The sequence below is a fragment of the Xyrauchen texanus genome, chromosome 22, assembly GCF_025860055.1.
Source record: "Xyrauchen texanus isolate HMW12.3.18 chromosome 22, RBS_HiC_50CHRs, whole genome shotgun sequence".
NCBI lineage: Eukaryota > Metazoa > Chordata > Actinopteri > Cypriniformes > Catostomidae > Xyrauchen > Xyrauchen texanus.
Window position 1 is genome coordinate 3,305,414 of NC_068297.1, and position 64,012 is coordinate 3,369,425.

General features: G+C 37.9%; 5 protein-coding genes across 5 annotated transcripts; all 5 read right to left on the minus strand.

Annotated features, from left to right (window-relative positions):
• Positions 1 to 9,243: 9,243 nt before the first annotated feature.
• Positions 9,244 to 15,826, minus strand: fuca2 (alpha-L-fucosidase 2). The gene is made up of 7 exons (XM_052153704.1): positions 15,520 to 15,826; positions 14,589 to 14,776; positions 13,710 to 14,049; positions 13,317 to 13,527; positions 11,537 to 11,727; positions 11,269 to 11,377; positions 9,244 to 9,566 (listed from the first exon to the last, which is right to left on the minus strand). The coding sequence occupies exons 1-7, from the start codon at positions 15,702 to 15,704 to the stop codon at positions 9,429 to 9,431; spliced, it is 1,362 nt and encodes a 453-aa protein (XP_052009664.1). The 5' UTR covers positions 15,705 to 15,826; the 3' UTR covers positions 9,244 to 9,428.
• Positions 15,827 to 19,882: 4,056 nt separating this feature from the next.
• On the minus strand, positions 19,883 to 25,454 carry LOC127662670 (zinc transporter 2-like). The gene is made up of 8 exons (XM_052153964.1): positions 25,122 to 25,454; positions 23,344 to 23,534; positions 22,721 to 22,867; positions 22,446 to 22,599; positions 20,907 to 21,108; positions 20,539 to 20,644; positions 20,327 to 20,461; positions 19,883 to 20,232 (listed from the first exon to the last, which is right to left on the minus strand). The coding sequence occupies exons 1-8, from the start codon at positions 25,190 to 25,192 to the stop codon at positions 20,087 to 20,089; spliced, it is 1,152 nt and encodes a 383-aa protein (XP_052009924.1). The 5' UTR covers positions 25,193 to 25,454; the 3' UTR covers positions 19,883 to 20,086.
• Positions 25,455 to 26,536: 1,082 nt separating this feature from the next.
• Positions 26,537 to 37,667, minus strand: LOC127662565 (dnaJ homolog subfamily C member 5-like). Its single transcript, XM_052153809.1, has 7 exons — positions 37,532 to 37,667; positions 36,993 to 37,126; positions 36,604 to 36,817; positions 34,808 to 34,976; positions 34,551 to 34,607; positions 29,609 to 29,662; positions 26,537 to 29,409 (listed from the first exon to the last, which is right to left on the minus strand). Exons 2-7 carry the CDS (start codon positions 37,103 to 37,105, stop codon positions 29,351 to 29,353), a joined length of 666 nt encoding a protein of 221 aa, XP_052009769.1. The 5' UTR covers positions 37,106 to 37,126; positions 37,532 to 37,667; the 3' UTR covers positions 26,537 to 29,350.
• A 2,148-nt stretch (positions 37,668 to 39,815) lies between these two features.
• On the minus strand, positions 39,816 to 45,610 carry tp53i3 (tumor protein p53 inducible protein 3). Its single transcript, XM_052154181.1, has 7 exons — positions 45,424 to 45,610; positions 44,097 to 44,183; positions 43,868 to 43,999; positions 43,520 to 43,787; positions 41,723 to 41,935; positions 41,411 to 41,607; positions 39,816 to 40,506 (listed from the first exon to the last, which is right to left on the minus strand). The coding sequence occupies exons 2-7, from the start codon at positions 44,118 to 44,120 to the stop codon at positions 40,324 to 40,326; spliced, it is 1,017 nt and encodes a 338-aa protein (XP_052010141.1). The 5' UTR covers positions 44,121 to 44,183; positions 45,424 to 45,610; the 3' UTR covers positions 39,816 to 40,323.
• A 6,319-nt stretch (positions 45,611 to 51,929) lies between these two features.
• On the minus strand, positions 51,930 to 56,933 carry LOC127662487 (centromere protein O-like). Its single transcript, XM_052153676.1, has 6 exons — positions 56,421 to 56,933; positions 55,644 to 55,792; positions 54,467 to 54,605; positions 54,089 to 54,357; positions 53,803 to 53,965; positions 51,930 to 52,078 (listed from the first exon to the last, which is right to left on the minus strand). Exons 1-6 carry the CDS (start codon positions 56,449 to 56,451, stop codon positions 51,969 to 51,971), a joined length of 861 nt encoding a protein of 286 aa, XP_052009636.1. The 5' UTR covers positions 56,452 to 56,933; the 3' UTR covers positions 51,930 to 51,968.
• Positions 56,934 to 64,012: the final 7,079 nt, after the last annotated feature.

Here is a 64,012-nt window from a genome sequence, read left to right on the forward strand (position 1 = left end):
TTACTGGGTGTATTAGAGAGTTAGTGAGCAAGTTAGCCGTGGCCTACTGTGGATAGCAGCCGCAACGTTACAGCTTGTAATTATATAATTATATAAGACTCTTGAGATCGACCATTTTGTTACACAGTTTTAGGTAAAAGCCGGCCCACAGCTGAATAGTAAACCCTTAATAAAACAATAACATTACATTACAAATTAGCCGAGCACTTCCATGGATTATAGACATAAAATTACTGTTTGTAAAAATAAATCCATCTCCACACTTGATCACTATTCATGATATTAAGAATGACAAACAATCTGCATAATTCTACACAATTGTATAACATAATCTATAAGGTTAGCAGCGGCCTTTAGCTGTGCATTGGGTGTACACCATAGCTACAGCACAAAACTCTGCATTTGAACTCTCGGTAGCAGATAAATCCACAAATAATCAAACATACTTACAGGCAGGGACAGATTACCGACCGGGCCAATGGGGCCAGTGCCCAGGGGCCCTTGACTGCCCGGCGGTGCCATGGGATTTAATGCTGCACGATCTAGTTTGGTGATCCCCTGCTGGAAAACCCATTTGGGCATCAGCAACGAACCTCCCACATGCCCCCCCCCCCCCTCAACACATTTTGGGTGGAGGGGGCCCTTGGAGATAATTGGCCCCAGAGTCTTTGCAAGTCAGAATCTGTCCCAGCTTACAGGTTCTGTTTCTGAAGCACCAGATTGTCCCAGCAAAGTGGTAACAGCACCATCTTTCAGGAGTAACCATCTTGAAAATCCGGCATTGGTTCTGGTTGTGGTTGTACTGCTAAATAACTCAAATACATTGTAACCACAGATTCTTCAATTCGTCCATACCAAGAGGTTTTGCTTTCGCCGTCTTTACGACATGGCGACAACACAACCCAACTCATCCTGGCCTCAGCAATAACTACATTTGTTTGAGGGTGGGCCAATTTATCCTGTAGATGGCCATTTATGCAAATGTGTTCCATAGTGACGTAGATACTTTACGGAAGAAATGGCTGGACTACAAACACCCCGTATCTTGCAGTTCTTCAGCAGTGTTGTCTGTGGGAGAGAAAAACTCCCTTTTGCGTGGACTCTTTGTTACTTTGCAGACCTTTCACATGCACAAACAGCTATTTTGCACACTAAAGGAAAGGTAAAATCACAAAAATCATAAGAGGTCCTCTAGTACTTTTGAATTTTCATGCATAAACTCCATGTTCAATTATTTGCATGCACAAGTGTAGATTTAATGACTAAAGACTCCACAGAATTGAGATGGTCTGCATGGGTAAGATGATAGGTTGATGACTAGGTCATTGAACTTCATGGATCACTTGAATGTTCTGACATTTACAATGCATTGCTAAATCAGCATCTGCCAAGATATGTAAACACATACACGTTATTTTGCATGCCACATTTCCATATTTATAAGTACAACATCCTCAATGATCAGGTTCTTCAGTTTGAATATGGAATTTGTTTTCTGATGATTATTTGTATTCAGAATGATTGTTTGAAGATTTACTCTCTAAATGTGCTTCAGTGGACGTTAGCACATTGCTATGTGGTTGCTGGGTAGTCAAAAGAGCTCTATGATATTTTGGTCCCTAAATATGGCACGGGTCCCTCCTTCAATATAAGTCTATGGGGTGTTTTTTCAACCATTTTAACATCTTCTGGACAAAAAAAAAACATCAGATCGCTTAGAAAAGTAATAGCATGCCTCTTCTTAACAATCTCTGCACAATTTGAGGTATAACTTTGTTGCATAGATACAGCAATAGTAATAGTAATGCTTGCCTTAGCAATCATAATAATAACCCTACCTATTTTATACATGTTTAATTTTCTTTTATTGTGTCTTATTATAATCATCCACTATGCACAGATTCCCACCGGATTCACAAAGGTTTTATAATCGCACTAATATTGTGCCATATGCAAATGGCCTTGATCTGGAAATTATACTGTAAATGTTGTTCACCATGCATGTGCTGTGCAGAAAAAAGGAATGTTCCCATGGCAACCAAACGACTATTTCTGCAGTGATTCAAGCTCTTTGTCTCTCCCAAGGCGGATCAAAGTGGATATTCAAAAGGCCGGTAGGCATCCCAAAGTAACCTTCCTGTGACATCAAATGCTCCTTATTCACAAGAGCATATATAATCACTGCACAGAACAGATGGGGATCAGAACAAATACTTTCAGCTTTTGACAGGTAACCTCAAAAATATGTTTTAATACGATTGAATCAACCTGACTATATTGGGTTACTCCAATGAAAGTATTTTAAGGGTTAGTTCAGGTAGAAATAGCTCGTTAAAACAATAATTCACCAAAAAAAATGAAAATTCTGCCATTACTTACTCACCCTCCTTATGTTCCAAACCTGTTTGCTGTTATTTTTTCAGTTGAACACAAAAGAGGACATTTTTAAGGATCCTGACGCAACTCTAACCCTAATCTAACCCTAAACCCTTCAATCTATAAGCAACTGTTTATATTGACTATGTCCAAAAAAGGACACAAAAAAATAAACACACACCATAAAAGTAGTCCATACGACTCGTGCGCTCTATTCCAAGTGTTTTGAAGCCATAAAATAGCCCAGTGGAACAGACTGAAATTTTGATTTATATTTACAGATAAGGTTCCCCTCTGCTAAAGTTGAGATTAAATAAGCACCTCAATATGTTGCACCACATGAGATGCCAAAATACTCTTGTTGAATGACATTTGAAATGCAGCAGAGGGGGCATAGATTATGTTCCTCACACAAAGCATAACATAAGGCATATCAGTAGCCTATATACAGTAGTTTTGAAATGACACGGAGGTGAGTATATAATGACTGAAAAAATTCTCATCGTTTGCTCACCCTCATACCATCCCAGATGTGAAAGAGTTTCTTTCTTCTGCTGAACTCGAATGACATTTTTTTGCAAAATTCTCAGCTCTGTTGGTCCATTCAATGCAAGTGATGTGTGGCCAAAATTTATTTCCAAAAGTCACAAAAAGTCAGTGTAACAGTTCGGGAATGGAGGAGGAGGGAACCGGATCAACATTCAACAAGACTTTAATTTTAACACAACATCAATCTGAACTGGAACATAATAACACAGGTTGATGACACATAGCTCTGTGTGTGTTTGTGTGTGTGTGTGTGTGTGTGTGTGTGTGTGTGTGTCTCTATCTCTCTGGCATTCCCGACTCCTCTTATCTCACTCCTGCTGATTGAGCTACTCAGCGCCAGGTGTGCACCCTCACGGCCCGGCCACGTCCTCCTCCTCGTCACAGTCAGCCTAAAAGTAATCCATAAGTCTCCAGTGGTTTAATTCATATCTTCAGAAGCGATATAATAGGTGTGGGTGAGAGACAGAACAATATATAAGTCCTTTTTTACTCAAAATCTACACTTTAACTTTCACTTTCAGATGTGAAAGTGAAACTAAACAAGTAAAGCATTTGACTTTCAGATGTAAAAGTGAAAGTGGACATTTAGAGTAAAAAAAGGACTTACATTTTGATCTGTTTCTCAGCCACACCTATTATATCGTTTCTTAATATAGGGACTTAACCACTGGAGTCTTATGGATTGCTTTAATGCTGCCTTTATATGCTTTATGAGCTTCAAAGTTCCGGCCACCATTCACTTGCGTTGTGACCTACAGAGCTGAGATATTATTCTAAAAATCTTTGTTTGAGTTCTGCAGAAGAAAAAAAAGTCATACACATCTGGGATGACATGAGGGTGAGTAAATGATGAGAGAATTCTCATTTTTGGGTGAACTATTCCTTTAAAGTAACAACTGTCCCTTTTTTAACTTTTTAAAGTGTATCTTATTATTTAATAAGTTTGAAACTATGCCTTGAGGTTCATATTTATAGCTTGATGAACTGTGTTCTTTCATCACCATGGCAACACATGATGAGTAACATTTCACAGTGAAACCACGCATCAAATATGTGTCAAATCCTGTTGATTAACATGTTGTAGTCATATTGATTGTCATCAAGTTTATGTATTCCTGATCAAATCTATTGTTACATGGCCTTGCTGTATATAAGAGATAGAATGAATACATGTCCAAACATGCCCATAAAGGCTCAGTCAAGCAGAGATAGAAAACAAATTGTGTCCAATGGCAATACTGATATATTCAGTATAATACCAATGTATATAAATGCAGTTATTTACACGGTATTTACTCAAAATGTGCTTAACGATATTTGAAAACATCAACAAGAAGGCTACCTGTAGATTTTGAAACTGACATTTAGCATTTTAACCACTTCTGTGCTGTAACAGGCTAATTAGACAGTTATCAGCCGAAGCTCAAATTAATTGGCTTAAATGGCTGAAAATTAAATATGTAGAAGAAACTCACATAAATGGGTATAAAACATGCTAATAAACTACATTAAAAGGAACCACTTCTATCTTAGAACATCTCCTGAGCATCACCAGCATGAATGACAACCAAATAAAAAAAGGCCAATATTGCCTATATCTAATGTCCCAGAATGTGAACTCAACATGCTATCTATCACAAACCCTCACCTTACCAGATCTTCTCATTCAGTTCAGACCAGTTCTGCTCCCTCCAGCCAGGTAAAACAGGGTACATTTCCCATCAACACTGTGTGACTGCCAAGACTCCCATGTTACACCGAGTACTCTATTAGCCACAGCTGCAATACTCTTACTCACAAGAGCACTGGGAAGTAAATGGAAAATGATCATGTTTCTTGGCATAAACCTGGGCGTGTTGATTGGCTGAGGGAGGTGGCAGAGATGTCCATCACTGTGACAACGCTCTGCTGGCAGTGGCTGCTGCCGGAGAGGAATATACAGGGCCAGAAATAGATTTGTGCTCACTCCAGAGCAGCACAATCCCAGATCAGAGGAAGGGAGGGAAGCCAGAGGGAATCTGAGATCTGAGACACAGACATGAGAAAGCAACGGCATTCGCTTAGAATGTCACACCTGCAACACACCATACTGCTCCATAATGTCCAAAGCCAATGGTGTGGGATAAGTTACGTGTGGAAATAAAGGGATTTGTTCGAATCCCTAACCTTAAAGCATGAGCCACAGTAATAGTGATGGTTGTCCTAGTAAATTGGCCAAATTAAAACGGGGCATTGCTCAAATAAATAGTTTTTTTAGAGGGGTCTAGTTTTCGCTATGCTTGCATTTCGATTATCATTTTTATTCGTGTCACATACAGCGAGTCCGTAGCTTAATGGTTATGGTCATAACTCAGTGCATGATCCGAAGGTTTTTTGAAGGTCTACTCGGCCTAAGCGGGTGAGACAATTTTACGGCCCCTTGAAGTGGCATACAATTAGAGCCACAGTTTCCGTGCATCTGAACACACTCGTTTTGCATCTGTAATGTGATGTATTTCCGGGTGAAACGTGATATTTGGAACCCGGTCTTGTGATGACGTAATAAAAGAACAAGATGGAGAATCGTAGAAATTGAACAAGTTGGGTCGCACTATAAACGAACCATCGAATGCTATTACATTTTTGATCCTTAACTCAACCCTAAACCCAAAGCATAAAGTCTTTAACCCCTAAACTATGACTTTCATAGACAAATGATGTTTGTGTATGTCAGGGTTTGGAAATGAGATAAGGGAAGAGTATCACATTGGCATACATCAGTCATTTCTAGTGCATAAATAAACATGGAAAGAGATTTTATGCTTTTATTGTATCAATTCAGAATTCAGTTTGTTGATTGGTTGGTGTAAATGGAAATAAAAGTCATAGCTTTTCATCCGAGCCAAGTCGTACCATATCGTATGATTTTGCAATCTCGAATGAATTATTAAGAGTTGTCATAAGACGTAGAGTATGTTGCCATTTATAGAAAAGGCGGGAACTTTTATTACGAGTTGGGCTCACAAGACAGTCTTTGTGGTATAACGTTGATAACCACAAAAGTTTATTTTGACGAGTCCCTCTTTATCTTATAAACAATTAAGGTTACAGCGAGGCACTTATAATGGAAGTGAATGGGGCCAATTTTTGCCGGGTTTGAAAGCAGAAATGTGGAGCTGATCATTTTATAAAAGCACATACATTCATTATTCTGTAAAACTTGTGTATTATTTGAGCTGTAAAGTTATTCAAATTGTCATATTTAATGTCATTTTAGGGTTTACGGTGGCAAAAATGTTTAAAATTGGATATAACTTTACATCAGAAAGCTTTTTTCACACTTTTATCATGTTAAAACACACATTGTTTACATCTTGTGGCCATACATTTGTAACAAGTGAGTATTTTAACGTTTATAGTTTGACCCCATTCACTTCCATTGTAAATGCCTCATTGTAACCCAGATTTGTGGTTGAAATAATTTATTTTTGGAAATCAACGTTATGCCACAAATGTTGATTGAGCTTAACTTGTATCGAACCCGGAAAATTCCTTTAATTGGAAGGTGAAAAGTGGTCTCTATATGACAAGGTGTAGGAGGAGAGTTGTGGCAGGGTGGAGGGCGGGGGCAGGTCATGATTCCTAATAAGGTAATAGGCTAATAAGCCTGATTAAGGCTGAGAGGTATAAGGCCGACCGGACACGGCAGTGCATCAGAGAGAGAGTTACGGACAGCTGTCCGACACCTGTGTGCATTTGTGTCTTTTGGTTATTAAAATATTGTTTATATTGTAAAGCTGGTTCTCGCCGCCTCCTTTCCATTGAACTATGTTACACTGGTGCCGAAACCCGGGAAAGAGGGATGCGCCATAGTAGAGTCCTGCAACAAGAGGGTTTGAAAAACAAGAGCGCTTGGTGACATCAGGAAAAAAGGAAAGTCCTTTCAGAGGTGGAGCAATTTATTGCATTTTGATCAAATATAAAATATATTTTCTACTGAACGTGCACTGATGAAGCTTGCGCAATAAGACATGAAGTGTGCATTCCAAAAGGTAAATGGGGTGAATTTTGATTTCTTGTTGACTTCTATTTAAATAATAGCCTATACTTTGATTCTCTATATAGTTTTCTTAACAGCCTCTAAATACTTTCCAACAAGAATAAAATAATTGAAAACAACATTACTACTGTTGTGACACAGTATAAGATCGTGCAATGCAACTACAAGGACTTTTCCATAAAGTCTTATTAAACAGTGCTTTCATTTTCCCAAGTGCACGTCAAAAGTATGACGAAATCCTCGTTCAGACCCCCTCATTCTGTCATACTACGCCTAACAGAAGATTGGCCTGAAACCCCAAAGGTCCTTCCTGTTTTGTGTCCCAGTCGGCAGTGCTTACCCCGCTCAGTCCAAACACAAGCACAAACACCAGATCACCCCAGCCAGGACATCAACACCCGGCCACCAGCACAAACATGCCATCGAGAGAGACACTTTGCTTTGGAAAGTCATGATTGAAATGCAACAAATAAATTCAGTCACCAATTCAGAAGTTTCCCCATGCAGAGTGAGTTAAAAGGCTGCGATGTTCATAAACAGTGCAGGACTATTCTTAGCACAGCTGCCCTGAATAACTCTGACAGGGAGTTTTTGATATGGGAGCAGTATGCACGTGTGTCTCAACGCAGCATGTGATGCTCTCAGATTCCAAAATCGTCCATATGTGAAACAGACACACAGTGTTCTATTCAAATAAACATGTCTCTGAATGCATTTCAGTTCCTTTGCATTGTAGCCTACACATATACATGCATTTGAATTGAAAGGTCATTAAGTTAATTGAAGGAATGCCAATGAAAGCTCAAGAGCAGTTAATAGTTACTAATAGGAGTGGTGGTGGTGTAGTGGTCTAAGCACATAACTGGTAATCAGAAGGTTGCTGGTTCGACCCCCACAGCCACCACCATTGTGTCCTTGAGCAAGGCACTTAACTCCAGGTTGCCAAATGCATAAATGTAATAGCATTTGAGGCATAATGTTGATAACCAAAAAGCTCATTTCAACTCGCCTCATTTATTAACAAAAAGCAGTGAGGCACTTACAATGTAAATGAATGGGGCCCGTTTATAAAAATTCATAAAGTATTGCCACAAGATGCAAACATTATACAAGACATGTTAACATGATTTTAGTGTTAGAAACCCGTTTACTCTACTAACCTTCTCTGTGCAAAGTTATATCCAATATTACAACTTCATTATAATGACAACAAAACCATGTGATCCCAGTATTGGCTGTAACTTTTCCCAGAGAATGTTAGTAAGTGGTTTTATCACACTAAAATCATGTTTACACATATATTGTTTATGTCTAGTGGCTATACTTATGCAACAGTACTTTCGTTTTTAAAGACCAGCCCCATTCACTCCCATTATAAGTGCATTTTTCACTGTAACCGCTTTTTTTAATTAACAAGGGAGTTGAAAGGTTTCTGTGGTAATCATCATAATGCTGCAAATGCTGATGATCGAGCTGAACATGTTTTGAACATGGAATATTATTATAAGCCTACTTGTTCATCTGAGTTTACTATACATTTCATTTGACACAATGTAATACATGTACATTCATTAGATACTTTTATTCAAAAGTGTGTTCAAGGTATACATTTTATTCGTTGGGTGTATTTCATAGGAATAGGAAAAATAGCTCCATGTCTTGCCCCTTGAGCTACAGGAACACATTATGAAAATATGTATTTTTAATTGTCAAGTTAGGTTATGAAAATCTACATCTGCCTTGACTTCAAAATAGTGCACATATGCCCTCTTGTAAAACAAATAAAGAACATTACTAGTGTATTTTAGTTTCTAAAAGATATAATTAATGACAGAAAGGTACTGATTTACATATAAAAGGATGTAATAAAGCATTGAAATAGTCATTTAAAATACCAGACCACTCGAAACTCGCTACTTACATTATAATTTATGGAAGAAAGTATAAGTGGTGCTTGCTTGTGCAAAAGTTGCCGCCACAATGCTAGGGTGTTGTAATGCAGTTGCTAAGGTGTTATTACTTACTGGCCCAAATCAAGAGTCCGACCCCAAGTCTCTACAGTATACTGGTCCCTAGATATGGCTTTAGTCCCTTCTTCAATGTTACTTTTTGCTCTTTAAAATCGTAAGTCTGATGGCATCATTCAAATCTGTAGCACACCCGTGCAAATCTCTAAATTAAAATATGAGCATTAGTAAAAGTGATGCTTACCTTTGCAAGCACCACAAAGACTCAATCAGATATACAGTTAAAAATCAAATAAATGCTGCAAAAAAAAGTTCATTCACATTTCGCTTTATTTTATATTACTTAAAAACTGCACTCCAGCAAAAAAAAAAAACGTTCATGTCATTCATAGAACATAATTTTTTAATTCAATCATGTAAAATTATTTTTGTAACAAAAAAAAAGAATTGTGCCATAAAAAACCCGTTCATCCCGAAGCTGTGTTGCTGTTATTTGGCTAGGTAGCACCAGTCAGTCGTAGGGTCCAGGCCCAGGAGCAGGGCAACTCACTGGGGGACAGCTGAGGCAGATGCACCTTCAGACCAGTCGGACTCATGGAATCCCATGTGAGTTCTTTGTTACCCAACAGCACCACCTGGGTTGGAAATTGGGCAAAAGGTTTGAAACAAGGAAACGAAATGGTAAATGGTTTTCCTTCAGGTGTGAATTCTTTGAAATGCTTGCACGAAACAGTTCTAAAACATTGACCATTAGATGAGCCTGTCCACTAAGTTTTATAGAGTGTCTCATTGGAATGATCTGACTGAACAGTAGGATTTTTTTCCTTAGGGATTATAACCGATGACAGAGTTTATACGACATACTCGCTATGCTGTAAAATATTTAGTTACTATCATCTCTATTATAAGCTGAATCAATACATACTTAATTGACATGATTTGTTTGTATTTTTATCCCCTTTTCTCCCAATTTGGAATGCCAAATTCCCACTACTTAGTAAGTCCTCGTGGTGGCACGGTTACTCACCTCAATCCGGGTGTGGTGGAGGACAAGTCTCAGTTGCGTCCACTTCTGAGACAGTCAATCCACACATCTTATCACATGACTCGTTGTGCATGACACCGGAGACTCACTGCATGTGGAGGCTCATGCTACTCTGTGATCCACACACAACTCACCACACGGCCCATTGAGAGCGAGAACCACTAATCACGTCCACGAGGAGGTTACCCCATGTTACTCTACCCTCCTCTGGCTGTAGTCACTCAGCACACCCTGGATTCGAACTCGTGACTCCAGGGGTGGTAGTCAGCATCAATACTCGCTGAGTTACCCAGACCCCCTCTTAATTGACATTAATTTACCTTGCAGCAAATGTATCTGTTGTAACTGATCTTATACATTTTAATTTGTGCTGTACAGTGCAGCACATAGTCATGCATTACAATATGTGAGCAAAAAAGAGAGCGGGAAAAACAGATGCAATCAACAAAAGGAAAGATATTATTGTGTTTGCCTCTTCTCGTAGCTCGTGACGCTTTTGACTTAAAAACACTGAATTCAGGATGTTTCTAAGATACAGAGTAATACCATAGAGGGATGTGTTCCTCCAATAGGCTATTCAGATTAGTGCTCGATGAATACTAACTTTCCGGTGGTCTATTTTTAAACCGCTACAAATAACATTTGAATATTTTATTTTTTAAATACATAGCACGAAGGATATCCATATTCTCTGGTGGTGGGGGCAAATGGCCAGTCTAGGAAATGATGAGGGTGTCGTGGCACTATGATTTATCTTGTGATTTATATTTTTTAGTAATATATCTTTAAAATATATGTGGTAAAAATACTAGTAAAATAGTCATTATTAAAATAATAATTCACCATGCTCTTTAGTGTGCTAATACATTTTAATTTGTATACCAATATGTGTTTTGAGTTCGCTAGCACAACTGCTAAAACCTATTTAAAATATATAAATACAAACGTGTATGCCTACAGCCCAGCACATAGTTTAATCCTCAGCATATACTTCTCAATTTGTATGTAACGATTTGGAAAAGGGTGGGAGCAAAAAAAACGATTCTTCTTTCTTGGCATCTTGGTGCCCCGACAACAAGATTTTGATGCATGGTTGCGTAATTTCTGGATAATCCAGTTTAACACTAAACAAGCACACAGGACTTCCGTAGACTTGCATTAGCAAAATAGAAAAAGCTTAGCAGTTGCTAAAGCATGATTGCTCAGTAAAACTTATAAGACTTAGCGAAGGATCAAATATTCACAAGACTCTTTTATTGGTTGTGTTTTTTACCACTACGATATAAAATTACCTTAGTCTTGGACGCTGAGACAATCGGATCGTTCAGAACAATAAATCCGCTGCTTGGCCATGAAAGGAAAATGGCATAGATTGCGTTCTCCTTCGGTCTCGCTGTATACCTGTCAAGACGAAACAAAATTTGCATCCTTTCATTTAAAAGCAAACTGGTGAATAAGCAGGTGAACTGGTGAAAGACAAACCAATGGGCAAGTGTAACAAGACTCTGGCAAAGCACAAGCTTGAATTTTGTGAATAGGTAATTTCGTAATGCAACTCACCAGACTCCAGGAGTGGCCGTGTCATTCTGAACTCTCCATGCACTGGTGTTATAAATCGCTTCTCCGTTAACCTTCAGCCACTGGCCCATCTGACGCAGTCTCTCCTCGAATATTGGAATAATGCGGCCGTCAGGAGTGGGACCAACATTCATCAGTAAATTCCCCCCACAGGACACGGTCTCCACAAGAGTCTGCAAGACAAACAAATGACCCCTCAATCTTGAGATCTAATACAGATATGCAAACCTAAGGTGTTCAGAGTCATTGTTACTCTGTTGCTATGCAGTTGCTAGGGTGTTCTAGGTAGTTTCTAGGTGGATGCACCAATTTTAGTTACAGTAATACGTATGAATAACAAACCGTTCACATTTTTCTGGAGCACAACAGTGCCCGGCCACTCTTTCAGCCGTCTTGGTTTCGGAAGTATTTTCCCAATCATTTCTTCCATACAGATTTCATTAAAATAGTTCTAAGCTGTGAACCAAACCAACCAGCTTCGAGGTGAAGCAAAACATTACGAACTTTGAAGCACAAGTATTTGAAAATCAGACAAAAAGACAAAGATGCAAGACTGAGTACTTGACGTCTTTCAATCTACTACAATCCCATGAAGCACTGCGAATGATGTAATCGAATTAAAAACTATGGAAAAATATACAGTAATTCTATTGATTTAAAGTTGTTCATTATAGGTATAGAAACACTATATTTTAAGTTTATTGCAAAATATTCAGATATTTGCAAACATATAAGTAGTTTGAGAGTATAGGGAGGCTGACTTGATTGCGTCATTCGCAGTGTGTCACGGTCGCTGCAGAGCTCTTTTGGTGCACTTTGCAGAGCTCTTTTGGTGCACTTTGTTTACTGCGATTCTCTGATTGGAGGATCTTTCTCTTTAGGAACATGGACAGTTTAGTTCTTTACCAGGAATTCTGCTATTAAACAAGCTTTCACAAAAGGTTGAAATAACGTGAACCGATGGCTTCAACAGAAGCAAATACCATCGGATATTACGCAGCTTTTTGGAATACTCAATTCTGATTGGTCAATGGCGCCATCTAGTGGTCTGATATTTCTCAGTAACAATCGCACATCCACGTATCAGGCCACTCATCCGGGTATCTGAGGCATCTTTTCTGCTTCTCGGATCACTGTGCGATCTACACAAGTAAGCTATTGAAATAATTTCAACTCAAAATCAATTTGAATTTATTTATTTGGCAAGTAGCCTTTTAATGAGCTGGAAAATGAGCAGGAAGACATTTATTAATTACAAAATAAACATCAACAGAACTCAAATCGGAGGTGGATTTCAGCCGATTACTTCACACGATAACAATTCAAATGAACATCACGTCCATGTATTTATTTATTTATTTATTTAGCAAGTAGCCATGTAATAAGTGGGATATGGTACAGTCAGTTGTTATAGCAAAATAAACCCCTTGAGGATGTGACAACTGGCTGACTGTACATTATCCCTTATTTAACGACCTCGGAGCTCACTGTAGGTCTGTCTTTAATGGTTTATAAATTACTGTTAAAAATCAATTCGCCAATGGAGAAAATGAATGGGATCTTTATTTTCGCAACCAGACTGTGGTGCTCTATTCCAATGCATAGGTCCTTACAATGCATACTTTGCAATAAAATGACCTCCAAACAGCAATATAAACATTTTTGGTATTGAAAAATGCACTGACTTGTAGCATTCCTCATTTGTAAAACACTTTGCATGCAAATGTCTAAGTGAATCAATGTAAAAGGAATATGAACTCACTTTAACCAGTTGCTCAATGGTGAGGTAATCGCTGAGTTTGGCATCTCTCCGGTAGCCCCAGGACTTCTGGTCAATAGTCATACAGTTTTCCCACTTGTGTTTCAGTAGATGTCCTGGGTTGTATCGGTCATTACAGGTGTAATATCCACCGTGATTACATATGCAGTCTTTTCCCCAGCGATCATTGGTCACAACAGTGTCACGAACAGGACTGAAAATGCATATTTGTCATCAGTTTGGTTACGTTACGACAAAGACATCTTCACTTGGACAATTCTAATATGCAAGTGTTTTGAGTTCTGTAATGCATTACGATTCTGTTGCCTCCTGCACAACAATTTCGTGCCATGAGCGAGTTGTCTAACTCTGACACGAATGTTTACGTGGCCTTACCTCTCATTATAAAGCCAAGCGAGGAACCCGGTGCTGTTCCAGTAATAGTCAGGAGCATCTCCATCCCCATCAGACCACAGCAAGTCAGGTTTGTACTTGCTGACTATCTCATACAGCTCAGGTAAGGTCTTTGCTTTGGGAAACGAAGATGTGTTGAAGTTCTTTTCTGCATCTGCTTTGAACAAAGGGTGAAACCACTCAAATAGAGAGTGGTAGAGACCCAGATGCAAATCACTGTTTGCACGCAAAGCAGTGGAGAGCTCATCCACCAGATCGCGTTTGGGTCCAACGTCCACTGCGTTCCAGTTCCACGAGTATTTCGAACCCCATAGGGTAAAACCTGAGGAATTGAAGTAGAGCAACATGCATTATATCTTACAACTTGTCCGTAATTTTAAGTTGGGAGGAAATGTGCTTAATTGACATTAAAACAATTTCACAATGCATAATATATAAATAAATAAAAATAACTTAATGGCTCAATTTTCTTCATACAAATAATACACTTTTTGTTTGATTTTTGGGGTGACCCGGACATGTTCTCAAGAGATTCACCATTACATCATTAGGCATTTCAGTGCTTTCAATTTTTTTTTAAATAAAGGTTCCAAAAAGTGTGTTTCACAATGATGTCATAGAAGAACAATTACAAACCTTCCAGTCTAAAGAACATTTCCCACTACAAAGAACCTTTTGTGCAATGGGAAGGTTCCATGGATGTTTCTAGTTCTTCATGGAACCATGCATGCGGATAAAGAACCTTTATTTTTAACAGTGCAAGCAGATCATTGCACAATCAGAAATGTCAACCAGCCAATTTCCTGTTTCCTGATCCACAAACAACTAAGAATGCATTCTGTGCAGTAATTCCAAACAAACCTTCATGGTGTTTGGTTGTGAGGACGATATATTTAGCCCCAGATGAGGCAAAAATATCGACCCAGTCCTCAGGATTGAAGAACTCGGCCCGGAACTGTGGAGCAAAGTCTGTGTAGGTGAAGCCAGGTGGATAGTTCTCTACCATGAACGCAACATATGACGGGAATTTCTTGCCCTGCCAGTACCACCTGTTGGAAAACAACACTATTATGTACAATTATTAACCTCAATTAAGTTATCAATCTCCAGTCAACATTTCCAAGGCATCAAAAAAAGAACATGAAGCCTATATATATATATTATATATATATATATATATATATATATATATATATATATATATATATATATATATATATATATATATATATATATATATATATATATATATATATATATATATATATTATTTTATTTTTTTGCATTGCAGCATCATTCTCATGACAATTAAGTACATTTACTCCAAATTCTCATTACTGTAATAATAATAATAATAAAAAAACACTCATTCTCATAATAGTAATGCACAAATACAAACAATGTGTTTAAAATTGTCAAGTATTTACTGATGCTTGTTTTTAGTTATAGTTTTTGTAGTACAACATGCTTTGATTTCTTTCATTTTTGCATTTTCATTCAAAATGTAATGTTTATAGTAATTATGTGGGAAAACATTATTTGGGGGGGGGGGGTGAAATTTGACCTGACAATGTTTCTATGAGTTTCATCCATAAACTTCCTGCTTTTGCGTCTCTTACAAAAAAATGTATAAATAAAAGTACTGTACCAAGGTACATTGGTATAATGGTGCATTACCAAAAACAAGGTATTACAATTGCAAATGGTCAAAACACCTTAGAAGACCCTGGAACATTTTTAACTAGTGTCAGCCACATTGTGCAATTTGCTGATGATGCTCTTTTGCACTTACCAGAACCACTCGCTGCCATAGCTGGGAACAGAAAACACTCCCCAATGAATGAAGATGCCGAATTTGGCTTGGTCATACCATTCGGGTAGAGGTCTTGAATCAAGTGATTCCCAAGTTGGTTTATATTGACAACTGCAGGAGCCAATAAAAAGTAAAAAAAGAGCTACAACACTGCACTGATGCATTGTGCTGCTACTTCTGTCTCCTGACCAAGAGGTGCTTCAAATCACATGATATTGTTGTCTAAAAACGCATGTGATCGGTCATTAACACAGGAACCGATGATGCTTCCTCATTCTGAAACCGTTTACGGAAACAAATGCATGCGCAAATTTTCTACGGCGCAGTCTTGAGATCATGAATATTAATTACGCATCGTGACGTATGCCTAGTCGGTCTTAATGATTATTGGTTGAACGTTGGCAAGTGGGTGGTCCTATGAGGGTTTGGCTCATAAATACTAACTAATATAATTTTTAATATATAGTTAAACATATAGAAACAGTTAAAACGTTTTTATTTTTTAACGGTTACACACGAAGGAGCAACCATATAATTATGCCTATATGATATACCTTAAAATAAATATATAAAAATATTTTTTATTTACATACTAACAGTTGTACACTTATTTAATATTAAAATGAAAGGGATTTAATATAAGAAATGAAAGGTATTTAATATAAAAATTAAAGAGATTTAATATAAAAAATTAAAGGGATAGTTCACCCAAACATGAAAATTCTCTTGTCATTTACTCACCCTCATGCCATTGCAGATGTGTATGACTTTCTTCTGCAGAAAACAAATGAAGATATTTAGAAGAATATTTCAGTTCTGTAGGTCCATACAATGCAAGTGAATGGGTGCCAAAATGTTGAAGCATATTCTTCATGCATTTCGCCCCCTACTGGGCAGGGAGAAGAATTTTTAGCAACAAATGACTTAAATATTGGTCTGTTTCTCAACCACACCTATTACATTGCTTCAGAATATATGGATTAAAACACCGGGGTCGTATGGATTACTTTTATTATGCCTTTATGTGCTTTTTGGACCATTACATTTGTGGCAATTTGCTTGGATTGTCTGGACCTACAGAGCTGAAATAATCTTCTAAAAATCATAATTTGTGTTCTGCAGAAGAAAGTCATACACATCTGGGATGGCATGAGGGTGAGTAAATAATGAGAGAACTTTCAGTTTTGGGTGAACTATCCATTTAAATAAAATGATTAATGAAAACCAACTATATTATTCATTTTTTAAACATTTAGTAAAACATACAGATAAAACAGTTACATATGATGGATATTCAATACCATGTAAACATTCTTAGTATAAATTAAAATAATAAAATGTCTATTTACCACCCCTGGAGTTTGCTATTTCGAATCCCAGGGCGTGGTGAGTGACTCCACCCAAATTGGCCTGGTTGCTAGGGACGGTAGAGTCACATGGGGTAACCTTAACTTGGTCACTATTATGTGGTTCGTTCTCGGTGGGGCGCGTGGTGAGTTGGGCGTGGATGCCGCGGTGGATGGGGTGAAGCCTCCACACCCGCTATATCTCCGAGGTAACGCACTCAACAAGCCACGTGATAAGATGCGCGTGGATTGATGGTCTCAGACATGGAGGCAGCTGGGATTCGTCCTCCACCACCCGGATTGAGGCCAATCACTACGCGACCACGAGGACTTAAAAAGCACATTGGGAATTGGCCATGCCAAATTGGGAGAAAAAGGGAAACCAAAAATTATATTTATCTTCTTTAACCAAAGGCAGTCCAATATTTTTTTCCATATACATATTTAAAGAAAATCTTATTTCCAAAAGAATACATTTTTTGACAGATTTTTTTTCTGGTCATAGTAATCACTGAGTATGAGACATTTTTATTTAAACGTTACTGAGCAACGTCTTGTGACCTAATTAATATTCATGAGATAAGCATTCGCCGTAGTAGGATTCGTAGCGTACATCCAGTTCGTGTGTACATCTGCAGATACATGTGAATTGTTATTTTGAACGATCCGCTAAAGAACATCTAGGTTCTTATGATTGGTCCAGACCACAAAAGGAACCCCCGATCCCCTCAACCACAGGGGCGTGTCCAGGGAGTGGCCTGGGGTGGCATGGGCTACCCCTGGAATCTGATTGGCCACCCCATGTGCCACCCCGTTATACTAACCTTTCGTTTATAGGTGCAATTCAGTCTTAAACCTGAGTGGCAGTAATGCGAAAGAGTAGTGTCTAGCCTGTCAAAAACTCAGAGAAAGTTTTTGATTTTGAGCGGGGCAGTTATCGTAGAGTACCAGCTGCCAATAAATCAACAGGAGAAGAAGAGCGTTTGGTCAAACACACGTCAAGAATTCTCAGAGATTCCGTGCTACATTTGGTCTTATCTCGCTAGTCGCTACTTACCGGTCACTCCTGAAAGATGTAAGTAGACTTGATAAACATACTGTGCCAGCGGTTAAAAAAGATTTAGCTGTAGTAAGCTAAAAAGTTCCCCCGTCCTTTTTGATTTCCATGATGCTTGCTAGCATACCTGTCGTCATTGTTTAGTTATTGTCAACGATGCTAACGCTAGCTATGTAATTTGACACAATGAATAACTATCATGATTGCTTACACGCGCAACCAGTCCGACCCACATTTGGAAAAAAACGCAATAGTGCATATCAGGCATTAGTTTTGCAATGATTAGGAAAGGTTTTTTCCATTAACTGTACGTAGTATTGTGTTCGTAAGCTGGTGAAATATTTTTTTCCTCATAACTGTAGTTGTTTACATCACTGGCCTCAAACCTGAATGTTCAGTTTTAATCAACTAAAGTGCCTGTAGCATTATTCTTATTTCTTAGCAGATTAGTTATTTAATGAGTCATGTGTTGAAACAAGTTTTTCATTAGGGGAGTCTTTTTTTTTTGTTGTTGTTGTTGAAAAGTAAGCTAGTGTGAGTTCCGGTCTCTCTGCTGGTAAGATTAATACAGTGTCTGTTCTTCTAAACAAATACTCTGTAAAAAGATCAACAATTTTGTCCAGAAAATACTTTGTCCCCACAGGCACATTTATTAAAAACATTTTGGTAACACTTTATACTGTTACTGTATTGTTTTATTTTGTATGTAGCCAACTATTGGAAGTACAATTACTTTAAGTAAAGTTTCGAAGATTTATATTAAATTTCCATGGTGCTACTCTGTTGCGTTGTGATTGGTAGGTCTATTTTTCTTTTAAATTAAACACAGGAATGTCAGACAATGTAATGTTATTAATTAAGGTAGAGAGTCTTGCAGGTTCTGAAGCATAGATGCTATATCGGCTATTCTCTCCGCCACCTGTTACAGAACTCAAAATTTCCTCCTCGCTGCAAAAAGAGCATTTGTTGAAACCAAGCTGCCAAAACGACTCGTTCTCTTCTACATCAACATTGTGATGTCACACTCTGGAAAATATTTGTGACCGCCTCTACAACAACACATCAACCCCTATTTTACCTTAATACTTCAGTAACCCCGCCCAGTAGCGGTGTAACAGCTTCTTCCCCCAAGCCATCAGACTCCTCAATACTCAAAGACTAGTTTGACACACACACACACACGTGTCCTGAGTTGCACTTTAATTACTGTCACTTTATAACTGTTTGCTACCTAAATAACTGCTATGTGCATAGAACAATATCTTATAGTATGTTATGTTTACGTTTTTAGAAACTGTCATCTTTTTGCACTACTGTGTACTGGTCGGCGCTGCACTGTGTCTATTGTCCTGTTCATTGTCAGAAATTTGTTGTACTGTCCCATACTTTTTGCACATGTTTGCACATGCACTTTATATAGGTGTATATATATAAATATATATATATATATATATATATAGGTATTTTATATAGGTATTTTATTTCATTGTGTAGTCTCATGTGGTCCTGTGTTGGTCCTTTGTTGTTTTTATGTAGCACCATGGTCCTGGAGGAACGTTGTCTCGTTTTGCTGTGTACTGTACTAACTGTATATGGTTGAAACGACAATAAAAACCACTTGACTTAACTTGACTTGACATTGAGATGGCAAGTAGAGAGAAAGCAGGTCAGTCAAGAGCAGAGAGCCAGTGGGCGTTTACTGTCAAGTCTTAAAGGAGAAGCAGCACCAAAACGAGCATTTCTAACAGAGGGTGGAAAATTATCATGTTTTATAAATATATGACTGTTTTTTTTTTTAAAAAAAAAAACTTTACTAATTTCATAAGTGAACATCAATGAACATATTAAAATAATAATAAAAAAAAAGTCATGACATGACCCCTTTAAAGTTTTAACATGTTGAAATGTGAATGAGATTTCAGAGTTTCGGTAGAAGATTTTCAATGAATAACTCTTATTTGGGTCTGCTCCTCACACAAAGCTATTGTATGGCTTCAGAGGACTTGGAATATATCACACAAGTTGTATAGCCTATTTTTTATGGTTTATTTATTAAGCTTGACAGCATCTGGTCACTACAGTATGCTTTCATTAAATGGAAAAGAAGCAGTCTGTGTGAGTTAACCATAATAGAAATCTAAAATCAGTCCATTGGGTCCTGGCACTGTAAACAATTGGCCATGCCATCAGTGTAAGTCTCTATTTGAATGGTGATATTTTTGAATCCATATTCAGTCTGTAGTAGTTTGGTCATATCCATCAGAGCAGTCTGTGGGTTGGTCTGCTCATCTGAAAAATAATCCGGTCATTTGAGTTAAAACTACTTCACTTTTAGTAATGTTCCTGAATGTTAGCAAATATTAAAATACAGCATATATCTTGCCTATGACAGTATGCACTGAGAGCTGTGTTTCACTCATGGTAAGCGACCACATGTGCAGACTGTGTGTAGATCTGACCCCTCCTACTGATAACAGAACGTCCTTCACAGAGTCAAAGTCAACACCACCAGGGACTCCTACCGATAGAAATTAACAAACAGCATACTCACGTGACAACCATTTCTATATTTGTGATTATACACAAATCACTTGCCTTCCATGAGTATTTTGATGATATCTTTCAAGATGGTGAATGTCGTTCCAAGCACAAGTATTGAAAACAGAAAAGTGCACATAGGGTCTGCTATTTTCCATTCAGGCTGTTTGGGCAGAAAGGCATCATAAATTCATGCATTTTTATTGGGTTTTTGGTATTTATTGCATATACAGTGGCCCCAAAAGGTGTCTGGACTCTTAAGACACACTTAAGTTAATTTTATTTGACAATATATGATGGTATTTATTTTAAAGAAAGATTAGTCCACTTTTCAGGCAAAACATTTCACAAAAGAGGTTTGTGAAGAAGAGAAAATCAACTTTTCAGTATGTCTAAAAAAAGGTTCCAAAGGTAACGATACCAACCCAAAAGTAAATGATGATTGCAGCAACCAGCACACCAAAACTTTGCAGTAGATCTCCCACTACGTGAATAAAAGCGGCCCTCACACTGGTGTTTCTGTGCCCTTCTGTGAGGCTGTGAGAGTGACCAGTGCCACTGTCCCGAGAAGAGGGGGCGTGGCTGTGACAGTGGTGCCCCGGAGACTGATGAAGAATCAAAGCCAATCTGATATATATAAAAAATTAAAATGGGAATGCTGTACAAGACAATATATTGCCCCTGCATGGGTTTCAAATTAAAGCTGCATCTATGTCATTTTTCTACCACTAATGGTGGCACACTCCCCCGTCTGCCATTGGGTGGACAAACAGATAGTCAGTGTTCATGCTATTATTTTGCTATATGGAGTGGTGGTGGTGTAGTGGTCTAAGCACCATAACTGGTAATCAGAAGGACACTGGCTCAAGCCCCACAGCCACCACCATTGTGTCCTTGAGCAAGGCACTTAACTCCAGGTTGCTCCGGGGGGATTGTCCCTGTAATAAGTAAGTCGCTTTGGATAAAAGTGTCTGCCAAATGCATAAATGTAAATGTTTGCGTCCAGATTTACTACCAATCTAATACAGAACTGAGGTTGTGGGGAATATACCCATAAGACCTTGGACAAAAGCTGCATATGTGGGCATTTAATTACTATACTAATTATTTAATTAGTTATTTTTAGTATTATTGATGTTGTTTTACTGTAAATAGCTGTTTCACATAAAGTCACCATTAGGGTGATTAGTGTTCCATTAGTGCACAAGTTAATATGCATAGTGGTTGAGGCTCAGGGTTACTGATCAGAAGGTCGGGGTTCAAGCCCCAGCACCACCAAGATGCCACTGTTGAGCCCTTGAGCAAGGCACTTAACTCCAGGTTGCTCCGGGGATATTGTCCCTGTAATAAGTGCACTGTAAGTCGCTTTGGATAAAATCATCTGCCAAATGTAGATGATGTGCAACTTTATGAGAAATTCATTGGGGAATTTTTCTCCACATGCCCCAACAAGAGCGAAAACCACATTATAGTGACCATGAGGAGGTTAACCCATGTGACTCTACCCTCCCTAGCAACCAGGCCAATTTGGTTGCTTAGGAGACCTGACTGGAGTCACTCAGCACGCCCTGGATTCGAACTTGCGACTCCAGGGGGTGGTGGTCAGAGTCAATACTCGCTGAGCTACCCAGGACCCCGGGAAATCAATATTCTGCCACATAAGGTGTTTATTGAACTTAACTTGTATTGAACCCGGAATATTCCTTTAAGTAATTCCAACACATTGTTTCTTGCCCAGGCCGGGGCATTCACATACTGGAGAGATTGTTTTGGACAACAATGTGTGTACACCCGGGAGTGCAAGATGATGTCATCAATATTTTTGGTTTGTTATCCTGGAAGGCGACAACTCTAAATGATAAATGCCCATACTGTATTTGCTAAAAGTTCATTTTGCCAACTTTAAGGAGTATACTTGCAAATAGATGATAAAAGAACAAGGATGATAAAATATCAACACTTACATGATGTTCAGTACCATAGCACATCCAGCTGTGATAAGCATGACATCACTATGCACCTCATAATCATCGCTGAAGATCCTCTGGACAGCAAAGAGAACAAGAACCACCGTCACAACCCAGATGGACAGCACAGACACAAGGGCCCCTAAAACCTCTGGACAACACAAGAGAAATAATGTATTGTAATGTATAGAATGATTTAGAAAGGAAAGAAACAGGCATGAACTGGATAACACGAATGAACGGCAACACTTACTATTTATCTACAAACATACCTGAGCGATGCCATCCAAAAGTGAGATGTTTGGAGGGGGGTCTGGAGGAGATCCACACAGAGAAGAGACTGATCAGAATGCTGCTGAAGTCAGTGAGGAGATGAGCAGCATCGGTCATTATAGCAAGACTGTGAGCGACATAACCACCTACAAGAGCGACGGACTATCAACACAACATACAAACACTCCAGCAACACATGTACAGATCAATTCACACGAGCAATAACGTTGCCTGAAAAGTCTCAAATGCACGTAAATGGATTTGTATTTAAATTCGACATTATATACACCATATTCAACTATTTTACAATGTTTTCTTAATTCTTTAACAGTTTTAGCCTACATGTAGCTTTTAAGACCAGATAAAAGAAAATCATGGACTATTTGTGTTTTCAAAAACCAATTTGCCACATTGCAGAACTATTAAAATGAACAATTATGAACAAAGTCAACACATTCCCTTGGACATTTGCATGCATTTTAATCTAAAATGGGGGGTGTCAGCGTAATTTGTGAACTATAGCTATTTGTTATCAGCATTCATTTGGTTTCATGAGACAACTGGCTTAGAGTTGTGCTTGATTAAAGCCAAACCTTCAACAAATTGTTTTATTAATTCTCACCAATGACTTCTCCGATCATAAAGATAAAGCACAGAAGAGATGTAATGAGTAATTTCCTGCAGGCCTGTGTTTTGTCTTGACTCTTGAAGCTGGTGTCTTTAAGATTGTGACACTGAAGAGCTGATGCTTGCGTGTCACGTTCACTCTCAAACTGTGTGCTGAGGTAATCATCATCTAAATGATCCAATAGACTAAAAGAGAAAAAAAAGAATAGTCATATATATAATTTATATATATATAGTTTTATCATGTGGCTATTTTGAGTTGACAACTACATTTTCCAGCCAACATACTGTTAATGTTTGTCACCTCAACTCGCTAAACAAAGTAATCTGAACAAAGATTACGCAGCTAATAATGAGATTAAAGTTGTATATTTATATTACTATTATTTGCAGGCTTTATTTGTGCTGCTGTTGTTGTTGTTGTTGTGTTTGTCATCACTGTTTGTTAATAGTTGTGGGATGATGTTTAGATCTTATCTTTTACTTGATGTTTTTTGATTGTTTGTGTCAAGTGTTGACATCTATTTGCCTCTTCTATGGCTACGTCTACATTTAATCCGGATCATTTGAAAACGGCGTTTTCGTTTCAAAACGCTCTCCGTCCACAAAAGCGAAACGTATGAAAATGCTTAAATTGTGTCACTGCGCATGCGGAAGATCCCCGCTGAATGTACTCAAAGGAAATTGTCCTCATGTTCCGTCGCCGGACACCAATCCCGAGTAAACTTCCCTTCGGCACTTGAAGGAATGTAATGTGAAGGTTGTACAAAGTGACATTTATTTTTTTTAACAACGCTATCAAAGTGAGTATCATGCACAATAGCGCCGCTACAACACAGACCGCCATCTTGATTGTTTTGGTTGGATAGATCACGTGACTAAAAACGTGAAAACGGCGTTTTTAAATTTATCCACTTTGGAGAGCGTTTTCAAAAAGCTTTGTTTTCACGAACAAAAACGCCGTCTCAGTGTGGACGGAAGGCCAAAACTGAGAGAAAAGATGCGTTTTCAAACGAAAACTAGACCTTGCTTTGTTTATTGTGTTGCAGTCCTGTTGCTCAAAAAGAGACCATCTTGCATTGTGAAGAATGCAGTACTGGTGTGAAATTAAGCATCTCTAATTATTATAACAACATTGTGACAAGGCCTCTATGTCTGTACATTGCAAGGGAAGGGTGACCAAAACTTTGAAGCTCCAAAAAGCACAAAGTAATCCATAAGACTCCAGTGGTTTAATTAATGTCTTTAGAAGTGATATGATTGGTGTGGGTGAGAAACAGATCAATATTTAAGTCCTTTTTTACTGTAAATTCTCCCTGCCCAGTAGGTGGCGATATACAAAAGAATGCGAATAGCCAAAACCAAAATATAAAAGTGAAAGTGGAGATTTACAATAAAAAAGGGACTTAAATATTTATCCGTTTCTCACCCACACCTATCATATCAATTCTGAAGACTTGGATTAAACCACTGGATTAATTTTATGCTGCCTTTATGAGCTTTTTGGAGTTTAAAAGTGCTGACAACCATTCACATGCATTGTATGGACCTACAGAGCTGAGATATTCTTCTGAAAATATTTGTTTGTGTTTTGCAGAAGAAATAAAATCTGCTATGGCATGAGGGTGAGTAAATGAAATCAGTAGTCATATAAGTCAGCAAAATTCATAAAAAGCCTATGCAAATAAAAAGGCACTAAATACAATGAACTGAATCAGCAGTTTAAAGTGTATGGCAAAAAAGAAAGATTGATTGTGCATTTGAGAAACTTACCCCAAATGTTCAAGAGAGTCGGTTAGGGCATTGTGAGGCCTGGTGAGGTGAACTTTATCCAAATTCATCATTGAAGTTACTAACAAAATATTCTTTGGAAATATTAGAAATAAACAGTGCTCCACTCAACCAATTCAATTTATAAGATGTTTTTAAAGCATCAAAAATTCTGTTTCCATTTACTGGAGTGGAACATGCTGTCTGCACTCAATCTAATGCCATATGCTGCTTCACATCCTGTTGGTATGACGTGAACAATCTGTTGTGCAGTGTAACCAAGTATAGTGCAAGGTCACATTTCAGAACGACTGATAAAGGCAATAGTAAGGATTTGGAAAACAGACTTCAACCAACTTTTAACACTTTCAAACCTTTTTGCAACATACACTACCAAAGTTTCACTGTAAAAAATATCCTGATTAATTTACGGTAAAAAACTGGTAGCTGTGGTTGCCAGAAATTCACTGTAAAAAATACGGTAACCAAGCTTCAGGCTTTACAGGATGTAATTTTAATGCCTGTATATTTTACTGTGCATTACCGTTTATATTACTTAAGTATATCAACTTAATACTTTAACCTTCTGAAATTGTAAAAATCTGCTTTTCACTTTATAATTTATTGTTACTCACCTAGTATTTACAGAAAGGCTCATAATGACTTAAAGTTCATCAGTAGTTGACTTTTCAAGAGCAATGACCAATAAACATGTAGAGATAGTTAAACACTAAAGACACTAAACAACATCAACACGTGAAATTAGAATAATGCAAAAAACATGAACTAAACTACATCAAATATAACACAGAACACCCCAATATAGATAAGTGATATTAAAAATAAGAAGAAACAACTATTCCCAATTAATGAAATGTGGTGGGTCACGCCAGGAATTCTGGGAACGCCCGGTTATTGTTTTTTACCGTAATTTTAACCATAATTGAAGTACTCTCTTATTAAATATATGAATGTTTACCCTTAATTATACAGTAAAATCATAGATCTAACATACTGTAAAATTACATGTACAGTCATTTTAAATATATTATAATTTTTTACCGTATATTTTAAAATTATTAAAATTACAGATATTTTTCTCACTTGATTTATTTTATATTTGGTCCTACAGACCTTTTGTTCTAAAGGCAGGTGCTTAAATGCTTGAAATTAGTAGACACATACAGTATCTCACAAAAGTTTGGATTTGGACATTTTCACTTAGGGGTGTACTCACTTTTGTTGCCAGCGGTTTAGATATCAATGGCTGTGTGTTGAGTTATTTTGAGGGGACAGCAAATTTACACTGTTATACAAGCTGTACACTCACTACTTTACATTGTAGCAAAGTGTCATTTCTTCAGTGTTGTCAAATGAAAAGATACAATCAAATATTTACAAAAATGTGAGGGGTGTACTCACTTTTGTGAGATACTGTAAATTGTGCCAATGAGACTATCTAGAAACACTTCTTATCATTGTTTAAACACAACATAATTCCCATACTCCCATTTGCATTATTTCATAGTGCATTATAATTTTTTTATTATTCTAAAATACTGATATTCTAACTCATTCTGAAATGTGTGTGTGTGTGTGTGTGTGTGTGTGTGTGTGTGTGTAGTTCACATGGATAAATGTAGAAATTCATATTCAAAAGTTGAGTTGATACAGTAATTAACTATATTTATTTTTCATAATTCCAAATTAATATCACAGCAGCAGTTGCAGTAAGTTGCCAACGCCAACTATTTCAATTATACGCAAAAATAAATACAGATAAACTTATACAGAAGATACATCAAAACAATTCCTGAGAAATATTACCATCACATTAGCAACAAAAGACTAATCTGTAAATTACCATTTAAATTATCAGACGCTGCATGATGCAATTAAAGAATCACTCGTGATCATGAGGCTGTAATAATTTATATGCATTCCATATGTATAAACATCTCTAACTTCATTTGAACATGAAAAAATCAACATCATGGTACATTAAATCAATCCTGTCAAAACTAAAAAAATTATAATTTTTTGTTATCCAAACCTGTACAAGTTATTTTCCTCCACAAAACTCTAAAGGACATTTCTCAGTTACCATTCACTTTATTTGCATCTTTTTCCACACAATGAAAGTGAATGGTGACATCATCTCCTTTTGTGTTCTGCGGTGGAAAGAGTTTCATAAGGGTTTGTAACAACATGAGGGTGAATAATGACACTATTTTCATTTTTGGTGAACTATCAACAGGAACTGTTGTGCAGTTTAGACATTTGGCACACAAAACAAACTAATATCACAGATTATGAAAATTGGCCTGTAATTATGGTTTACAGAGCATATGAAATCATTATTTTCCTTTTAGATCAGTGGTTCTCAACTGGTTTTATTTTAACCAGATTTTACAGTGGACGTCAAATGGCGATAAGTACAGTAAACAAAAATGCCCTTAAAAAACATTAAATTCATAACATTAAAATTAATTTGTATTGGCGACCGTATAGTCCCGGTGGAATGGGAAAATTGACAATCTAGCAAATGGAACAAATCATGGGCTAGTTAGATGTTGTATTAGTATTATGGGGCTTTTCCACTGCACGGTACAACTCGACTCTGTTCGCTTTTTGGGGGGTTTTCCACTGTGGATTGTACCTGGTACCTGAGTACCTTTTAGTACCACCTCGATCGAGGTTCCAAGCGAGCCGAGCCGATACTAAATGTGATGTCAAAATCCTGAAGATCACTGAGTGATGTAATGATGTCACTACCAGCGTCACTGGATTTACAACACTTGACATCAACCCGCTAGTTTTAAAGTTAGCAACAGCGATAGCGGTATCATTTGTTCACGCAAATTTTGAATTGTGAAAAAAGAAATGGCTGTGCGCAAAACCACGCCATGGTCAATAAACGAGATGCAGACGGTCCACTCGTTAGCGACGTGTGAAACGATAAAGTCTCTCAGGAAGTGTCTCAGCTGTTGGCCGCACACGGCTACCACCGGACCTACTCAACAGTGTAGGGAAAAGTTAAAAAGCTTAAAAGTGACTACAGAACCATCAAGGAAAAGTGGAAGTGGTTCAACCAAATGGACACCATCTAGACCGGTGAGCAATGGGAGGGAGAGTGCCCTGGATGCAGCCACGGTGGAGGATGGTACGTTTTGTTATGTTAACTCTATACTCTGCTTGAAAGCTTCACTTTATTTAGTTGACCAGCTACTGGAAAGCTTCTAAAACAACCAGGCCAATTTAACTGTTACACTTGTGTAAAATCACCATGCAGCATCTGCCTTATCCAGCACAATGAGCTAGTAGCTAACAGCTAGCGGTCGTGTTATTGTTTTGGTCAGTTTGTGTCTTGTATAAGATGATCGCGCCCACGTTGAGGCGGCACTAAACTGCAGTGGATATTCAAGCTCAGAAAAGTAAAGCAGGTCGAACCGTAACATGCAGTGGAAAATGCCATTATATTACTAAACACAAATGTACTGTGCCAAAATACTGTAGAGTTTGATTGGATGCAGGATCATGGATGTCAACAACAAAAGATATGGGTATTTTCTCCTGCCTTGTAAAAAAAAGGCTATTCAATTTGCTGTTCCAACTATGCACATTTAAATAGGTATTTGCATTTTATTATTTGCATTTAGCAGTGTATCTTTCCCTGCGGTTTGTCAGAGCATACGTGCAACCCATCAGTTGAGAAACACTAATTTATAGAGGTTTATTTCCCTCATTATGAAGTATTAGAAAAATATAGTGTCTCTGCAATTCAAGCAAACATATGCAATTATAAAATTATGTAAACATAAACTGCATTATTGAGATAAAATGAGCCACACGTATTGCACAGACACTGTGTACCACAAACCACTGAAGTACAATTGAACAGCAGTGTCCTCACCGGGATAACATTTCTACACGCCTCATGCTGAAAACAAGCACTTTACAGGGATGTGTCAGTGTTCAACAATGTATAGTTCACCCAGCCTCATTCAACACTCACTTTCATTGCATCATTTGTTGTGTTTTTTTTTTGTTGTTGTTTCGTTTGGAAATGGTGACTGAGGTTGCCATTCTGCCAAACATCTCCTTTTGTGTTCCACAGAAGAAAGTCATACAGATTAGGACAAAACATGAGGGTGAATAAATAATGACAGAATATTTTTTGGGGGGTGAACTATCCCTTGAACAAGTCTATAGGCTTGTTGTTTGTAGGCTGACTAGTATCTTGCCATCTCCACACGTGTGTCTGAAGTTATCAGTATAACACTGTCTCCATCTACAGGAAAACAGATTATGAGCAATTTACAGCCTATACACAGTTAAATGTTGCAGATACAATTTTGCTGTCCATACTAGAACATCGTATGCACTGGTTAATAATGTGAGTGGGCCCATCTCCTCTGATATGTTCTGCTCAAGCTCAGTGTCGCCCCCTGTAGCCTGTTGCATATATTATAAGTGCAGCTGATATTTACCTGAGTTTCCAGTGCTATGGGCAGGAATGGGCATTCCAACAATCACAGTGTGTTCTGTTGAACGACACACAAAGCAAGAATATCCATTGACAAGGTTTGTGTGTAAAAAGAGCTGCGGCATGGTGGATTGTTCACATGCTCTGCCATATTGAGCTATAGTTCACGTGGGTTTGAATCTCGCAACATTTCCCGATCCCATTCCCTCTAGCTACATCATTTGCTTTCCTCTCTCTCTACTGTACTTTCAATAAAAGTGGACAAAGCCCAAAATCTATAAAATTTATTATTTTCCCTTCTCCTTTTGTTTTTAAAGATGGCAAATAATGAATGTGAAGAGTGAAATGTTCAGTTGTACGTGCAAAAAAAAATATGATGACATAAAATGTGATAATAAAAGTCTCATAATAAAACCATATAAAGTCAAACCATAAAACACATAAAACCATCATATTTTAAATAATATTTTACATGTATTATTATAATAAATGTATGATCATTTTTTAGATAGTGTAACATATAAAAACAATTGTGTCTCGTAAAAATTTAACGTTCAAGAAAACAAAAGGTAATTATGAAAAATAAATGTCCCCTTTTACTCAAGACAGCATATATAGAAAGTGAAGAGAATTAAATGTTCAGTTTTGTTTGCGAAAAATACAAATAAAAACTCCAATAATATAATACAATATGAGAAAGAAATATAATAAAAGCATATTGTTATTATATTGGTATTAGGGCTGTCAATCGATTTAAAAATGTGAATCGAATTAAATTCATGGTGTCCCAATTAATTAATCACGATTAATTGCATTTAATCGCATATACAAATATTTGCTGAGAAAGCCCCTCATATAACAATAATTCAATATATAATGATGAAATAATGATACATAGTTATCTTTAAATATTTTAGAATTCTCTCTCTCTCTCTCTCTATATATATATACGAATAGGCAAAGCTCTCGATCTACCGGTCAATTTTTGTTCCTACCCTCACCTATGGTCATGAAGGTTGGGTCATGACCGAAAGATCTAGGTCGCGAGTACAAGCGGCTGAAATGGGTTTCCTCAGAAGGGTGGCGGGCTTCTCCCTTAGAGATAGGGTGAGGAGCTCAGTCATCCGTGAGGAGCTCGGAGTAGAGCCGCTGCTCCTTTGCGTCGAAAGGAGTCAGTTGAGGTGGTTTGGGCATCTGGTAAGGATGCCCCCTGGCCGCCTCCCTAGGGAGGTGTTTCAGGCACGTCCAGCTGGGAGGAGGCCTCGGGGAAGACCCAGGATTAGGTGGAGAGATTACATCTCCACACTGGCCTGGGAACGCCTCAGGGTCCTCCAGTCAGAGCTGGTTAATGTTGCTCGGGATAGGGAAGTTTGGGGCCCCCTGCTGGAGCAGCTGCCCCGCGACCCGACTTCGGATAAGCGGTTGAAGATGGATGGATGGATGAAATATTTAAATAAATACATATTCAGATAATTAAAATGCATATAATACAATGTATTGTTTACTACCATATTATTGATCATAAGTCAATCATTGACAAACAGTTCACAGCAATCCATTACACAAGTGAATTTGTCAATCAGTTGGAGATTTATTATGAGGGCTTGTTTAAGGACACGTCAATGACATGCTTGTGTAGCGTCTATAACATTTTTAGGCCACTGTGTCAAGTTAAATATAGTTTAATACTTAGAACACATCTTGAGATCTCTTAGTTCGGATTTGCGCTCCATCAAGTGTTTTGAATGCAAGATCGTAACGCATGTTTGTGTTGTTCTGCTGCTGAAGGTTGTTTTCTTCACTGTATAAACTGTGTGTTGCCCACACAGCTGAAGTTTCACTTACTGCCCTCTGGAGTATACAGGTGGTACTACAAGCTTGCATTTCTCAGGAATCTTCCTTATTACGGTCCGGGGGCATTGCGATTAATTGCGTAATTATTTTTTTCAAATTAATCGCACTGAATTAACACATTAAATCGACAGCCCTAATTGGTATATTACATTTATATATACATTTCATTATTATTACTACATTTAAAATAATATGAACTACATATATTAATGTTTTCGAATAAATTGGCTTTTTTGAGAGATTACTTAAGATTCAGGTTAAGGTTTTATTTCCACTTTTATATATATATTAATATTATTTACACACATACACACACACACACACACACACACACAGAGTTGGAGAGTAATGGAATACATGTAACGGGATTATGAATTTATAATACAAAATATAAGTAACTGTATTCCACAACAGTTACATTCAAAAAGTATTTTGATTACTGAAGAGATTACTTTGCATTTTACTGTCATTTGTTTCATTTTTAATATTTAGACTATTCAGTTGGAAAACATGTATCCATATAAAAGATGCAAACTGAGGAGCTTTCAAAAGGCAGTGAAACACTTAAGATGTGTTACATTCATACAAGTTCACACTGTTGTGAGTGAAAAGGTGGATATGATGTCATTGAGGAATTTTCCCTTGGGAGCTTAATAGGGGAGCTACATCACGTTTCTTCAGCTTAACAAGAAAACAGTTACAAACACTTGGACAGATACAATAAACACATGATTGCACGCCTTGTCAATGTTTTTTATGAGGTTAGGTTATTTTTACAAGAATAGCTAACCAATGTAGCCTTTAACATCATATAGAAAGCTACAACCAATATATATCTATGATGAAAATGCACGTTGAAGCATTACTTATTTTTCTCTAGTAAGACCTTTGATATTAAAGCAAAGATATACTGCAAAAATCTTATTTTTAATGAGAATTTAAATATTGTTTTTCTGTAAAAAAATAGAAAAATCCTTAAAGCAAGATATTTAAGTGAATTTTCTTACTTTATTTACTTGCTTTTAGTCTAAACAAGTCCAATTTTTGCCAGTATTGAAGAAGTAATCCAAAGTATTTTGATTATGGAATACATTACAAATTACATTTTACAGCATGTAATCTGTAGAGGAATACTTTTTAAAAGTAACCTTCCCAACCCTGTGTATATATATATATATATATATATATATATATATATATATATATATATATATATATATATATATATATATATATATATGCTGTATATGATTTGTGGTTTTAAGCCTTAGTGCTGTGTTTTATTTATTTTTTGAAGAAAGGCTCATTTTTGTTTTGTTAGTGGTCTAAAAATCTTGTAAACTCAGCAAAAAAAGAAACGTCCCTTTTTCAGGGCACTGTATTTTAATCAGTATTAAAATCCAAATAACATATATTTATTGTAAAGGGTTTAAACAATGTTTTCCATGCTTCCTGAACCATAAACTATTAATGAACATGCACCTGTGGAACGGTCGTTAAGACACTAACAGCTTACAGATGGTAGGCAATTAAGTTATAAAAGTCTCAGTTATAAAAACTTAGGACACTAAAGAGACCTTTCTACTGAGACACCAAAAGAAAGATGCCCAGGGTCCCTGCTCAACTGCATGAATGTGCCTTAGGCATGCTGCATGGAGGCATGAGGACTGCAGATGTGGCCAGGGCAATTAACTACAATGTCCGAACTGTGAGACGTCTAAGACAGTGCTATAGGGAGACAGGAAGGACCGCTGATCTTCCTCGCAGTGGCAGACCACTTGTAACAACACCTGCACAGGATCGGGACATCCGAATATCATACCTGCAGGACAGGTACAGGATGGCAACAACAACTGCCCGAGATACACCAGGAACACACAATCCCTCCATCAGTGCTCAGACTGTCCACAGTAGACTGAGAGAGGCTGGACTGAGGGCTTGTGGGACTGTTGTAAGGCAGGTCCTTACCAGACATCACCAGCAACAACGTCGCCTATGGACACAAACCCACCTTTGCTGCACCAGACAGGACTGGCAAAAAGTGCTCTTCACTGACGAGTCACGGTTTTGTCTCTCCAGGGGTGATGGTCGGACTCGCGTTTATCGTTGAAGGAATGAGCGTTACACTGAGGCCTGTACTCTGGAGCGGGATCTATTTGGAGGTGGAGGGTCCATCATGATCTGCGGCGGTGTGTCACAGCATCATCGGACTGAGCTTTGAGCTTGTTGTCATTGCAGGCAATCTCAACGCTGTCTGTTACAGGGAAGATATCCTCCTCCCTCATATGGTACCCTTCCTTCAGGCTCATCCTGACATGACCCTTCAGCATGACAATGCCACCAGCCATAGTGCTCGTTCTGTGCATGATTTCCTGCAAGATAGTAATGTTAGTATTCTGCATTGGCCGGATCTCAATCCCATTGAGCACATCTGGGACCTGTTGGATCGGAGGGCGAGGGCCAGGGCCATTCCCCCCAGAAATGTCTGGGAACTTGCAAGTGCCTTGGTGGAAGAGTGGGGGAACATGGAAAATCTAGAGCAGTCCATGAGGAGGAGATGCACCGCAGTACTTAATGCAGCTGGTGGCCACACCAGATACTGACGGTTACTTTTGATGTTGACCCGCCCTTTGTTCAGGGACACATTGTTCCATTTCTGTTAGTCATATGTCTGTGAATCTTGTTCAGCTTATGTCTTAGTTGTTGAATCGTTTTATGTTCATACAAATTTATGTTAAGATTGCTGACAATAAAAGCAGTTGAAATCGAGAGGACGTTTCTTTTTCTTTGCTGAGTTTTTATTATGTAATCTGTGGTTTTGTTGTTTATTTTCTATGTATGTTATTTGATTTTAGGTTATATTCCTTTTTCTGTTCTTATTGTGATTTTTAGTGATATTGTTTATGATAGGATTCCTTTTACTTATCTGTTGTATGTGCAATGTGACTTAATAAAAATACAATATATATATATATATATATATTATATTAACAGAAGCAACAGCAGCATGTGAAGAAGAACATGTCCAACAAAAAGTGGTACAAACATGCAAAACTAACCAAAGAAATCTGTAAATGTGAATATATTGTCACCTGAATCTCCAGGGGCTGGACAGGGAATTGGCTGTCCAATGATAACTGTGCCGTTGCCTAAAAAATTTAAATAAAATGTTAGTGGCAGGTCTTAGAAATGTAATCTGTGGGCTGTTCAATTCAAAATGGCTGTAAAATGAAACAAATAAATGCTCTAAATATATACATTTAAGAATCATTCCATCCATAATCATCTCCCAATGGTGCACTAAATTTGTGTACAGTCTCCAGAATTTAAAACACAACTGCAGAGGCACCTGAGTTCTGTTCCTCTGTCATCTCCGCCGCAAGTTCATCCGGATCCACATACTGAAAGTTGTCTTCAAAGTTGTTTTCGTTCTCTGGACCGCCACATTTTCCACAGCAGAAACAACAGCAGCAAAAGCAACAGCAGCAGGTGCAGAGCATTCCCAATGCAAGCAGAGTCTACAGAAAAAGAAGTAACTTATTATTATAAGTGTAAAAAAAAAAAAAGAGTAATTATTATACCCTATATACAGTGCTGTGAAAAAGTTTTTGCCCCCATCCTGATTTCTTCTGTTTTTGTCTAAATCTAAATCCAACATAAAACAAAGGAAATCTGAGTAAACACAAAATACAGTTTTTAAATGATAATGTTATTTATTGAAGCAAAAACGTTTTCCAATACCAACCAGGCCAGTGTGAAAAAGTATTTGCCCCCGAGATTACTAAATCCCACATGAGACTGCATTCATGATGGGGTTCCGCTGGATTAGACACACCCGGATCTGATTACTGCCAGTCCTGATCGATCAAATCAATACCTCAATTTAACTTTTTCAGCAGCATGAAGATGGCTCAAAGGTCTCACCCAGTAGCACAATATGCCAAGGTCGAAAGAAATTCCAGAAATGATAAGGTAAAAGGTGATTGAAATGCATCAGTTTGGGAAGGGTTACAAAGCTATTTCAAAGGCTCTGTGACTCCAAAGAACCGCAGTGAGAGTCATTATCTCCAAATGGAGAAAACTTGGCACAGTAGTGAACCTTCCCAGACGTGGCCGACCTTCCAAAGTTCCTCCCAGAGCACAGTGATGACTCATTCAGGATGTCACAAAAAAGGCAAGGACAACATCCAAGGAGCTGCAGGCCTCTTTGGCATCAATAACAGTCACTGTTCATGACTCCACCATCAGAAAGACACTGGGCATCCATGGAAGTGTGGTGAGGCGAAAACCACAGCTAGCCCAGAAGAACATTAAGACTCATTTGAATTGACCAAAACACACCTTGATGATCCTCAAACCTTTTGGGAGAATGTTCTGTGGACTGATGAGTCGAAAGTGGAACTGTTTGGAAGACGGGGGTCCCGTTACATCTGGTGAAATCAAACCCCCTTATTCCACAAAAAGATCATCATGCCTACGGTCAAGCATGGTGGTGGTCGTGTGATGGTGTCGGGATGCTTTGCTGCTTCAGGGCGACTTGCAATAATTGAGGGAAACATGAATTCTGCTCTCTACCAGAAAATCCTAAAGGAGAACGTCCCGTCATCAGTCCGTGAGTTGACACTCAAGCCCAACTGGATTATGCAGCAAGACAATGATCCAAAGCTTAGGAGTATATAAATCACCTCTGAATGGCTCAAAAGAAGCTAAATTAAAGTTTTGGAGTGGCCTAGACAAAGTCCTGACTTGAACCTGATTGAGATGCTGTGGCAGGACCTTAAACGGGCAGTTCATGCTCGAAAACCCTCCAATGTGGCTGAACTAAAGCAGATCTGTAAGGAAGAGTGAGCCAAAATTCCCCCACAATGTTGTGAAAGACTGATCGCCAGTTATCAGAAGCGTTTGGTTGCAGATGTTGCTGCTAAAGGTGGCACAACCAGCTATTAAGTTTAAATGGGCAGTTTGTTTTTCACATGGGTGATATATATACCTGTATATATATACATATAAAACCATATTTTGTGTTTATTCAGGTTGCCTTTGTTTTATGTTACATATCATTTGAAGATCTGAAACAATTTAGAATGAAAAATATGAATAAACTGAAACTATAAAATTCAAATGAATAAAAAGCACAAGTCTGACCTTGAACCAGCACTTGGACATGAGGAAATAATATTTAACGCTGTCCTCTCCAAACTGTTCTGCAACGTAGAGGCCCATGGATCCGTACTCGTCATAGATCTGTCGTTTAGGCTCATCGTTGAGGATGGTGTTGGCATTGTTGATCTCTTTGAACTTCTCAGACGCTTCGGGGTTATTGGGGTTCTTGTCTGGGTGATACCTCAGCGCCAGTTTCCTTTAGGGAAAGGGTTAAAAAAAAACAGCTTTTACAGACAATTACCATTTGACATTGCTGTATTTACCCAATTCAGATGCTGCCATTATGGTTTTAGAAATACCAGTCAACATAAACATGGATATATGGCTATTTAAATAATCATAACAACAATAACAATGGATGAAAGACATACCTGTATGCCTTCTTAATCTCTTCAGATGAAGCTCCTTTCTCCAGGCCTAATGTCTTATATAAACTGTCTCCGGCTCTGGACAGCTTGCGTTGAGGTTTGTTTGCATCTGTCATTGTTAACTTCTGCCTAAAGAACTGATTGAAGATCACAAGTGAAGTGAGACATTCATAGTGTGCTTCAAGAAGTACCTGGACACTTACTTCACACTTAAACTGTATGAATGTCATTGCATTAGGTACCATAAACTAAAAGTTTTGACACTTTCTTAAGTTGAACATGTTCATATTTAATGTGATGAACAACACTTAAATGTATAGAACAAGTAAGCATTACAGTATTCTGTATGTACTATTATTGGAGTTACTGATCGCTATAATAGACTCAATTATTGTTGTTGTTAATGTCCCAATCACATTTCCCCCCCAGTTTGGTGCTCTGAATACATTTCACTTTAAGAGTGCAATAGTGCTGATTTCAGGTCAGGCTTGTCAAGAGTTCATAACTTAAGAAAATGACCAATTCAATTTGAGTCGACTTACCGTTTATAAAGAGCAGTTCAAGTTGAGTTTTGAGAAGGTTATGCAAGCATTCATTTCCGATAATATTTACAACATTTAAACAGCGCAAAGTTGAGATGAGCCATTGATCATGTCCGAGGTTTACACCAGGAAGTAGCAGATTACCTTTCTCTTACGTAAAGAACGCAAATATGTTTGAAAACACTCTTGACTGTATTATACTGATGCACGTTTAGTGAAATAGTTGTCTCGAGGTGTGCATTTATGGAAAACATTTACAGCATTAAATAATAATAATAATAATAGAAAAAAATACTTTGAAAATGTCAAGTGGTGTAACATCAAGTAAAATGTATTAAAATACATTTATTGCACCTAAAATACAACATGAGTAAAATGTTGCATAGTGAGGATGTCTTCAAAAATAATGCCATAAATAGTTTTCATTTATCAGTTTACATCATATAAAGTCCAGGAAACATAAAAAGCTAAATCAATATTTTCTGTGACCGCCTTTGCCTTTAAAACAGCCCCAATTCTCGTACTTACACCTGGACAGTTTTTCTTGGTTGTTGGCATATATAATGTTCAAGCTTCTTGGAGAATTCATCACAGTTCTTCTATTTCAGCTGTCTCAAATGCTTCTGTCTCTTCTTGTAATCTCAGAATGACTCGATGTTCAGTGGGGGGCACTGTGGGGGTCATGCCATCTGTTGCAGGGCTCCCTGTTCTTCTATTCTAATATTTTCTATTTGCAAAAGAAATGTTTTGGAGTCTAATATTTATATTTCCTATTGACCCACTAAAGCTGAAGAAATAATGAATCATCTTAAGACAAATGCTTTTGTGAAACATCTTATGTGCCTAAACATTTTGCACCGGACTCGTTTATATATATATATATTACTAGTAGGAGTGGTGGTGACAGAGTGGGCTAAAGCACATAACTTGTAATCATAAGGTTGCTGGTTCGATCCCCACAGCCACCACCATTGTGTCCTTGAGCAAGACACTTAATCCAGGTTGCTCCGGGGGGATTGTCCCTGTAATAAGTGCATTGTAAGTCGCTTTGGATAAAAGCATCTTCCAAATGCATAAATGTAAATATATATACACATACAAATATGAATTTTCAAGTCAGGATTATCAATTAGTTTTTTACACCATTTGACCTAAACAAAACGTATATTTCATTTTCATTAAAATGTAAAAATATTACTTTTATTTGTTTGTTTTCTGTTAAACTTCAAATACAATCAGAAGAGTCTAAATGGGTCCTCGTTTGTTTGTTTTTGGCCACATAACAAGAACTGCTACCTGCATGGTGGTTACACCACCTGCCTTTTCTTTGGTGGACAAAGGTTTTAAATATTAATATTCGTTTTAAGCTAAAGTTTTTTTTCCTCAAGAATTTCATACTTTGACTTTTTTCATTTATGTAGATATTTATTTTTACTGTCTTCAGAGGGTTATGCCATCTTGACACAGTCGCCTTTGGCTAGCTCTGGGGACTAAATAACGGATAGTTCACCCCAAAATGAAAATTCTCTCATCATTTACTCACCCTCGTGATATCCCAGGTGTGTATGACTTACTTTCTTCACCAGAACACATTTGAAGGAAATTAGGAAAATATCTCAGTTTCACTTTAAAGACATTCATTTAACCGCTGGAGTCATGTGGATGACGTTTATGCGGACTGTCTGTGATTTTTGGAGCTTCAAAAGTCTGATCGCCATCCGCTTGCATTATAAGGACCTACTGAGCTGAGATATTAGAGAGAAAGTCATATACATATGGGATGAGTAAATGTTGAGAGGATTTCCATTTTGGGGTGAACTACCCCTTTAAATAAAAAAGGCATGATTTTCAATGACGCCTTTTATAATGAAGCTGTTCACTGGGGACATTATGACAATTATTGCATTACGGATATTACAATAAGATTTAATGTAAAGCTGCTTTGAAACAATGTGAATTGTGAAACATTACTGTTACGGACTGATCCGGAAAAAAGAACAAATAAATAAATGTCCCACATACAAGTAAAGCAAATGAGATCTTTGATCCTTCTTCATATCTTCAACAATCACTCCACAACGAAGCATCATAAAATAAAAAGCAATCAAAGTAATTTTAATATTAGACTGTTTATAACAAAAGGAGTAGCTCCCTTTAATAATAAAAGACTCTTCAGAGGTTTTCCTAATTGATTAGGCCTAAGCAAAATCATTATAAACCATATATATATATATATATATATATATATATATATATATATATATATATATACATACAGAAGCCTACTGTAGATTTAACAATAACAAACCTATTCCTGCACCTTTTGACCAATTCACTTCCATGCATTTTCCATTCACTTCTATGATTTTGAAAGATCATATTATAGATTACCCTCACAAAGTGCAATTTCCCAGGCCCTTGTTTTTCATTGGAAGCTGTGCGCCTTGGGACTGTCATAAACCTTCCTGAGGTATTCATAGGCTTTCAGGTGTTTTTGTCTAATATTTAACATGGGCCTTCATTTTATAAGTGGTCATAACCAGTGTGGCTTTCTTCTTTGCATTAAAGTTACACCCACTATATGTGAGTCATATGTTGTCTTATGATGTCATAAACTTCATATCTCCTCTTCATTCTGTAGCCATGACAATTACCATCCCCCAATCATAATTACTACAGTATCTGATTAGCTGGTACTATGCTGACTGTTTGTTTATATGCTGTAAATCTGAAGGTTTCCTAATGCTAGATAGTGTCACTGATTATACATTAAATATGTTTGAGGAATATTATCAAGAGGATCCAATTTTTATAATTATCTTCCCAATATTTTGGTTTTCCTCCATGTGTCGATGAGCCTTTTCAATATCCTCCATGTTGAATGTGCTGTCAATCACAGGGCACAGGGGTGAATCTGTTGACTTAAAGAGCGGCAAAACCTGCTCGGTGAAACTCCGGACGAGCTCTGCTTTATACTAGAAACAACAGTACAAAAGTAACCTTTAATACTTCAAATTGAACATTATTCTACATTATCAAAGGAATAGTTCATCCAAAATAGAAATTCGGCCATTATTTACTCACCCTAATGTCATTCCAAACCTGCATTCAAACTGGCATATTGTGTTTTGATGTCCGTGATGTCAAATCTGGTGTGACGCATCAATGCACCATTATTGAGTCTGAACGTGAATGAGACTTCAGAGCTTCATTTGAGGGAAAATTATAAGCAATTATTAATAACGAATTTAACTTTGTAAAAGCAACAGATACAAAATTATCGAATGATTTAAGAGACTTGGAATATAGTGCACAAGTTTTATGGAGCACTTTTATGGTGCTTTTGTAGCGTGGTCACTATAAACTCTTGTTGTACAGAAAAGAGCTGCATGAAGGTTCTTCAAAAATTCTTCTTGTTTTGTACAGATAAAGGGTTTGGAACATCAGTAGAATAAATAATGACACAATTTTCATTTTTGGATTTACTCAAGTATTTGTGTACAATACTTAATGTATGCATACTTAACATACTTTAATGCAAGTATGCGAGGGCTTGGCCAACGCATTGCCAACGTTCAGTTGGTTGATCGTGGCAGTAACAAACCTCAAGGGGGCGATAGAGTACCTTCCAAAGTTTGAGCCATTTAACTGGACCTGTTATTTAGGTAAGTTGCTATAAATATATTGACAGTTCGCACTAATGTCCGCAATAGCACCCCCTTGAGGACATTTTGAGAATGCGACACGCACTTGCGTCATGTTATGAATTGCTTTCTGAAACATTCTAGAAGCTTGCGTAGCTAGAAGCATTTGTGTCCGCTTACTTGCATAGAGTATTTCAGCCTTTGGATTTTGTCATAAAGTAAACCACTTTCATACTTGTAAACTTCTTGATCTCAGGAGAGTACAAAGAAGATGGCCTCTCTTCCTTAAAAGCTTGCCAAGCAAGTCTCCATCCACTGTTTTACCTCCCAAGGCGCCATAAAGCACCCATCGTCCATCTAATGCAAGGCTAGAAACATTCTTTTCCCAAGAAGATCCACCAATGCAGTCTAGAATTATGTCAGCTCCCCTGCCTACAGGAATACATCCAATTAAATGTTAAATTATTAATGCATTCAGTTCTGTTTTTAATGCAGTTAAATGAGATGTGTTAAACAAAAGCATACACTAAAACACAAAATGACCAACCTTCAGTGAATTGGAGTACTTTCTCAGAGAAATTATCTTCTTTATAATTTATTCCCAAAGCTGCTCCCAGTTGCTCAGTGAATTGTAATTTTTCAGGGCTCCCGGCAGTCACTATTGGAACAGCACGACCCAACCGAACCAGCTGAATGGCTGCCGTGCCGACTCCACTCGCTCCAGCGTGAATTAACACGGTCTCATTTGGCTTCACTTTGGCTGGAAAAGACCACGCAGAACATACTGTAGCAAAAACACATTACAAAACTTTATTTTTATGACTTTTATCAACTGTTGTCAAGGCGATTAGTGGATGTATGAAGTCAGTTACCTCATGTTTACACAGGTGTAGTTCATCACATTAACTATTAAATATTCTACATACTACACATTGTTTGAACTTAATATTGTACAAACAGTAAATACTGTTTGATAACCATGAGGTCTAAATAAATGGTAAATGCTCTGCACTTATATAGCACCTTTTTAACCTTAGCGGTATTCAAAGCGCTTTACACTGTGACTCATTCACCCATTCACACACACACATTCCTACACCAATGACGGCAGAGCTGCTATGCAAGGTGCTAGCCTGCCATTGGGAGCAATTTGGGGTTCAGTGTCTTGCCCAAAGACACTTCAGCATGTGGAGTCATGTGGGCCGGGTATCGAACCACCAACCTGCGATTAGTGGCTGACCCGCTCTACCAACTAAGCCACAGCCGACCTGTGGGTCACTGACAAATAAGGTTGTCCTGGTTGATAAAAATGTTAGATATAAAAAATAAAAAAATTGTTTAAAACACATGTCACTTATATTGTAATCTTTGTGTCAATGTTGGTTATACACATTTTTGATAAACATTTATTAAAGTCAAAAGAAGAAAAAAAAAAAAAAAGAAATCTTCTTTTAACTTTATATAGTATATGCCCAAAGCTCCTACCAACTGTAATGTAATGGTCTGTAATGCAGCTGGGAGGTACAGACGCAGACGTCAAGGCAAGGATCGGCAAAGCAAGAATGGCTTTCATACAGCTCAAAAAACATTTGGATCTCAAAAGAGCGGTCTTTGAAAACAAAGATTCGGCTGTTCAAAAAACACCATCAAAAGAATCCAGACATTTATGAACAGCTGCATTAGAAGGATCCTACAGATCCGGTGGCAATACCAGTCTCTGGGATAAAACCAGCCAACTTCCTGCAGACAAAGAAATTCAGAAGAGAAGATGGAGATGGATAGGGCACCAAACAACATCACTAAGCAGGCTTTGCAATGGAACCCCCAAGGAAAGCGAATAAAAGACCGTCCAAGAAACACCTGGCAACGTGACCTTGAGGCAGACATCACCAAGATGGGATACAACTGGAAAGAATGGCCCAGGACAGAAACCTCTGGCGATCTATTGTTGGCGGCTCTTACCCCGAAACGGGTGAGAGGGCATAAGAAGATGACCAACCAGCTATTATTTTAGGTGTGCCAGGTTATTTGGTTATTGTTAAAAAAAACAAACATACATTGCATTTACTAAAAAAATTAATAAAAAGGACATTTTTATAGTTGGTTACACCATCTGACTTTGATTTGGTGGTCAAAAGTTTTTCAAATATGAATCATATTTTAAATCCTACATTATATATTTCATATAGTACATTAGCTTTGTCTTAAGTGCTAAATACACCTGACGTTGGGCCTATGTCCCAGGTTCCCTCTCTATTTGACCCAGGATTTCCCATGCGTTTGTAATGACTGGATAACAATTATTAAAAATGTAACACATTTGGAACCCTGCTTCATACTTTACCTATGAAGTGCAGAAGTTGATAGGCAGTGAGCCAGGTCTCAGGTATTGCTGCGGCCTGATAAAGTGTGAGGTGGGATGGAACAGGCATGACGAGTTCTTCCGGAACAGCTACATATTCTGCATAGCCACCTCCACTGAGCAAAGCCATCACTTCACTTCCCAGCTTCCAGTTGCCCTTGACTCCAGGGCCGATGGCATCGATCACCCCGCTGGCCTCCAGACCCAAGATTTGACTCTCTCCATGCGCAGGCTGATAAAGACCTCTTTTCTGTTGCAGGAAATAAACCATTCATTGGGATGAAATAGTCCAGGATACAAACTTGTACAGCACTTGCGCATGGAGTTTACCTGTAGCAGGTCAGCCCTGTTTAAAGCAGTGGCAGTGACTTTGATGAGCAGCTGCGCATCTCTGAGTTCAGGCCGAGGAACATGTTTCAAAAAGAGTGCTCCTGTTTCATCAATGCATACTGCCAGCATTGGCTAAGTAAGACGGGAAAAAAAAAACAGTTGTTTAATTGTAAAACACTTCTGAAAAAAGTTTTACTCCCATTAAGACTATAATTAACGCTATACTTACTGTATCTTCTTCAGGCACTTGCATGATGTAATGACATTTGGTTGTGCTCTAGCAACAGTTTTCCTCTTTTTAGTTTAGTTTAGCACCCTGAGATTAAAAGAACAATACAAGAATACACAACGTTAAAGAAGAGGTTTGAAACGCAGATGGGCTTATTGAAATCTACCCAGGATCAAACATTAACTTTTCCATTAAGGGGCAATATCTGCCCCCTGTATTTGATTTTCAGGGGCATTTTATACCTTTAGAGGCATTTTTCCTTTTATGTCTAATACTTCAATTGAATTATATAACATACAGGGGGCCTGGGTAGCTCAGCAATTAAAGACGCTGTCTACCACACCTGGAGTCGAAAGTTCGAATCCAGGGCGTGCTGAGTGACCAATTGGCCCGGTTGCTATGGAGGGTAGAGTCACATGGGGTAACCTCCTCGTGGTTGCTATAATGTGGTTCGCACTCAGTGGGACGCTTGGATGCCGTGGAGAACAGCGTGAAGCCTCCACACGTGCTAGGTTTCCATGGTAACGCGCTCTACAAGCCACGTGATAAGATGCGCAGATTGACGGTCTCAGACGTGGAGGCAAATGAGATTCAAATGAGATTGCCAATAAAATTAACATAAAATCATACTTTATACAGTATTACATAAATATAATTAGATCTAAATAGGGGAATTAATTATGGGGGCAATTTTTTCCCCTATATTTTGAATTTAGGGGCATTTGTGTCACTTTCAGTGGCACTTTTGCCCTGAGCCCCCCTTAATTTCTCACCCTGAATCTACCTAACCTTATTTATAATGACATACATTTTTTACAGTATATTTTCAATTACAAGTAAATAAGTAAAAAATAAATAAATAAGTGATATTTTAAACAGGATACATAAAAGTGAAACTTCACATTACATCTCAATGTCAGTCCAATGCTAAAAAATGACCATATATATCACATATTGTATATATGTATAAAAGTATACACTTGGATTGTAGCTGATATTTAAGGTAATATAACCTTTAATTTTAGTATCTGCGCAATTTCAGCGCATTTATGATTCGCGCCAACATAAATAAAATTACACAAGTTGCTTTTGTGTTTAAAAACACAAATTATGACAACTTAATTCTTTTTTATAAATATATATTTTCTTGTCTGGATGCCTGCAGCTGCAACACATTTTGTTTATCCAAGAAACGTAATTAATCTTCAATCAATTTAAGAGCTAGCGGACATTCTCTGTGGTGTGCTGGCAAACTTTCGCATCGATTTGTCAAACATTTACACTTGGAGGAAAACGGCGACGAGACTTAAATTAGAACAAAATGTACCTGATTAATTTTTCTCCTTTAAATCGATGTTTGTTGTTACTTATGTTGAATGTAGTTAAACAGTGTGATCAGAGCAGATGGGATGTTTAAACTAATCGTAAACTGCACACACTCAAATCACGTTTGAGAATTTGAAGAGACCCTGTCCCGATACCCACACTTGCGGTCTTGGGCTTGGCCACTTGAGTACGCGTGCACGCGACAGGAAGTAAGTGTTCAAGACTGTCACGTGTCTAAAACATGCCAAAGCTCAGCGCACTAAATCCACACTAGTGCAAATAAGAGTATCACGTTGAATAAGTTCAACACCCCGCCTACCCGAGCTTATTTATTATTATTATTATTATTATTATTATAGTAGTATTATTATTTATATTTAATGTTTTTATTAATAGTTTAAACATAATTATACAAAATTCGTACAAACATATACAAACCCCGCCTACCCAAACGGTCAGTATATTTTCGCCATGATGACGTCAAGGGAAGCTTTTCAACATACGTTATTTATTATAATCAGATAAGAAAGCTATAAGGACTGTTTGTATTTGCTCTACTTGGGGCTCTTCGTGTGATCTTTTTTATGTGGTATAATGGCCCTCTAATGTTTACAATTGTACTTTTTTTTGTATTATTGTTTCTTTTATAAATTGTATTGTTGTTGTTGATATTATGTGCTGTATGTTTAATTTTTTTGTTGAAACTAATTAACTTTTACAATTATTTTCACGCAAAAAAAAATTATAAAAATATACTTAAATATTTCTACAGCATACTACACTTCCAACAACCAGCAGTGTATTAATAAATAAAAAAAAATATTTATTATTTTAAGTAGGCTATAACAGTCGCCACTACCAAAAACAGCTGAGTGAACAGTCTTCAGCTGAGTGTCTTCGTCTACTTGCACACTCGTGGCCAAACACCGGAAATAGGTAAGACAAGTGGGTAAGTAGGCAAGACCAAAACCGCAAGTGGGGTATTGGGACAGTGCCAGAAATAACATGTTCCTCCCTTCAATTTATTTATTTATTTTTTACTATGTCCATCAAGTTTCCACAAAAGCATTTGTAGTAATACTGTGGTAAATCATCACTGTCATACAAAAAGATGTACAAAACGACAAATGAAATGAATACATTTATTATTATATTTTCAAGTTAATAAAAAAGAATTAATACAAAATAAATTGTTATGTACAACTCTCCAAAGTAGATACACACTTTTCAGAAATGTACTAATAAACAGAAAATCTTTGCATTTGGAAATTCATTACTTTCAAGTAATTTTTGCTTCAGTGCAATACCAGCCCTGGTACCTTGGTATCGATACTATAATCAACAAATAAAAAGCCTCAGATTTTTTAAAAAGAACTGCATAATGTCTCACTGAGACAAATTATGCATTTTCCATTAAAACATTTCTGGATTCCATGATAATTATTTAATTAAATGTTATGATCAAATGGCGTTTAATCAAATTGATACATAAAGCTTAATTCATATATATATATATATATATAAAATTGTTTTATTTATATATATATTTTTTATATATAAAACAAATAAACAATTATATATATATATATATATATATATACACACTCACCTAAAGGATTATTAGGAACACCTGTTCAATTTCTCATTAATGCAATTATCTAATCAACCAATCACATGGCAGTTGCTTCAATGCATTTAGGGGTGTGGTCCTGGTCAAGACAATCTCCTGAACTCCAAACTGAATGTCAGAATGGGAAAGAAAGGTGATTTAAGCAATTTTGAGCGTGGCATGGTTGTTGGTGCCAGACGGGCCGGTCTGAGTATTTCACAATCTGCTCAGTTACTGGGATTTTCACGCACAACCATTTCTAGGGTTTGCAAAGAATGGTGTGAAAAGGGAAAAACATCCAGTATGCGGCAGTCCTGTGGGCTGAAAATGCCTTGTTGATGCTAGAGGTCAGAGGAGAATGGGCCGACTGATTCAAGCTGATAGAAGAGCAACTTTGCCTGAAATAACCACTCGTTACAACCGAGGTATGCAGCAAAGCATTTGTGAAGCCACAACACGCACAACCTTGAGGCGGATGGGCTACAACAGCAGAAGACCCCACCGGGTACCACTCATCTCCACTACAAATAGGAAAAAGAGGCTACAATTTGCAAGAGCTCACCAAAATTGGACAGTTGAAGACTGGAAAAATGTTGCCTGGTCTGATGAGTCTCGATTTCTGTTGAGACATTCAGATGGTAGAGTCAGAATTTGGCGTAAACAGAATGAGAACATGGATCCATCATGCCTTGTTACCACTGTGCAGGCTGGTGGTGGTGGTGTAATGGTGTGGGGGATGTTTTCTTGGCACACTTTAGGCCCCTTAGTGCCAATTGGGCATCGTTTAAATGCCACGGCCTACCTGAGCATTGTTTCTGACCATGTCCATCCCTTTATGGCCACCATGTACCTATCCTCTGATGGCTACTTCCAGCAGGATAATGCACCATGTCACAAAGCTCGAATCATTTCAAATTGGTTTCTTGAACATGACAATGAGTTCACTGTACTAAAATGGCCCCCACAGTCACCAGATCTCAACCCAATAGAGCATCTTTGGGATGTGGTGGAACGGGAGCTTCGTGCCCTGGATGTGCATCCCACAAATCTCCATCAACTGCAAGATGCTATCCTATCAATATGGGCCAACATTTGTAAAGAATGCTTTCAGCACCTTGTTCAATCAATGCCACGTAGAATTAAGGCAGTTCTGAAGGTGAAAGGGGGTCAAACACAGTATTAGTATGGTGTTCCTAATAATCCTTTAGGTGAGTGTGTGTATATATATATATATATATATATATATATATATATATATATATATATATATATATATATCATTGGTCAAATAAAATGCTGCACAACAGAGCTGGACAGTATTAATGAAAATAAAAATAGTTTACCTGTGGCACATGGCTGCTATGGCTGAATCACAATGCTGCTAATACACTTTCGTTTCTGTTATTTCTTATACATGATGATAATAAAATGATACAACCATTTAATATTATACAATTGTTATTATGAGTATTATTGATACTTTTTGAATATAAAATTTTTATACAGCAGTTATATTTTTCTGTCGATAATTTCACGCAGAGCATTCATTTTAGCGGGACTTTTATTTTGACAGTCATTTGAGTGCTTCCTATTTTTGACGGGTTAGTTATATCAAGCTTCCCATTAATATTGGGATACTCCATCACAACTCTCGAGCTGATATCTCTGAGCTGCACCAGAGTTAATTTATGTGTTAACAGCTGAATATACTCTAAACACACTGCATGAAAATTAAGCAACATTAATGTGTGTGCGCGTGAAGCAGAGGACAGAACAGAGCGGCACCTCTCGTTCACTATGTAGGGGGCAGCGCACGAGACTGTATATTGTTTACTTAAAGTACATCCTTCTGCTGTCTAATGATTGCAATTGGCCATATCCAGATCTATTTGTCATTGATTTTATCTAATCATTTTGCTAATGACAGCATACTGTAATATGGTATCTAAATTAGCAACAAGACAATATCATGCAGTATTAATTTATTTTTTGGTATCAAGTAACATTTGAGTTTTCTCATTTGGGTCTCTTGAGACACAATGTATTTAGGAAATATTTCCTGTTGGCTTCCTAAAACAGTAGTGAAGTATCAATGTTAATTGTTTCTGTGTTATTAAGGTGCATTCAGTCATTTTTTTGAATACATTGTATTGGACTAATGGTCCGACACCTAGTGGTGTGGATGCAGCATCATTCAAATGCAATAGTTTTTAGTTACCGACGCCATCGTAGAAATTCTCTATTTGTAGTCAGCCAGGATAATTAATCCCAGCATGTCCAATAACAGGGCTGTTACTGAGAGTAAGCGATTAGTATTCAGTTTGTCATGCAGGGCTGGACTGGTAATCTGGTATACCGGGAATTTTTCCGGTGGGCCGACACACTTTGGGGCCAATTAGGGGCGGGCTGGCCATTGGGGGAACAGAGCAGGCCGGTATATCACCCCCCCCAATGTTTGGGCCAGTTGCCATGTAAAATCTCAGGCCGATTTCTATTCCCAGTCCAGCCCTGTTGTCATGTGACCTTAACATGGCAGCCCCTACGAGGGGACCCTTTCCATGTTCATGATATGACTAGAGTCTTCTCATTTGTGTGCTCATTATTTTATTAATGTTTCAAAATTATTATTTATTTGGAAGTAAAATCAATTAAATGAGGAAAATATTATGGAGGGTTCCTTTAAAAACTAAATTGGTCTTTGGGTCTTTCAGACCACAAACAACCATTTTTATGCAATGCAGTTCACTGTAATATAGGTTTAATTTTTTTTAAATAAAAGATATGATGAACTGAAGAGCAGAACGTTACAGCTCTACCCTGTTATAACCAACACAATAGAGGTCATGTGACTGGGTGGCTTTGAAATTTAATGCCCTGAAACCGGACAGAACTAAATACAGTTTTTATGTACAAGTGTCATAGCAGCGGATTCTTAGACTATAGGCTCTGCGAGATGAGAAACCATTGCAGTAGTTTGAGGTACAGTAAATTTACATTTATTATGAATATACACAGTATCCATATTTATGTGGATATGTTTGTTAAATAAATTAGCCTTGAAACATACACTGGGGTCAAGAACATTGAGACCACTAGTAAAAATGCACCTTTTCTGCCTTCTTTCCTAATTAAGTACTTTTTTCCATAACAAACTACACTGAATTTTTTTTTTTTTGGATTTACTTAAAATATATGTAGTACTTTTGCATCATGCTTTTAAAGAAAATTCATCTTATAGCCATTTTGTCGGCACAACTAGAAAACCTTTGTTAGATATACACAAATGTATCAGTTCATTGAACTTCCTTTACTTGAAAAGGTATCAAGTAAATAAGATAAGACTGAACAACCAACAGCAAGTTGTTTCAAAGGAGGGGCGGCGCCAGGAGTTTTTCATAGGGGTGGTCGGGCAGGGGCTAGCGATCAGTTTGTGGTGGCACAGACATTTTTGGGCAGTTTATGTTAAGTCTTGCACTCAAAAACGGCAATTGCGAATGGGGAGGCCAGGCTTTAGTTCATGGTGGCCACGGCCACCCCCTAGATCCGCCACTGTTTCAAAAGTAACATTTACATCATTGTTTCTTAATTTAACGGACTTTAAAGAAACGAATGACTAAGGCCAGTAATTAAACTTGAGTCCCCAAAGATGTGCATGTAAAGCTGCACTTTAGCAATGCACATTCACATGCACAAGGAAAAAACAGGATCCCACTTCACCAAAGGGAACAGCAATCACCCTAATGGTGACTTAACACAAAACAGCCATTTACAGTCAAACAACATCAGTAATACTACAGAGCAAAAACATCTATGAGTTCTTAACAACTAATTACATGCCCACATAAGTTCTTGAAGACCAAACAAACATGCTTAAATTAAGTACAAGGGCTAATGGATTTCCACACAACCTCAGTTCTGTACTTGATCCTGAGTTAGTCCTACTTAAAACCTTAATTTTAGGGATTTTTAAGCCAAAGACATTCAAGGAACTCACACTTATTCATTAAATGTATATATTACTCTTAAGTTCACCTTAAAATGTATATTTTGTAAGTTATGGTTGTGGAGCAAACTCATGTTCCAACATTTTCCAAAATCCTACAACTTCGTTAACATCCAAGACTTTAATAGTGTTTTCAGAGTTTTGGACCCCATTGTACAGGTCTAATTTCGAAAATAAAGAAGCCTTGAAATATATCTGTATCTGTGTTTCATTTCTTTTATTGGTTTAAAAGGTAACTTCTCAACATGACAACACAGTCAAACATTAAGAGACCCAAGTCGTTTCTTCATATGGACGTAAGACAAATGAACCACAGAGAGGACGTCCATCTTCAGTGGAAATTACGCAACATCAGCGCCAAATACAGACTCAACCTCAGACTGCTGGAGCATGAGCGAGAGTTAGTGTTAAAGGAACACAAAAGACTTCAGCATTTAAGAGTTTGTGAACCGCATGCAACAATAAGCAACACCATGAGGGCCATATCAGAGGTCAGGATGTCGAACAATGCACACGAGACGCGGTTTTCAAAATCTGCTCCAACTTTCAGAGCCCTATCTTCAGCGAAAACCTTTGAAGACGAAACAGACCAGAGGTTTGCTAAATCGGCAATATTGTTTGGCAAGCAAGATGACTCGTTTCTATCTATAGAGACATTTAAAGCATCCAAAAGTGATCAGCTTTCCATTCTGCAACTGAAAGATCTGGCGCTGATTGACAGCATCTCTCAAAAAGAGCTCATGTATCAGGAAGCGTATTACCGCTGGTATAAAGAAAGACTCAAGCAACTCCAGAGAGAGAAACTACGACAGAAAATACAGAGTTTCTTTGAGACTATAGAACATATTTGACAACATTGCGTCACCATTTTGACCTCTCTCAACTATGAGCCAAGGATATTATTTCTATTATGGTATTAATTTAGTCACGCTCTTTAAACAATGCTGCCCATCCTTCTCATTGTCAGTAGGGCGGTGTGCGCAGGAGACTCCAGAAGCAGCGACTGGTTTTTCTTCCATTGTGGAGATTCTGGAAGTGTTTCATCTATAAGCATAAAAGTAAATAAACACAAATTAAAAAGTTATTTCAATTTGCTGTTCAAATTTCCAGTCATAACTCTCTCACACCAACAATGTCAATGTTTTGTGAGAATATTTTGCTTGAAATGTGTGTGTGGGGGGGGGGGTTGTCCCCTTTTCTCCCCAATTTGGAATGCCCTACGCCACCACGAGGACTTGGAGTCGCCTCAATCCGGGTGGTGGAGGATCGTCAACCCACGCATCTTATCACATGGCTTGTTGAGCGTGTTAACGTAGCGCGTGTGGACGCTATTCTCTGCAGCATCCATGCACCCCACCGAGAGCGAGAACCACATTATAGCGGTTACCAAATGTGACTCTACCCTCCCTAGCAACCGGGCCAATTGGTTGCATAGGAAGCCTGACTGGAGTCACTCAGCACACCCTGGATTCGAACTCACAACTCCAGGGGTGTTAGTCAGCATCTTGCTGAGCTACACAGGCCCCCCAATCTATTACAGTTTTTAATCCAATTAATTGCATATCAATATTTAAAGGCCCCAAATAAACATAATTCAACATAGTTATCTAAATAATGAAATATACATATATAATAAATATAATAATTAATATAATTCAAAAGACATTAGATTGTCGTGGCAGAGGAGTAAAACATTGACTGGACTATTGGATAGCAGCTAGTAAAATGTTGTTTTTCACTAGTGGAATTATTCTACATTATTTTCAGATTTCTTCCATGTTATTGTAACTGGTATAAAAGTGCCTGAAATACCAAATCTAACATGTTGAAATAAATGTATAGATATTAAACATTAGCATGTGCAGACATAATTCAATCGTTGAGATCAAGAATGGATGTTTGTACTAGTAACAATGTAATCATTAATTTAATTTATATATAAATATATATATATTTTTTTGCATTTATACTAGTAAGAAGTACTGATATGGTGTCTGTATTTGTAAGAAATGAATTAGAGATATCTGTAATTGCATTTTGAACAGGAGTGAATGACAGATCATTTTGCAATTCTGCTAGTTAACATATAGTTAAGAGATGTCAATAATTAGATTTTTTTATTAGTTGAAATTAGAATGGGTATTTTCATGAGTAATATCATTTTTGATATCAAGAATTAATGTTTTTTTTTTTTACTAGAGCAAACCTAAATAATGATATCATAAATTAGCATTTTCACTAGTTGTAATTCAATTGTTGAAGTCAGGAATGGATAATTGTACAGTAACAATACAATTATTGATATTAAAATGATTATTAGCATATTTGTTTCATACATTATTTTAGATGGTAAATGGTCTGCACTTATATAGCGCTTTTTGTAACCTTAGAGGTTACCAAAGCGCTTTACACGGTGTCCCATTCACCCAAATACACACACATTCACACTCATACACCAATGATGGCAGAGCTGCCATGCAAGGCGCTACCCTGCCATTGGGAGCAATTTGGGGTGCAGTGTCTTGCCCAAGGACACTTCGACATGGAGTCGTGTGGGCCGGGAATCGAACCGCCAACCCTGCGATTAGCAGCCGACCCACTCTACCACCTGAGCCACAGCCGCCACGAACAATGCTTCCAAATGAACAATGGTGCGTTCAGATTGATATATAATGAATCGCACTGTCTAAATGTGTTAAATCAACAGCGTTCATTTTTAAACGTGTCCAAATACTTTTTGGGGCCACTGTTCCTGTGATAAGCCGTACCTTCACTCTCAATGTGAACACGTGTAGGCAGACAGCGTGTGAGATCTTCATACTCCAGTGTGCACAGAACAGCCACAGGTGTCTCGCCTTGAGCTTTACACATTAGCACTAGAATATTACACAACTGATTGCTCTCCATCACCTCCACTGAACCAATGAGCTCCTGTTGAAAAGATAAGACACCTCTGAAACTGAGTTTGTGAGACCATTATGAGAAGTCTTAATGGAGCATGCAAACATTTGAAGCAATAAAAACAGGTAGAAATGGAGGAAACACAGGCTGAACCTTGATGAGCGTGATCTGCTGTCTGCGACCAGCTAAAGCGTTGAGGTTTTGGCTGACAGTTTGCAGGAAACCTTTAAGGTCCTTCTGCAAGTTCTGTTTGGCAAAACTCTCGAGTGGGAAGGACCGGGGGATGTTATGACGAGAGATCTGCACGGTGCGCATTAGGTCCAGCTCCATATTATACGTGTCCAAGTACACACCATCAAAGGCCGTGTGAAAAGACACGCACACACTTTTCCCTTCTTTACACTCCACCAAATCATAGCCACCTATGAAAGATAGAACAACTGATCAGGCCTAACATGTTATGCTGAGACTATCTTGATAACTCTAGCTAAGAGTTCAATAACACCAATGAAATCTGCTATATATAAATACCAGTTAAGTGATGGGCACGCTGAAGGTCTTTTAACTGCATTCGCCAAGCAGTTAACAAGGACTGTTGTAGTTCTACAAAGCCGGCAGCATCAACATCATCATCTAAAGGGAGATCTTTGTTGATTTTATCTTTTAGGATCTGAAATACAGTGAAAAAGTGAAAATCACGATTATAAAGATACAAAGGAATAAAGAAATGAGCTGCGGCCCCCCCCCGACATAGCTCTGGTCTCCGTGAATACAATCAGAGACAATGGTAACTTTAGCTGCATTAGCCATGGATTCAGCTCACAAAATATAAAGTGCGATACTTACATTTATGCATTTGGCAGACACTTTTATCCAAAGCAACTTACAGAGCCCTTATTACAGGGACAATCCCCCCCGGAGCAACCTGGAGTTAAGTGCCTTGCTCAAGGACCCAATGGTGGTGGCTGTGGGGATCGAACCAGCAACCTTCTGATTAACAGTTGTGTGCATTAGGCAAGGCAAGGCAAGGCATTAGCCCACTAATCCACCACCACTCCATACTTACATCTTCAGGATATAAAGCTGGAACACGAACAGTTGGTACTGAACCATGCTTGGTAAAATCCTGCTTTATATTGACATTCAATCACAAAGCAGTCTGGTGTAAAATACACACATTTTTGTATGTTTTGGGGCACATTTCCTTCAAAAACAAAACTTGTCCACTACGTCTTCATTGGCTCTGATGCCGGGAGTACATGAAGACTCTTTATGTTCACTTTTACAGCCAACAACAGAACACTTATGAAGCTGAGACATTATTCTTCTCACTGTATCTGCTCCAGCATGGGAAAAAATGGCAGACTGTGTGTAGATCACTCAGGGGAGGATCTATCATAATAGGGTGGAGTCCGTCACCAGTTGTGGGCGTGGCCTGCTCTAACATGAAACGAAAACCGTTCATTTTGACACATTGTTTTTGATAAATACAAATATAAGAAAGAGTGGGTGGACTTTTAACATTGTAGAGTGGTTGTGCACACACACTGCCGACTCACATGCATGTACAAACACCATGTAAAACTGAATATTGCATAACAGGTCCCCTTTAAAATAAATGTTAACCATGCTTGTGTGCGCAAAACATGAAGTATTTAGAGGCTAAATGTAACAAAGACTATGTGGTTGAAGCTGTGGATCTTCTCACCTTGATGGTGTGTGTCTGTTGTTTAAGTTGATCTCTTTTGGCTCGGAGGGTCATAGCTGTGACTTTAAGCATCTGTAACCTCTCAGACTGATGCGGGTCAGGTTGCATCATGCCACTTCTTTCTAAAGCCATCAAATGACTCAGAACACCTTACAGGAGATATATAAACAAAATGTAACAGGGTTTAATAGAAATGCAGTGTATGTGAAAAATACCTACCAGTCGTTTGTTGGAACACACTTACTGTATTCACTCTTTATTGCTGCCAATTTTCAAATGATAGAACAATGGTAAAATCATCAAAATTATGAAATAATGCACATGGGTGTATGGAAATTAATAAAGTCAGGCCGTTAGATATTGTTTAAAATAAGTGTTTGGTTTTGTTTTCACATCCCAAATTTGTGCACATCTAAATTTAGCTGTTGTTAAATTGTATTATGCATTTCACCATTTATATTGGCCATATTGCTCTCTAAATATCGGCATCGGCCATTGAAAAACCTGTAGCGATCGATAAGAAATTATGCATAATAACAATATACACACATAATCTGAGATTACTGTTTTGGACACTTCTACGTTAACAATAACTATATTTCAGTTTTGTAACAAAATATTTTACAGACGGATTCTACTTGCATCAAAATGTTATAATATTATGAGAGACCTTTTGACTCGCTTTGAGAATTAAAACAAAAGTGACACTCAATCTGTTTCCAAAATATGTTATCATTACCCATCGATATAGTAACAGACTCACTCCCATAAACTTACCTTGTTCCCTGGGTTCTATTTGGTTCTCCATCGCTCTTTGACTTTCAAACGTGTATTTTCAAAAATGCGAGTTACTTTGTTTCTTCCTAAATTTAAACGCTTCAAAAAAGTGGCGCGCTACTTAATCATACACGGAAGCTCAAAACCAAAACAAACCGCTCTTGCGCATCAACACTGCGCGCTTTTTGCGCAGCCCGATAATCTGAGGCGGTTCTAGAGGAGGGGCCCGGGGGAGCCCGATGCTGGTCTGATAAAACAATTGTAAACAACGGAGAACGTAGCAACTAGCGAAAATTCAGTGAAGACAGCCCCTTACAAATTTGAGTTGAATGCTTTACTATCACCCCACACTGTGTGAGGATGTACATTATTTGAGATATAAGTGTTGAGCCGAGTTTGACTAACGCGCTAAAGCTAGCGTCGGCGTCAACACATTGCATGCACTTGAAACGTCACTTCCGTCAGCTGTGAAACGGCGAATGCTTCTGCATAGTAAAAAACGCGTTCAAAGGCAGAAATGTGAAGCTTATAATTTTATAAAAGCACATATTAATTTTTATGTTAAAACTCATGTATTTTTTAGCAGTACAGTTGTTTAAATAGACATTTTTACAGTCATTTTAAAGTTTTAGGGTTTGTTGACATTGCATTGTCATGGCAACGAAGATGAAAAACTGGCTATAACTTTACACAGAAAAGGTTAGTAATCGATTTTATCACACTAAAATCATGTTTACATGCATATCCTTTATCTTGTGGTTATTCTTTTGAGTATGTTAATGCTCAAAAATTGGCTCCATTCACTTCCATTGTAAGTGCCTCACTGTGACCGTGATTTTTGCTTCTTTTTTATTTGTTTTTTAAGAAAACGAGAGACAAATCAATATACATTTTTGTGGTAATCAACATTATGCCACAAATGCTGTCGATTAAGCTTAACTTGTATTGAACCTGGAACATTCCTTTAAACTTGCAGAATTAGTGTTTTTTTCCCCTCTTGTTAGGGTGGCCTGAAAGCACAGAGGTTTTCAAACAGTGGTGATGGTCACCGGACAGCTGGCCGTCATCTTTATGGGCGTACAACAGGCTGGTGGTCGGTCTGATGCCTGGATTAAAGTCAGAGATGGTGGCTGCATCTCTAGGATTGTGTATGTTCAATTTAAAGTCAACATGAAAGCAAAATTGACCCTTTTCACAGCCTGTGACGCATTTCTGCCCTATTTACAGTAGCAGCATAAATCTAGCAAAATGTAATATATTTTGAATTTAATTATTTATTTATATATTTTAATAATTTAGTGTGAATTTAGAACATTCTTCTATGTTATATTAGCCTGGCATTAATTAATAAAAAATAAAAATATATAAAAACTATTAGTCACATGTGTAAGTTGAGGCGTGTGTTTTCCATTATGATGGGAGGGGAAGTTATTTTAACTGCTAGGTATGCTTAAATACACACTGCAAATGTATTTTCTTCAAGGTGTGCATCATTGGCAGTCGATTGTATTTATTCATGTAATGTCATTTTTCGACTTTGTTGAAACAACGCTTTCAAGGCTTGTATCAAAGTGGCCGATGCATGTGATGATTGCAGCAAATGGAGCTTTGTTATTGGCAACCAAAACTAATGGCCTGCTTGAGCACTAGTTTGAACACAGACCTTTTGTTTTGTTAAGTGTAAAATTAAATGGAAATGGATTGTAAGCTTTAGCTATATTGGTGTGTAAACCTGAATATAAATGCCTCCATAAATATAAATAGCTGCATATTCAACTTAAACAGAATCATCTGAAATCTCAGGATTTTGATGCAGGACTAACTCTCCAATTAATGATTATTTACATTTTTCAAAGCAGTTATTAAATCAGGTCTTCCCACATTTGACCAGCAGATGTCGCCAGTGAGTTTCGTGGCGCGCTACTGCGTTTACATGCACATTCTCACACCGATTATGCTTAAAGGGATGGTTCTCCCAAAAATGAAACTCCTCTCATCATTTACTGACCCTCATGCCATCCCAGATGTGTATGACTTTCATTCTTCTGCAGAACACAAATTATTTTTAGAAGTCATTTCAGCTCTGTAGCTGAATGCAAGAGAATGGGGTCCAAAACGTTGAAGCATCAAAAAGCACATAAAGTCAGCATAAAATTAATACTTATACGACTCCAGTGGTTAAATCCATGTCTTCAATAGCGATGTGATGGCATGGGCAGGAAACAGATTAATATTTAAAGCCTTTTCATCAAAAAAACAGATTGTGGTTGGCTCAGATAACGATTATCCTCATCGAAAGTGAACCTGTTAGTGCAGTCGGGTCGTACTGACTTTTACCTTGTGTAGTTTCCTTCATGGTTTTTGAGGATGTGGGCATGTTCATGTTTTATGCCCATATAAAAGTACATAATGCTCTTGAAAATGAACCCCATGGGGCAATTGCTGAATAAATAAGGCTAAATTACTGAAATGGAAAAGTAATTTCTCACACTAGTGTCTGCCTAATTTGACTAGAGTCTAAGTGACTGATACATTTTTCCAAAAATACTTGGAGTTTGATTGGACACATGGCCTTTGATGTCAACTAAATATATATGAATGCTCCCAGCCACTAAGAATGTTACCCTGTCGTGGCTAATCCCTGAGACCTCCATGGCTCCGCCATCTGAGCCACTCCCTCCTGAACCCTGTCAATTGGCCACAGCCCAGAACTCTGTGGCTGCCTCCCAGACCTCCTGTCCCTGCCCTGTAGTCACCCCCCCAAACCTCCCCCCTTCCTGGAGCTACTTCTCTGGCCATTGTCACAACCCTGGTCTCCTGCTCCATGCCCTGTCTTGCCAGGCCATGCCTCACCAAGCCCACCACCTGGTTTCCAGTGCCCTCTGGCCCCCGTGGTCTCTAGACCTTTCTGGTCCCCTGGTTTCCCTGCCACACATTCCATGTCTGCCCCAAGGTCCAGGTCCACCACTGCCTCCAGATCCACCCTGGGTGATAGCTCACATTTAAATATGTTTTTGTTCATGTCTTATTTTTAAGTTAGTTTACCTCCTGTTTTGGATCATGTGTGTTAGTCATGTGGTTTCCTGTTTCTCTCATGTTTTATATGTCTTGTTTTTTCTTGTCATGTTTGTCTTGTTATCTTGTTCATCAGTTCAGTTCTGTCATTGGTCCCTGTGTTTGTTTAGTTTTGTCATTGGTGGGTTTTGTTATCTTGTCTATGTATTGAAACCCTCATGTTTGCCCTTTTGTTCGTTTGTCGGGCAGTGGTGGCTCAGTGGTTGAGGCTCAGGGTTACTGACCAGAAGGTTGGGGGTTCAAGCCCCAGCACCACCAAGATGCCACTGTTGGGCCCTTGAGCAAGGCGCTTAACTCCAGGTTGCTCCGGGGGGATTGTCCCTGTAATAAGTGCACTGTAAGTCGCTTTGGATAAAAAGCGTCTGCCAAATGCATAAATGTAAATGTAAATGTCGAGTATTGTGATTTGTGTTATCCGGTAATGTTATGCCAGTCTTTTTGCATTGGATAAGTCATAGTCTGTTCCAGATTGGTTTAGGGTTTGTTTCTTTCATGCTCTGCCTGCCGCAACGTTACATATATTAGAGAAGACAATTTAATAATACTTTTCGTAATATGTCTTTTGTTTAAAAAAATAAATACAATTTGCTTATTTCCAGGTTCAAATTAGATTTTGAAACCCACATTTTCAGTATTTCAAACTTGTGAAACACACTCTGTATGTAATGACCAGAAAAATGATATAATGGGCCCTTCATATTATCTTTGTAAAATTGAATTTGCCTTGTAAAATAGATGTTATGACGTTAAAATTTGCATGAATGACATTGCAGTAAACCGAAGACAAGAATCTGTTTGTACCAAAATATCATCATATACAGTTTATTACTAATCAAACACATATTGTTTATTGTACATCATCATAGAATGGTCATAAAGTGTCACTGAGTCACAAGCAGGGTTGGGATGGTTTTGAAACTTATTCCACTACATTTACAGATTACATGCTGTCAAACGTACTTCTCTGTCTGCTCATATGAATGTAACGCATCATAAGAAATTCACCGCTGTTCAAATGCACTTTGAATCACATCATTTATATGTATAAATGTTTTCCTTCTAAAAGGACTAAATATTAAATGAAGCAAATGACAATAAAATGCAAAGTAATCTCTTCAGTAATCAAAATACCTTTTGAATGTAACTGTATTCTAATGACCAATGATTTAAACTGTAACTGTAGTGGAATGCAGTTACTTATATTTTGTATTTTAAATACATAATCCTGTTACATGTATTACGTTAATCCCCAACCCTGGTCACAAGGCAGTAATGTAGGGTTCATTTCCTGAAAAATCATGAAGGGATTCAAAGCATGATGCAAATACAGCTTTGAGCACATTTATTTTTAAAGCTGATTGTATCTGGTACTTTTTGCAATACATGAATGGATCTACAGTTTACAGAGTCTGTTTCCTTGAAGACTGTTTCCAGAACAACAGCATTGTAATACTGATATTCAAACTAGCATCTGACAGAAGATTTATCATCCTCGCAGTGCATTATAAATGTTAGTTTTATAGAATTGCCTCACACTCTTGTTGTGTAATCTTGCAGTAAGGCCTTGTGGTTGAGCCCTTTATTTGCATTCTCTCTGTAAACTACAACAAATATACTCTGTCTCTCTCTATCATATTGGTTAAAGGGATAATAATAGTTACAATTCTGTTTTCATTAATTCTCCACCTTGTAACTTTCTAAACAGATGATGCAGGATAGAATATAAGATATAATAATACATCTCTGTTGTTCAATGCGTTGCGATATTGGGCCATCATCCATTAAGATGTCTTTATAGATCGCAATAGCAAAACACTTCTCTTCAACTTCCTTGTGTCCAAAGAACCGGCCAAGCACCAAGGTAGAAAACAAGACCTGCAAGAGAGTTTTTTCAAATGACTGGATTAGAGCACAGCAATATGGCCATGAGGAGCAAATATAGCTTGTAAGCAAAATAAATGCAAATAATAAAGTTTATACTAGAGACACGCTAAGATAAGCAATGTAATGTGGGGTTTGCAGTGCAAAAATGTTTATATCTAAATGTACATTCAAGTAGCTACACATAGAGCGTATTTATATGCACATATTACACTGATAACTGTCAAAAATGAACTTCGACAAAACATTACAATACGTGAGAAACCTGTGTTTACATGAAATTAGAAATCATCAGATTATTCTCTGCGTTTGATGTCAAAACATGAACAGACATGTGCATAACACTTGCACACATTGGATAAGCCGGTGAGAACAGCGGTAAAAGTGTTTACAGGTAAAATCGGGAAATAGGCAATAATCGACCAATGTTGATCAGTATATGCTTAAAATGTTTATGACCTTATCTCAATAAAGTAACGTTTTTTTAAGGCATTTACATGACCACACATGCGTAGTCTGCTTTTAAAGCATAATTTGTGTAAGAAAATGCATGCAAACATATTCAAAAATGAAGACTGATTTCACATTGCAATCAGAAACAGTAGGTTGAATTTTCTTTAGCTGAAATCGGTCTTTGCTTATTGAAATTTGAAACACTGCCTCTAGTGGCCAATCATGTTCACTTATCAAAGTTTTTGGGTTTATTGACTATCCAAGCATACTGATCACTGATCAGATTCATCAGAATCAGAATGAGCTTTATTGGAATTTGTCTTGGTGACAAAAGCTTCCAGTTACAAACAAAAAAAAGAAAAGAAAAAGAAAATAGAGTAAAGACAAAAAGTGAATAGAAAATAAATGATATATAGAAATACACAATAAGACAAGACAATCAGTCAACTGATCACAATGCATAGTTAGATAAATTATTATTAACTTCTAAAACTATAGAGTTCTCATCAAAAAAATCCTCCATGTGCAGCAATGACAGCTTTGCAGGTCTTTGGCATTCTAGCTGTAATTTTATCCAGATACTCAGGTGACATTTCACCCCACGCTTCCTGTAACACTTGCCATAGATGTGGCTGTCTTGTCGGGCACTTCTCATGCACCCTTTGTCCGCTGGGGACAGTGTTTCCAATTTCAGTAAGCACAGACTAATTTTAGCCAGGGACTAAAACCGTTCCGGAGTGCAAAAATGGAGGCAAGTGGCTTATTTTGGGCTTGTTTTTCTCGTGAGATCTGGCAACACTGCAATTGGTATTTCACCCATACCTTAGTGTAGAGAACTGTCAATTAAAAAAGAACATTATTAACCGTTCTTTTATTTTGTTCTAACCTGTTACCATTTAGAAGGGAGGCTGCGGATCTTTTGAACCGTAATGATAAAAGTATAGTTTTTGCTCAGAACAAACCGTAATGGAAAAACATTTCGTTTTTAGTCCCTGATTTTAACTAAAGAAAAGTGAACTTGCTGATTTTACTGTGAGATCAGTCTGGATATTTTGCTCTCTAGATGTGGAGTCAGGTCCCTCCCGGAGGTTTGGGTTAGGGTGTATGGTTAATAAAATATAAACTCCTGTTGACAGTATTACATCATTGGCAACTAAAAACACAACTTGCTTTTGGCACCACTCTGTGAACATTTCACCCAGAAACCGGAGGTCACATGCACCCATATACCATGTATATATAGCTTATATATACCGATCAACCACAAAATCTTTTGGCCACAGAACTGCCACTCACTGGATCTTTTTTGTTTTTGGCATCATTCTGAGTAAATTCTAGAGACTGTTGTGCATGAAAATCCCAGGAGATCAGCAGTTACAGAAATACTCAAACCAGCCCGTCTAGCACCAACAATCATCCATACGATTATCTAATCAGCCAATCGTGTGGCAGCAGTGCAGGGCATCAAATCATGATGGTGCCCCTTGTCCGGAGTTTGGACGCGTGGCTATTGCTTTCCAACCCTTCGTGCTGGTTGGCCAGAACCATCCGACTTGGCAATGCGATTCAATTCGCCAGGCGACTGCCCCAGTTCCACGACGTTCACTTCACGTCAGTGAAGGGTGAAAATGCCGCCATCCTACGTGTGGATATTGTTGTTCCTCTGCAGAAGGGCGCGATAGAGCCTGTCCCTCCAGCCGAGGTGAGGCAAGGGTTTTACAGCCCGTAATTAATCGCTCCGAAGAAGGATGGTTGGTTGCGGCCAATCCTGTAACTCTGAGTTCTGAACCGAGCCTTGCACAGATGCAGAAGCACATTTTGACGTGCATCCGGTATCAAGATTGGTTTGTGGAGGTAGACCTGATGGACGCGTACTTTCACGTCTCGATTTTACCTCGACACAGACCCTTCCTACGGTTCGCATTCGATGGTCGGTCGTATCAGTACAAGGTCCTCCCCTTCTGCCTGTCCCTGTCCCCTCGCATCTTCACGAAGTTCGCAGAGGCAGCCCTTGCCCCGTTAAGGGAAGTTAAGGGAATTGCCTTGATGACTGACTGATTATAGTGCACTCTCGAGAGTTACTGTGTGCACATAGGGATCTGGTGCTCATGCCCCTCAGCCATGTAGGGCTTCGGGTCAACTGGGAAAAGAGCAAGCTCTCCCCGGTTCAGAGCATTTATTTT

Bases quoted from the DNA above. Each gene is read 5' to 3' on its own strand.
- LOC127662487 (XM_052153676.1), bottom strand. From the start codon at position 56,451: ATGGAGAACCAAATAGAACCCAGGGAACAAG. The intron at 54,606-55,643 runs GTGAGAAGATCC...ACTGTATTTCAG, and splicing joins AACAGACACACACCATCAAG to ATCCTAAAAGATAAAATCAA. The intron at 52,079-53,802 runs GTACGGCTTATC...TTATGCTTATAG, and splicing joins TGTTCACATTGAGAGTGAAG to ATGAAACACTTCCAGAATCT.
- fuca2 (XM_052153704.1), bottom strand. From the start codon at position 15,704: ATGCATCAGTGCAGTGTTGTAGCTCTTTTTTTACTTTTTATTGGCTCC. The intron at 14,777-15,519 runs GTAAGTGCAAAA...GTTTTCCAACAG, and splicing joins TATGGCAGCGAGTGGTTCTG to GTGGTACTGGCAGGGCAAGA. The intron at 9,567-11,268 runs GTAATTTTATAT...TTTCCAACCCAG, and splicing joins TCTCAGCGTCCAAGACTAAG to GTGGTGCTGTTGGGTAACAA.
- tp53i3 (XM_052154181.1), bottom strand. From the start codon at position 44,120: ATGCAAGTGCCTGAAGAAGATACA. The intron at 44,000-44,096 runs GTAAGTATAGCG...CGTCTTACTTAG, and splicing joins AAGTGCCTGAAGAAGATACA to CCAATGCTGGCAGTATGCAT. The intron at 41,936-43,519 runs GTAAAGTATGAA...GGTCTTTTCCAG, and splicing joins TCAACTTCTGCACTTCATAG to CCAAAGTGAAGCCAAATGAG.
- LOC127662670 (XM_052153964.1), bottom strand. From the start codon at position 25,192: ATGATGAATTTGGATAAAGTTCACCTCACCAGGCCTCACAATGCCCTA. The intron at 20,645-20,906 runs GTTGGTATCGTT...CTGCCCAAACAG, and splicing joins CAATCATCATTTACTTTTGG to CCTGAATGGAAAATAGCAGA. The intron at 20,462-20,538 runs GCAAGTGATTTG...TTCTATCGGTAG, and splicing joins CATCAAAATACTCATGGAAG to GAGTCCCTGGTGGTGTTGAC.
- LOC127662565 (XM_052153809.1), bottom strand. From the start codon at position 37,105: ATGACAGATGCAAACAAACCTCAACGCAAGCTGTCCAGAGCCGGAGAC. The intron at 36,818-36,992 runs GTATGTCTTTCA...CTTTCCCTAAAG, and splicing joins GAGATTAAGAAGGCATACAG to GAAACTGGCGCTGAGGTATC. The intron at 29,663-34,550 runs GTGACAATATAT...GTCGTTCAACAG, and splicing joins TCCAGCCCCTGGAGATTCAG to AACACACTGTGATTGTTGGA.